The sequence below is a fragment of the Thermobia domestica genome, chromosome 9, assembly GCF_964235325.1.
Source record: "Thermobia domestica chromosome 9, izTheDome1.hap1.1, whole genome shotgun sequence".
NCBI classification, from domain to species: Eukaryota; Metazoa; Arthropoda; class Insecta; order Zygentoma; family Lepismatidae; genus Thermobia; species Thermobia domestica.
In genome coordinates this window covers 36536248-36597195 of record NC_137462.1, presented here as the reverse complement: position 1 = coordinate 36597195, position 60948 = coordinate 36536248, and the positions used below count along the sequence as shown (strand labels likewise).

The following is a 60948-nucleotide window of genomic DNA, read 5'->3' as shown; positions in this document are numbered from 1 at the left end:
ACTGGGACATGTGAAAATCTCAAATTCGCTAAAACAAATGACCTACCTTGTTCTTGCATCCAACCCTTCAGTTGAGATTCGGCGTAAATATTTTAGGTTTTCGCATTTCGACAAAGTTGGGTCATGCCTCTACTTAAAGAGCTAAGCAGTGTTAAGAAAAATAAAAGTGATAAAAGAAGAGGTAAGGCGGTTGTATTTACTTCCTCACCATACGAAGCTAAATTAGAAGCAGAAAAAAAACGAGAGGAAGAAAATAAGAAAACAACTACAAAATGGTTGTTTAATAAGGCTACTGCTGGAGAGACAAATATTAAAGGATCTACTAGTAAAGTACGAAACGTAAACAAACGTATTGGAATGAAAAAAATATATCTTGTCTGATAAGAGTTGTACTCTTAGAGATCGAAAATTTAAAAAAGTCAAGACGAAAACGTTATTATCTTCATCGTCGGAAGAAGAAGAGAATTCTGATGTTGGTTATAATTTTTGCAACGAAATCTATAGTCATTCGAAAGCAAAAGAAGAATGGATTAAGTGTTCTGGTTGCAATGTGTGGGCACACGATGCCTGCTCTAACGCGGATGATACATTTAGTTGTGACTTCTGTAGCTCGTAAAGTTTAAAATGTGGCTTAGTAAACAAAAGTATTTTATTTCTAATTAATTTTGATTATTTAGTACGAAAAACTTATTTTTATTTCTTTTTTTTGAATAATTATAAACAAGATATTTGTAAACAAAATACGTGTATAAGATATAAAGAAGTTGCAAACAAGATTTAAAATGTTTTAAGCAAGATATTTGTAAGTTTTGTAAGTATTTTGATAAGTTTTTAAAGAAACCCCCGTTTTACCCGACTAGTAGTAGAAAACGGGGAATTTTGCTCTTTTTTTTTTTTTTTTTTTTAGTTTCCCTTATTTTTTGTTAAAATAAACGTTCTTGTGATACAAAAAGGCTTGTTTTATGGTAACCAACAATTCCACTGAAAGTTTTCATTTATATCTAGCGATTTTATCATTGATAATTTTGGTTTTATGTACTAAAATATATAATGGTCCCCATTTTGTACAACTTTCCCCACTCCCTTCCGTAAGTTGCACTGTCAATGTGAAGTGATAAAAACCATCCCAGGCCCGAACCTCATTTATGTTGAAAATTTCATCTTGATCGGTCTGGTGGTTCGAGATACGAAGTCACGAACATAGTGACTTTCAGAGTGACATTCATAATGTGGATAATATATAACACATTATAATATTGAATATAATAAATACATTATAATAAACTACCAAAATTTTATCGTACCCCAATAAGCACTTTTACGAGATCAAAAACAAGACATCATTATATTATTCATAGAGGTGTCTCCGTGAGAGTAGTCACTCCATTAAAAATTAATCTCATCACTGGAAATTAACAGAAGAAAAGATGTTGAGTAGCTTACAACTAGTACATATTTAAGTTTTTGTCATCTCAATTTGAAGCGATAATTTAATCTTTAATTTTTACTAGTGTAATTTCCCACACAAACCGCTTCTGATCGTAATTTCACTCAGAAGAAATACAGTTAAGTGTAAAAGTTCGGCTCGCCAATAGATGGCAGCGTGTTTCCTTATTTATTGCATTTGGTAAGGGGCGACAAAATTCACAATAAATTGATCAAATTCAGGATACGAATATTCAAAAACCTTGTCCAAAGACAATTTAAATATATATTCAGTAGTGATAAGCGCAATAGTCTTGGTCTTCCGGTTTGTTCAAGAGTCTTGCTTGCAAGACTAAGACCAGGAATCCCGATACAAGACCAAGACCAAGACCATGCCTGCAAGACCAAGACCAAGAGTCTTGCACAAGTACCGGCTCAGTGGTAGAACGTTCACCTATGGTGCAAGGGGTCCCTGGTTCGAATCCACTTTGCGCCATGTGAGCTTTTATGGTTGGCAAACACTCTGTGCGTGGGTTTTCTCGGAGTTTTCTTGTTTCCTCCTACTTTCTTCAATCCACCACTTCATTTATTTCTCATCATCACGGTCTCCCTTAGTCTCAATGCATAACCGTGGGACGATGAACTAGATATTTCATTTCATTTCAAAACATATTAGTGGTGTTCTTCCAGAACTAAAGAGGATGACATATCTAGTGTAACAAGCTTAATTTCAAGACTGGATGCTTATACGTTGTATAATTGTTTATCAATACAACTTTTATCCTCCGTATATCTAGGAATAGTGCACACCGAGGATTGAGCGATGTAACATTATACAACAATAAATAATCCATATTCACAAGAAGAGTGATTTTGTGCAGTTATTTCAAATAACTTGGAGTTTGATGCCGTTATTTTGTATTTCTAATGTAGGTCAAAATTATTTATATAGGGTGTTTCAAAACAACACCGACAACGCTTGGGAGATGATTCCTGACATTAAGATAAGACAAAAAGTATAGATCAACCTGGGTGCAGAAATCCGTCATCTCGAAGTTACAGGCTGCTGAAAACATGAAAAAAATGAACTTTAAAGATCCATAACTCTAATACTATGGGACCTACCGTAGAGGGATCAAGACCTCACTTAGGAACTGGTATGTGCCGAATCCAAATATTCATGCTTCAGGATCATGCGGCACTTCTTCAACAATTTTTATAGAGGTAGTTGGTGAGTGCTTCAGATTATATGCCTGTAGCCAAACTACCTCTATAAGAAAATGTTGCGTGAGTACATTAGAATTCTGAAGCACGTTTTTTTTTTTTTTTTTTTTGTATAGTGCACATATTAGTTCCTAAGTGAAGTCTTGACCCGACTACGGTAGGTCCCATAGTATTGGAACTATGGACCTTTGAATTTCATTTGTTCATGTTTTCGGAACTTTTAACTCTGAAAGGAAGCATTTGTGCACCCAGGTTGGTCTATATTTTTGTCTTATCTTGGTGTCAGAGATCACCTCCTAAAGGTTGTCGGTGTTGTTTTGAAACACCGTCTATAAATTTAGTTTACACAAAAGTCATAGCTGAATCTTTTTAAGTTTTCACTCAAATTATTCTAAAATATTAAGAGGTTTGATTATAATGATTATTATCTTATTTTTCTCTCTTTTTTGGCCAATATTGCTAAACATATCATCATCATCATCATAACTATTCTGCCATTAATGACAGGTCTCTTGCTGCAACTGAGAAGATTCGATGTACGGTGGTCCTCAGCTAGTCTTTTCGCCTTAACGCAGCAAATTTCTACTTTAATACCTTCCTTCAACTACAATCTCCTTCGTTCCCCCTCTCTTTCATTCTACCATACCCTAGCACTTTCTTCATAATACAGTTTCTCCTCAGCCAATGTCCCAATGAGTTCCTCTTCCTCTTCTTAATTACATCTAAAATTTTTCTTTTCTCCCCTACTGCTACTATTTCTAACACCTCATTCGTTTCCCGTTCAGCCCAGCTAATTCTCCCCTTTTTCTCCATGCCAACGTTTCAAAAGCCTCCATTTTTAAAATCATTTTGCGTAATGTCCATGTTTCTGTCCCTTATAGTACATATTGGAATCAGTAAAACAAAATCTCAATATTTAATTGGAAGTTTGTTCAACACAACGATTAGCTAATCGTGGTTGAAAAGAAGAAAAATCTGACGTCTTTAGAGTGTAAAACTAATTTAGCAATTCTTGGTATTTCAGTAATTTATGCCGTCTTGATTTTCTTTCATCTGTCTCAAGGGTAGCCTCCACTGTTTGGGAACTAGTGGAGTACTGGAACTGTTAAAGAAAAATATATTAAAAAAAATTACGAAACGTTGTGATTTATCTCATAAGTAGTGAAGCGTGGGCATTAATTGAAAAATATATAAATTTCATCGTCTATGTTGTCCACTATCATCATACTTACACGAAGGTAAACTATATTACATTTAGAAACATACTTTGTGTTTCCGTTACTATTGGCACATTGTAGAATTTATTATCCCTTATATCCAGAGTAAAATTTACCTATGGAAAACATAAGATTTCATAAAAGCAAGACTTGCAAGATTTACAAGCAAGACCAAGGGTTCCAGTGCAAGACCAAGACCAAGACCGGATGTGCAAGACCAAGACCAGACGTGCAAGACCAAGATCACGAAGGTCTTGGTCTTGGTATTGCATTTGCTCATCACTAATATTCAAAGGACGATCCGTGCCATTATTAATTATTTTTCCTTTGTTGAGTACTTTCAATTTTGCTCTTCACAAACATGATTGAAATAATGAAATCCTCTCAACAGGAATATATATATTCCATTCAATTTGTGCATACCAAACAAGCTGTCCTGCCATCTGCTTCTGCAGGTCATTTCCGAAATTAAAGTACCAAATACTCTTCTGTGTTTCGATCACGATACATTCCGCCTAATAACTCGGTTTCACCGGAAATGTTGCTTATCATTATGTTAGCCCAACCTGCTCATATATATACAGGGTGGCCCAAAGCCCAAAAGTAGGTATACATTCCCGTACTGATCAGCTCATTGCATTTTATATCATTTCTTATTGTTATCCATCAGGTAGACTTAGTTTCTTTATTATTTGTTCTGAAAGCAGTTTTACTTATACCTTAAACCCGGAACAGCCGAAGCAAATAAACCCATAAGCTAGAATGTTTTACTTGATCAATGCAGGGGTGAATATATACATGTTTTTCAAACCAACACCGACAATGTTTGGGAGGTGATTCCTGATACCAAGATAAAACAAAAAATTATAGACCAACCTGGGTGTACAAATGCTTCCTTTTGCAGTTATAGGTTTCGAAAGCATGAAAAAATGACATTTAAAGGTCCATAGTTCCACAACTACGGGACTTACTATAGTTGGGTCAAGACTTCATTTAGGAACTAATATGTGTGCTATCCAAAAATACATGTTTCAGAATCCAAAAGTACTCACGCAACGATTTTTATAGAGCGAGTTTAGCTATGGACATATAATTTGAAGTATCCACCAACTATCTCTATAAAAATTGTTGTGGAAGTACCACAGTATTCTGAAACATGGATGTTTGGATAAGGCACATATTAGTTCCTAAGTGAAGTCTTGACCCGACTACGGTAGGTCTCAGTATTGGAGCTATGGACCTTTAAACTTCATTTTTTCATGTTTTCGGCAGCCTATAACTCCGAAAGGAAGCATTTGTGCACCAAGATTGGTCTATACTTTTTTGTCTTATCTTGGTGTCAGAAATTACCTCCCAAACATCGGTGTTGTTCTGAAACACCCTGGATATAAGGTACTAGCGGCAAATAAGGCCCGGAAGGAAATAAGGCCCAGTGCAAAATTTCATAGGTTAGAATCACTGTAGGAGAAATCTGACATCACAAGTAGCGATTACTCACACAATGCCTGCTTGAGAGAGTTTGTCTTCTTGTGCATGATTAGACGGAACAGTGGCAGTATTGAAGCATCGAGAAGCGAATTTCCATATGTTGATAGAATTTAGGATCGCAAAATAAGTTAATTTTTTCTATGTAGAATAAAGCTAACCCGAAATATCTTGTATATTTGTGATGATCATAGTGTTTAGTATTTGGGATAGTAGTTACTTCGTTTGAGTTCAATATATGTTTGTAGATAATGATTTATAAAATGACAAGTACATGGTTGGCAAATAAGACTAATCCAAAATCCAATGGCCCTCATTACCCTACCAAACATGTATGCATTGCTAAATACTTAGAAACTAGCAACTTGAATCAATGTTAGTTTGTTCTTCTTTTTTGACCGGTGCCAGCCTCTGTAGTAGGGCAGTCTATCGTGTTCGGGCCTAGTTGTTGACTAGGGGGGTTCGAAGGTTCGAATTCTGCGTTGGTGTCTTTCATAATGTAAATCTCTATTTTTAATGCATGCGAATGGTTCATACCACTGTTTTTGGGTATATTCTAAGCACATTTTCGTGCGGTTCTGAGCTCTCGAAGTATCGTGGTGTCATTCATTATGCGATAAAGAATGGATCGGTGACATGCGAAGTTGTAAAGGTGCCGTGTATGGGTACACGATGAATGCCTTGGCTTGGTCGACACCGATGATGAAGAATTCATTTGCTAAAGTGTTATCGAGTGTAAAAATTGGTTAAACTTAGTGAGTGTGAAATCTGTTTCTAATGGTGATTTGTTATTATGTGTCTAAGCTTATTCTTTAAAATTCAGTTAGTTGCAACGACTTAACTAACGACTGCATAACACAATGGAGATTATTTATATCGTTAGTATTTTATATTCATATTGTTACTAAGTATGGTTTTAATATTAGTATTTGAAGTGTTGTAAAAATGTTAGGTGTTAGTTGAGTTCCAGTGGTCTCTGAGGTTGTAAAGTTTTACTTTTCAAATAATGGGCCTTATTTACCTACCATGCGGGTAATAAGGCCATTTTGTATGTTTCTCTTTCAATACGTTTTTCATACATTTAGCTCAATGTTTTAAGTTAAAATTTATAAACCATAAGATAGATAAAACATTGACAAATAAAATGCATATAAATGTTTGTGTATTACATCATATGCATTCAAGTAATATAGCATTTATACTTAGGTGGGCCTTATTTACCGCCAAGTACCTTAGAAGTGTACGGACAATTCTCCAACTGCGGATTCAACTTGTTTTTGAGCGGTGTTCAAATAAATAATGTCACTGCCTACCAAAATGCATTGAAAAGCAGGAGAAATGTGCTGCCATCTATAGGTGATAGACTAACATTTCATCGTGTTGGTAGTACAAACACATTCCAACAGATGGCTTCAACACTCAGCTTAATCAGAATGACTTCACAATATAATAATCGTACAGAAAATGTTATCATGGGAAAATTCAATTTCTCAAGTTGATATTATTTCAGGACAAGTTATATAAGTTATCCTGATATGGTATTATTAAACGTTGATTTTTTCATAATATCTTGTTGAAGGTGGGTTAAAAACTGGAACCTTCACTTTGTGTACGCCTCTGCCTAATCCAACTTTGAATTGAAACTACATAAATGCACTCTGTAGTTTTCTTTAAAATAATATGAGCACTCGTCTTTCTGTCAAGTGCTTTATATCCTTAGAACTGTATCGAACTAAATATCATATTTATAATTTTCTAGAAGTAAAGGAAAATCTAGCCCTCACTGCTGGTTTAGTGGCTAGTGCGTCTGCTTTTGCACAGAGAAAAAAAAACTTTGTGGCGTACGTAAAAATACAGGTTACATGTGCAAATCGTGTAGTTTTTGGACTTAACGCAATAGGTAATATCCTGCACCAAACGTATAACTGAAATCGCATGCTTTATAATACTTTCCGTATAAGTGTTCCATCTATACGTATTTTCCGTATAAGTGTTTCATCTATACGTATTTTCCGTATAAGTGTTCCATCTATACGTATTTTCCGTATAAGTGTTCTATCTATACGTATTTTCCGTATAAGTGTTCCATCTATACGTATTTTCCGTATAAGTGTTCTATCTATACGTATTTTCCGTATAAGTGTTCCATCTATACGTATTTTCCGTATAAGTGTTCCATCTATACGTATTTTCCGTATAAGTGTTCCATCTATACATATTTTTCTGTATAAGTGTTCCATCTATACGTATTTTCCGTATAAGTGTTCCATCTATACGTATTTTCCGTATAAGTGTTCTATCTATACGTATTTTCCGTATAAGTGTTCCATTTATACGTATTTTCCGTATAAGTGTTCCATCTATACGTATTTTCCGTATAAGTGTTCTGTCTATACGTATTTTCCGTATGAGTGTTCCATCTATACGTATTTTCCGTATAAGTGTTCCAACTATATGTATTTTCCGTATAAGTGTTCCATCTATACGTATTTTCCGTATAAGTGTTCCATCTATACGTATTTTCCGTATAAGTGTTCCATCTATACATACTTTCCGTATGAAAGAAAGAACTGTATATAGGCGGTCAGGATCCCACATACAGATGGACGTATATAACATGTAACTGGCGTATGTAACATGCGTATACGTATGTAATATAGGAAGACTGTTAGATGTCATACATCCTGCGGGACAATGCCAGTACGTATGTAGCATATGGATAACACATGCTTTGTAGAGATTTCCACAGTAAACACATGGATTCCGTATATTTGTACAATATACCGCTGTCCTGATGACGGATTTTCCTCAGTGTGGTGTACGGGGATCCGGGTTCAGTTCCAGCGGGAGACCACAAAAAATTACTTTCACAATCATACACTTTATTAATCACCCGACTCTTTTAGCCTAGAGCGCCGTGTGGACTTTGTGGTGGACAAACACCGTGCTCGTGGGTTTTCTCGGGGTTCTCCCGTTTCCTCCCACTTTCTTTATTCCACCATTTCATTCATTTCTCATAATCACCGTCTCCTTTAGCCTACCCGGCATAACCATGGAACGTAAAACTTAATGATTTCATTTCATTTTTTCTTTAGCCTAGAAGTAATAATAATAATAATAATAATAATAATAATAATAATAATAATAATAATAATAATAATAATAATAATAATAATAATAATAATAATAATAATTTCCTTTCATTTTGAAGCACTTCTTTCAAGATTTTAAAATCAAGATACTCTGATAAATCGCTTCCAATGAAGCAAAAAGAGGGAGCCTGATATGGGAATTTCTAAAATAAAGTTTTTTTTTTTTTTTTTAAATATAACAATTAAAGAAATCTAGGTAGAAGGAATTTCAAATGGACTTTATTTAGCGTGAATTTACCAAAGTTTAAAAAGCTAAGTATACGTTCCTATCTAGCAAAACTTATCGTAATATAATCAATAATCTGTATAAAATATAAGTTAGGTGTCTGAGTGGCAAATAAAAGTGACCTACATATAAATTGATATAACAGAAAAATAAAGAAAAAAAAAAACACTGTGCTTGACACCATTTTTAATTTAATTGTATTTCTGAGAAGTGGTAGCAAATACTAAGAAAGTAGTCAAGAATTTTTTTTTTTAAAGGACAGTTTGCGACATTTTACTGAACTTCAACGTTGAAAATACTTTACTCTTTTTTAGTGGCATACATTTTTTCAAGTATTACAATATATTGATGTAGACTGTGACACCAATTTTAAAAAAATAAACTATTGATTTGTTAGATAAAGATATTATTTTTTTTTAGTTTCAAAGTCTCCTCACAAGAATGGGAAATAGAAAACAATTATTACCAAAACTATCTGTAAAAGATGATGAACACGTCATTTCTGTCAATAATTTCATTGGATACCTTTTAAAGCTAATTTCAAGCAGATATTTGCTTGGACACATTTACTGCGTGTAAACTCAAATTCGTTAGAACACTTTAATTGAAAAGAGAAAATGAGAATCACAATTGTATTTTTGATGTTGTTAGCGATTATCAATACAGTTCTATCGTTAGAAACACCTGCAAAAAGAGATCATAGCTATAAATACGGTAATCCCTCAGGAAATGCAACAATTACTCAAGAAGTGAAGTCAGGTTGGAGTTTACTTGGATCGTCCCTTTCTGTGCGGTATCCTGCTGAAGGTGATTTCAAGAATGAAATTGACGCCATGATACTTATTGACCACGTACGTGGTTCCTTTGTCATATCACACGGAGGGGTTGGTTACAAATTTGTTCAAATTGTATTTCACAGTGGGATTGCTAGCAGTTTAGATTGGACTGTTCAGGTGGGTTCTGCACTTATTCATGATTATATGGATTAATTTGTGTTTCTTTTTAAAATATAGTGTTCTTTAATGCTGCTAATGTTGAATTTCTTGCTGTTCGTCATCTTTGTTTCTTTTCCAGTCCTTTGATTTCACATGCGGAACTATTTTTCTACTTTCCGTAAAGTGAACTGGAATATTTGTAAGTTGGTTTCACATATTTCTTACTCAAGTTTAGTCAAATGTCAGTTGTGCTTCAAAAATGAATTTGGATTATACAGGGTGTTTCAAAATGAATATCGGAGTAGTCTTTATTACAATTATAAATAATACATGAAATGAAAGAACAACTGTAAAACAGTTTTGTACGCACGCATGCGCATGCACTGTTTCCTCTCTCTGCCGTTTAGAAAGCGCTAGTAGCAAAGATGACGAGTAGTTACTGCATTACGATGCAGATTTTCTGGATCGTGTCGTCTTCAGTAATGAATCGACATTTCACCTGAGTGGCGATGTGGACACTCAGCCGGTGTTCGCGTCTGGAGGTCAGCAAATCCCCACGAGATGGTACAGTTGCAATGAGACTCCCGTATTTAAATTGAATGTGTTTTGTGCCATACCCCGGCGGAAAGTTTAAGACCTTTTTTCGCATGGCCTCCACGTTCACGAGATCTGACGCCACGCGACTTTTACCTTTAGGTATTTATAGAGGATCATGTGTATGTGTCACCGCTACTAGTTGACTTACCCGATTTAAGAAAGAGAATAGAAGCAGTTGTTGTAACAATTACCCCAGACACACTGATCAAGGTTTCCGAAGAACTCGCTTATCGACCCGATGTGGGTCGTGTGACGAATAGTGTTCACATTGAACACTTGTAGCAAAAACTGTTTGAGTTGCTCTTTCATTTGATGTATTATCATATTTGTAATTGTATGTTAATTGTAATAAATACTACAAAGTCTTAAAACCCCAAGTGATATAAATACTACAGGGTGGTCCAAAAATAGGTATACACCAATGCATTGATCAAATATAACATTCTAGCTTATAGGTTTATTTGCTGTTCCGAGCTCAAGATATAAGTAAAAAGACATTAAGAACAACTAATAAAGAAACTAAGTTTACCTGGTGGATAACAATAAGAAATTATATAAAAAGCAGTGACTTGATCAACGGCACTGTATACCTACTTTTGGGCCACACTCGTAATGATACTGATTTACACTGTAATATGTAAATTTAATGTTATTAAAATTAAATGTGATTATTAAAAATTAAAATTATCCTATATTTCATAACATTTGATTTTTGCAAAGTAAAACTCACTTAACTACACTTCAAGAATAAAACAGTAAAATTAAACTATTCAAATTTCAGTCCATAACAAGCGAAAGAGAAACACTATTCCCCGTTTAAATTAAATGGTTAAAGAAAAAAAATGAGCAAGTATTCAATATCGATAAGAAATATAGTGATCAAGTTTAGGAGACTCAGGTGGGCAGGTCATATAGCCAGAACGAAAGAAAATAGGAACGCTTTCAAAATTTTAACTGGAAATCCAATCGGGGAACCACCATTAGGAAGACCTAGATGCAGATGAGAGGACAATATTAAGAAGGATCTCGCAGAAATAGGAATGCAAAGTAGATCCAGTTGGCAAAGGACAGATGTAAATGGAGAGCTTTAGTGAATGTGCATCGAATCTTCGGGATCCATAAGCCATAGAGTTAGTTAAGTAATGCTCCTTTTCATAGTAAATTTTCTCTGGAAAACACCCAAGTTATCTAACTACAGGAAAGAGAAAGAAAAATTGATGTTTCTCATGTAAACAATTTCAAGTGTCTTTCTTCTCAAGTGCCAAAAGTATAGAGATAAGCCGGCGAACAAAGATTTAGATTGGGCACTGGTGTGTAATTTTGAAGTTTTTAATATTACAAGAAAATACTTTTTTGGTTGTTTTCTATCATAGTAAATATCTGATAGAGTTGCTCAAAATAACAGACGAGACAGAACTCTCGTAACGAGGTATGATGCGAAACACGGTTCTTTCAGTAGAAATAGATACACTTCTATGACACGAGATATTACTTTCACGACATCTTTCCGAGACGGGACAATCCGAACTCCTGTCTCGTACGCAAACCTAAAAATAATTAAAAGAATCACATTATTCATCTTATTTAGTTTTCACGGAATGTAAAGTCTAAACGGAATGTAACTAATATTTAGCAGCAAATTCAACGTGAAGATCAACAAGATCAAAACGTAACTTATAAATGTCAGGAAAAGGAACAGTGAATATAATGAAAACCTAAAACGGAAGTCACTTGAAGGAAGAGGTGCAGAAATTCTGTCACTTAGAAAGTAAAATTACAAGCAATAGTAGGCGTAGACAACCAGAATAGCTCAAGCGAAGAAAGCATTCGAAGCAAAACTAAAGCTTCTATCCCAAGACATGGACATAGAACTGAAGAAAAGGCTAATGTAAACATATGTATTGATTGCGGCTTTATATGGATGTGAGACATGGACTCTAAGAGAAGAGGAAAAACGGAGGATGGAAAAAATCGAAATGTGATGGTGTGAAAGAGTGATGGGAACAGTAGGAGAAAGGAGGTGTAGACTGAAGAATGTTCCGAAATGAAGAAATTAGATAGTAGACAGGATAGCTGAGGGAATAAGAGATATGATAGATGAGAAATTGTAACTGTCCTGGGTTCGATCCTGTTGTAGACGAACGGTTAAAGACTGTTTAGGGTTGTTTATTATTATGCTTTTACGGTCCATAAGCTATGGGTCGCTGGAAGTAGCGAAACTATAGTCACTAATAACGCTAGGAACACCTTTTTGTGCAAGTACAAGCTTGTAACCGTAAAGTTAATACCTTGTACCTATACAACGCTAAACACAGCAACAAAATAACCATTTGTTAACTAGATATTCTACATTGCAATTGTTACTTTGGGGAGCTGCAAAAGATGTAATATTGGTAAACATTTATTAAATATATATTTAAAATATGGCACGCAACTTACCACAAATTATACACAATTACAATAACACTAATACATCAAAATACTTCGATTATTTCATGCTTTAATTAATTGATTTATTTTTCACTTCTTATTTTAAGATTAGCCCCGTTATTTACGAGTTCGCGTCGCTAATGAGCGATTTATTTCCTGACACTGTATATGAACGTATATCACAAATATTAATCCTATTAAAGCACTAGTATTGAGCTACACTGATCTTGTTTGCATTTTAGAAGAAACAGCTTCCACTGAATTGTTGAATGAAGAAGGTATTCCAGTAGGCACCATGATGACGAAACTGTGTATATCAAACTATGTTTTCCTTCCGTCACTACTAGTATGTTTTTGGTAGAGATTGCTTTTTTGCAGGCTAATTATATATAAGTGGTCATTATTAACAACTTATTTTCAATGCACTTTTTACAATAACGAAGACAACTAAATTGCATGGAGCAGAGCGCCAATTGACGGCGCATCAATATTCAACTACATCTTTTTGGTGTTAATCCAAGTTTTGCACTGTCACTGTTCTCTTCCCTCCTTTACTGCTTCATCTCCCGCCAACTGCACAGTACACAACAGTGGAGAAGAAGGGTGAGGTATTATGCTATTAACAGAGAAATTAACATTTATTCACTTCTCACTGTTTTAAGCGTATTGATTAATTGGGATACGATTAATTATAACTTTCTGTGCTTCTGTTGTAGTTTTATAATAATTAAAACACTTTAAAATTCACTTTGAAACGCTGTTTGTTTTGGACCCATTGGGAACCTTCCGAAGAGTTTAATCCACACTCTTCTGATGAGAGTGGAAAAGAACGAAGTCACTTTAGAAATGATTTAATTATATCATTAGAAACTTTAATGATGGAATTATACGAGGATTGTTCAAAATGTTTTTTGTATAGACATGTTTTCTGGCACAGCCAAAGTGTCACAGAGTGTAGATCAGAATAGGAAAGAATGAAATGCTACATTTATTAAATTAAATATTAAAAGATGTAAGTTTCCTGTTCAATTTTGTTTCATACAAATTTATGTATAGTCATAATCATCATCATAGGTATTCTGCCATTATTGGCAGGTCACTTCGTGCAACTGAGAAGTTTACATGTTCCACGGTCTTCCGCTAACCTCTTCATTTTCACGTACGATTTCTCTGTTTTGATATCATCTATTAACTGTAGTCTCATTTGCCACCTCCCTCTCTTTCCTGCCACCATACCCTCTAGCACGTTCCTCATGATACTGTTTCTTCTTAGCCTATGTCCCAACCAGTTTCTCTTCCTCTTCTTAATAATGTCTAAAATTGTTCTTATAGAACATAAAGTTATTTTGTTTATGAATTATTTCTATATTTAGTTTGTAGATGCATAAAATTAATTTATATACAGGGTGGACCATAAGTTAGTAGATAAAAATACACTTGAAATGAATTATTTATCAATTACAAAACTATGAAATTATCACAAGTTGTATCGTAACACTAAGTTAGGAAGTTAAGTTACCTAAACTAAGTGTCCAAAGTGTTGTTCATCATTTCGAATCTAAACATTATATCTTTTAAGCACAGATGAACATACTACATCACTAATGCTTTTGGTTGATAATTTATTATAGCTAAACGGCTTTACTGGCCAACTTTACTAACGTAAGTATAACTGGTTGCTATATCATTTTTCCTGCAAATCTTTAATCAATACTTTTCTAGCTTCACCTTTATATTTATTGTATCAAATTCAGAAGTAATACCTTCTTTTAAATGTTGTACAAATAACAGTATTTGTTTATTGTTGTCATGTAACCACTACTTTTGAAGTACAAACCAATGATGTGCCGTAAACTATAATTTTACGTCTACGCGATTGTCTACTGTAATCTATACGTAATCTACATTGCACCTTTTCCCGTGTAGACTATGTAGACAACCACTATCAAATGTAAGGAAGAATTTCGTTGCTCGTTTGTTCATATTTCCTCATTCAGTTGTTTTGCTTCGGTTCAGCGAAAGATTAGGGAAACGACTAACATACAAAAAGTAGAGGGAATTATCTAATCTGTACGTTTACTCTGCTCTGCACATACCACTTCCTTAGATTTTCCATTCGAGCACTGCTTTTATAATGAAACTTACAAAACTAATTCTCACCTGTGGGTTTTCAGTCTTGAAGCTGCTCTATTTGCCAATTTTTTCTTGCATATTTTGCGAAATGCATAATATTTTTCATTTTCCTTCCTCAAGACGAAACTAAGTATTCGAAAGTTACTATTCGCTGGTCTAGGCATTTTATTTTGTACGCAATTTCGCAAGGTAACGACAAAAGAAAGCTCCTTTACTGTCCACGACGCCATATTAAATTATGTGTTGTTGACATATTCTACATAGTTATGTTCTTTACATTGTCTACGCATAGTTGACACGTAAACGTAAACTATCGTTTTTTACGTGTAGACGCACATCTCTGGTACAAACACACATTCATCCTTTGATAACTTCTCTTCATTGTAAACTTACTTAATTACATATGTAACAACGTTTAAATCCTTTGTAAAATCATTTATCAGTTTTTCAGTCTCAGTTACCTCCCTTACAGAAGATTTATAGAGTAAGTCCCGGTCTTAGAGTCCTGTGGACTACGTCACTGTATTTGTTTTAATTATAAAAGTTTGAAATATAAATATGTACTAAAATGGTACGAACCAAGATGGCCGATTTTGCATGTTTGAATTAATGTAATAACGAAGGATAAGCGGCGCATGAACATATTGAAAATGAAAAACAGTATGTGAAGATTGTAATAAATAACGAAATTGTCCAAAGTAAATAATTGTAAATAGTAAAAATTGAATAAAAAATGAGAGCAAAGCTCCCCAATACTTAGTGTTTACAGCGCCATCTCTTATCCCCACAACGTATTATCGATTCGTCATTCAGCTACTACTACTGTCGTCAATTCAGAACTGAATAACTGCTAGTGTCAAGCGACTTATGGACCACATTATATATATATATTTATTCTTAATAGTTTCAGGATTGTTTCGTTTAAAAGCAAATAATACGATATATAATTAAAGTTAATATTTATTTATGAAGAGGTATTACAGTTTGAAATAAATAAAATAGGTTTTTTTTTTGTATATTACAAGATATATGATCTTACAACTGCGCCTACTCCTGAATGGTTTTCATTATTCTCAATGATACTGTGGCATGGAACTGCTTTTCAGATTATTCTGCTGAGTATATCTGCAAAAGAAAATAATTTTTAAAATAAGTTATGCTATTTTAGAATGAACTAGAACAGTGGTGTCCAATTATAATGAACCCGAGGATCATAATCGTGTTCACTAGCAAAAGTACAAGGCCGCAGCTAATATAATATGTATTAAATAAAGAAAACATATTTATTGGCATAAGTGGTAATGAATTAAAATCGTGTAAGTTCAACATAAAGTCGCGGACCCAGCCACAGAAATGTTATCAATGCTCAAAACTAAATACTCAATCTGCGGTTATTGTGGTCGAATAATGGGTACACATTAATGAGGTTATTCACAATTAATATCGAATGTGGCCACCCGCAACTTTTACGCAAGAGTTTCTTCATTTAGTGCCAAAGATCGTTCTGTTCTCAAACAGGAACTTATTAGAAACCATTACAGTTCGTATCTGCATAATTAGGATAACTTTCAATCAAATATCAGTTAGTGTCTCATAATTAGCTGCGTCACCCAAAATCCTGTTTTTTCTTATTACATCTCTTAAGAAAAAAGGCTAAAGCTCAACTATTTAGGTAATATGTCTATACCGATTACCGCAAACTAAATTCAAATTTTGCGTTGCATTTACGCGAACTGTTACGGAATGTGATCCAAGTTTTGCATTGAATGAGTACTGACTTTCGTTTACGACGAGTATTTAGACTTATAAATAGTGTTCCCATGAAACAAATTGAAACGAGAAATAAGGTATTCTCGTATCATTTCTTAAATTTGGAGGAATATCCCAAGAAAAAATTTCCATTCGTTCTACTTGAAGCAGTTTCCTAATTTTGATCTGTTATTGGCGCCGCTCTTATGCCTAACATGGAAATGAGTTAAAATTTTATAGAATCTAGAAGTATGTAAAATATTCCTAGGTATTAGCCACGAAACATTTTCAGTGTGTTCTATTTTAATCACGTTTGGACCTGTGACTGGCAACGATTTTGTTTCAAACTGCGAAACGTATCAATTAAGATCATATCATGCCTACTCGGTAAGTGAAATAATTAGAGTTATTATTTTCTAGCATTTAGAAGGATGTGAGAATGTTCGTAGATATTAACCACGAACATTTTTTTTCATTTATTCTATTTTAAATATATTCCCAAGTTTGCCCTGCTATTGCAGTGAACATGTTTCGAAATTAAAGCTGTTGTTGGTGCTACTCTGTCTTCCAGCGGCGGTATGTATCATTTCCCAGGTAGTACCGGACGTCATTTATCACGTATTCTGAAGGTCATGAAATAACGTCATATGGTACGTCATGATGTCAGCAAATATCATGTCATCTGGACGTCATATTATGTTCATTTAGTTATGTCTTCATTTGGAGGTTCACCGTTTTGTATAGTAATTCGTATTTCGATGACAATTTGTAAGGTGGCCAGAAAGCTTCCGATTTTCGCGACGTTAACCATCCCACATTAATAACTGCAATCGGATTAATGTCTCCTATAGGTGCGTCTTCTTCAACTACAGCATAAATGTTTCTTCAAATTAAAATAAATACAGTAACTTTTCATAAGAATTCAATGACAACAAAAACACACAACATCAAACAAACATGACCGTTCCAATGCCGGGCGCCAAGCTGGACCTTGGCGCATGCGTGTTCCATTATTTAATTTGGTTCCTCTTACGACATCACTTCTGTCACTATTATGGTTCGTACAGTGTACGTTTATTTTTGGTCCCACTTTTGAACGTCATTTTTGTCACTATTAGGGTCCGTACACTGTACATTTATTTTTGGTCCCACTTTTGACGTCACTTTTATCACTATTATGGTCCGTACAGTGTACGTTCATTTTTTGTCTCATGGTTAACGTAATTCTTCTGCTATATTCGGTGCTTACAAATAACGTCAGAATATCTTACACGACGTCATTTCTACAAATTATCCCTTAATAATACGTACAGCGTACGTCAGTGTGCTACTTGGGTTGTGATTGAGCTATTTTTATATGAGTGAAATAATTTGTAGGCAATAGTTTTCTGAATTCTTGAAGAATATACGATTACCAATATGTATTTTTCAATTAAAGTTTTCGAACAAGTTGTTTAAAAATTATTCCGAAAATCATTAATTTTAATTTTATTTCTTTAGTGAAAATTATATTATTAAATAGCTTTCATTACTGCATTGTATATACTTTTATTTTATTGCTCACGAATGTTGTGTGGATTTATTTAAGTCTATTGAAGTCGTATGCTACAATGTTATTTTTGTTGAAACGAATCTCACTTACATTCTGATAATACCATTGGACACCCCTGCACAAAGGCGTGGCTTTTCATGTTCGGAATTGATCTTGGGTAACTTCACTAACGTGTTAGTAGGGGAGCCAAGGATGCCCCATGTGCTCCCCTCCCCTGATCCTATCAGACCATATTTTTTAAAGTCTTGCCTAAAGAAAATTTATAGCCATGTTCCCAAGAAAACAAATCTAAAGAATAGCCGTTCTTTCGTAGAACCTATGTACGCCTGACAGCAAAATCAAGAAAATAGTTAACCTTCACTTTGATAGACTTTTCACCCCATAAATATCGCATCGTTGAAAAGCTTATGGAACACAAATTCCAACAGGGTAATAGTTTCACTTCTCATGCTTCATTCCTAGAAGAAGAAGAAGAAGAAACATATTTTTTTTAAAAAGTCTGAAAATTCGAAAATTCATGGGCAGCTGGCAACCCTTGCACTTGCTGCACATCAACGAAAGAATTCCTGCATGTGCCCTAGATAGATATATCAAACATATGCAACCATCATAAAAATCGGCAAAATACAATGTGGGAAAAAAATCGGAACCTCTAATTTCTTTCGGGCCATTTTTATTAGACTTACAAAGCCACTCGCCTTACCCCTCAATATTCTTCCCCTTCACTACGAATATGAATGTTCGTTACTACATTTGATATCCTCCAATAACAATTCTGAAAATATTAGTTCCTTCGTGCAATCAGGAAGGATCGCAATTGGCATCGAGGAGAAAAATATTTTTTTTACAATTCCTGGGCATACCAACTCTTATAGTTCATGTTAGTTTAATTTTTTTTATAGGAGTAAGATGCAACATAGTTGTACTTTGTATATGCTCCCGCAGAAGACAAAACAAATAGACAAATAGACTGTACAAACAAATAGACAAATCAAATTAAGGACACTTCTGCAAAGTCATTCACGAAACGCCACTTTCATAACTGAAAAAGGTTTCGCAGTGCAAAAAATATACTCGCAGTGGAAGCAATGGCCCAATCACTTCTTGTAGTAAATCTTCCATCAAAAGTTTTTTTAACATAGAAGTTCCAACTAAACTTTTAATACTCAATTCTCTCATGGTTTAAATTTCGTACATTGTAGAAGTCTTACGATTTTTTAGATTAAAATATATACACCGTTAAAATCCTGAACCCAAATTTTATCTGGTATGCAAGAAATGGACACAAATCAAATTGTGGGCACTTGTGCAAAGTTATTCGTCAATACTATCATCACTGTAACAATCACTATCACTTTCATCACTGAGAAGTTCCAGCAATATATTATCAGTAAAAAGTACATTGGGATTTTCTCCTGTTCCATCACATTCTTCCACTGACTCTTCACAGTCAAAATCTTTCAATACATCTGTTAAAACTGGAGGAGGAATGTTATTGAGAGCACACCAAACTGGTTCCCCATTTTTATTCCAGCCATGACATACCCAAGGGTTTGGGATTTCTTGAAGTCTTGTGTTGGCCAATGTCTAAATCCGGGTATGATAGTTGGATCTTCTTATGTGTTCAATTATACAGGTCTTTGAGGGCAGTAACATGGAGAAGTCAACTTTTGCTTCCATTGAGAAAGTGAGGTCTTTGTCTTGACATTTGTTCTTTATTATAAGCAGCCTAAGTTCATCAATTGAGGAGCATTTTGTAGATCTATAAAGGGCGTATGTAAATTTCTCTAAGAGTGTTTCATCTACAGTCTATGGAGCTTCAAATGTTTGGAAAGTTGCAAGATAAGGTTGATGCTTCTGAGTGAGCAACATTTTCAAAGGTTTGATCTTTCCTTTTCATTTGAAGGCATTCGTTAAAGGCACCCAGTAAAGGGATCAATCCCAAGCAAATCAGGACACTTCTCAGCACCATAATCCTCTGAGAGTTTAGTAACATTAAATAACCTTTTCTTGTTACCATATTCTGATTGAAACAATATCTTACATCTGATGTTACTTGCATGAGCATGCAATATCCAAAAAATGTCAATATCAGGACTTTTAACTTTCACTTCCTCGTAGCCCATTTGAGCAGCATACATGCAATTAATAATAACTCTCGAATCTGTTTCTTCTTGGTTTGATATCAGTTCTGGTATCAATATGGGTTCTTTGGAAACAGAGAGATTAAATGTTTTACCATTCGTTACTGATATAAAATTGCGAGTTCCAATCAAATCCTTTACTTCTTTCTCTGTTGACTAAATATCATGCAGAACATTTACTAACTGTTGTTTATTTTCTTCATTTTTCAAAAACAATTTTCAGTCTTTACGTATCTTGGATTTCGGGCCTGACACAATCAACTTTTCTGCAACTCTCCTTCGTTTTCTCTTCAAAGCTTTTACTGATATCTTGCTGTACATATCAGTACTGAAGATGACATCACCTTGTTTAGAAGTCATATGGAAAATCTTCAAAGCTATGTCCTTGAAAGTTGGTGGAATTTCTTTCAAAATGTGAAAGTATGCATTACCATCTTCGACAGTCAATATTATTGGATCAGGGGAAAAAGCCTCATCACAAACATCTTTTGCAAAGTACAAAAACGGCTTGGCTTTGTTGGTCTTGGCAAGAAATCCATTAGTAGTACCGATGCTGAATGGTGTTGGTGACAAAGAATATGCCATAAGCTGTTTCAAATCTATGTTTATGTCTTTTTCTTGTGCCTTCAGTAGTAGCTGAGATAGAAGATTTCCTTAATGTTTGTATTCTATAACTTTGTACTTGTTGCCACCTTAATACTAATTTGCATGTCTGCCATAATTTTCAAGTTGAGTTTGTTGATGCTGTCAAAAAATTTCTCATTCTTTTTCAGTCGCTCTTCCACAAAAATATCTGTGGCATCTTTTCGTAGCTTTTCAGCTTGAGGAATATCTTCCTCAATTTTTGGAAACACAGAAACACCTGAAGATATTGCATATAACCGATCTTCTGTAATATCAAAGGAGTTCATGTAATCTTCAAAAACTTCCATTACTCACAATACTTTTTTGTGCTCTTTCAAATGCTGATCTTCCTAGGTCTTTATGAATATTTTCTTTTCTACTTTTGATACCAGCCATATATAAAGTTGCTCCTAACATTTCCGAACTCATATGTGTTGTCAGTATCCATCTTTGGCATGCAACATAGTTCCTTGTGATTGCGGTCAACCCTAATCCACTACCACCAGCACCTCCTCTTGATTTTACATGCTTCATGAATGTTTCTTCCATGGTTTTATGTATATCTGTTCTACACCCTGAAACCATACTCCTCGCAACACTGAAAGCATCTATTTCTAACAGTTCCTTTGCACCTGGGTGAGTGTGTTCGATGTCATCATAACTGAAAACATGGTAGTATATCGGGCATAGTTTTGAGCAGAGTAGCTAAAGAACAAATATGGCATTAAATGTAAACACTCTGCTAGGGATGCATTCGAGTCGAGTCGAGTCGAGATTTAAGCCTGTCTCGACTCGTCTCGAGAAAATGTTGTCTCGACTCGTGTCTCGACTCGAAAATATGTTTCTGTCTCGACTCGTGTCTCGACTCGACAGTCTCTGTCTCGACTCGACTCGAATTCGAGTCGAGACGTCTCGAAATTCGAGTCGAGACAAAATGTACGAGTTAAAATATACGCACACATCAGCCAGACCATCATGACTACCTACCTAATTGTCAGTATGTCGACTTTTGGCATGGATAAAAACGGCGACACGTCTTGGCATACAAGCAATGATCCTTGATAGGTCGCTGGAGAGAGCTGGCACCACATGTGCTCACTCAGGTCACCTAATTCCCGTAAATTCCGGGAAGGAGGGCGATGTGTTCTGACGTCACGTTTAATCACATCCCACAAGGAACATCACTCCAATGTCCGGCTCCAATTTCATTTAAACTTTTTTTGCTGATAGAAGGCATGTATGCATCATTACTTGTGATGACAAATTTTTGCCATGGTGCATGTTTTCTATTTTTTTAATAACTTTTAAGAGTTGTGATGTGGTTATTAGAGATTACTACAGAAGTCCCTTACTACCCTTTGTAAACGGAGCGTTAATGAAGAAAAGTGAAGAAAAACCATGTGGATACATATAAGTCCTGGGGGGAAGTCGTATGGTAGATATGACCTTGATGGCAGCCATCTTGAAATCCGCCATTTTGAATTAAGGTCAAGTTTTCAAAATGGGAATAGGGTAATATGATACATAATTTCGGGCTAGAATTTAATTAGAAAAATAATGGTGAGGTTAGTTTTAAGATACACCCATTTGGGGGAAAGTTACAGGCATATTAATTGTTTTTACTTACTGTGTGCGTAAGTCCCTTCTTACTTTCGTCTCAAGATCTGTAAATCGATCGCAACGGCAGAGCCCGGTTACGCACTAGTGTTTAGAAATGTTTAAACTCACTTGAGGCAATATTTGTGGATTATTGTATTGTATTTTGCCTTTAATTAAATTTGAACCCACTTCATGATCTTGTGTAAAGTATCACTAAAAGAGAATTTCTGTTTTTATGGAGAACGTAAGCATGGCAATTATAAAAGGTGAGTAAGGTGCGTATGTATTTATAAGAAAGTTTATTTTACGAGTCTTTTGTGGCTCTGCCAACCTATTCTTTAGTTTTTTTTTCAAAATACTCATATCTCATAAATAAAAGAGCTATTATAAAATCTCTTACCACTATTCTTTAATACTTATAAAATTTTATTTATTGTAAAAGCACTGGCGAGATATTTCTTATCGCCCACTAAAATTATGGTGGAGCTCCTTCGTGGCTAACGGTTAGCATACTTGCCTTTGGCGTGGGAAACCTGGGCTAGATTCCCGGTGGGAGTTCATGTGGTTCGGATTCCACTTTAATCAGTAGGTCCACGTCTCACATAGCCTCGCTGCTGAACGGGACGTTAAAGTCAGAATCAATTCAACTCAAAATTATGGTTTTGACTTTATTATGATGTTATTAGTTTAAACGCCCAACTGCCCAGTAATTATAAACATTGACTACATTATAAAATTGTAATTTGTGACGACTAAAATATCAGAAATTAAAGATTATTCTTTGGGTTTTGGAACATTTTGAAAAACGTGAAAAACTGGTACTGTACCGATACAACACACCTTTTGGATTTGTCATAACATGTCTTACATAGCTTTGGTTAGATTCTCAACACGAACTGCAACTACCCGTTAAATTGTGCATCCGAAAGGCACTCTTTGTTAAACCTCGCTTATCACCGCTCATCTTAATAATATATATAACTTCACAGCGAAGCAAATGTTGCATTTCTCTCTTTCATCCTAACACAAAACAAAACTAACCACAGCTGTGACACGAAGGAGCTATTTCGAAAAGAAACAAGCTCTGCTTCATAGAGATGTGTACCAAATGATAGAAGTATAACGTATTGTTTTCTTTCCTGTTTATTGATATCAGTTGGTGTTCTTAATGAGTTTACTCACTAGTTTAGAAAGAGTATATATGGAATTTGGACATATGTTGTACGTATTCTCCTGAGAAATTTATGAGACCAGAAAAGTTATAAGGACGGATAGAATAGGTTTAAGCGCATCTACGTGACTTTATCAAATATTTATTCTCCATAATGGTACCACGCGCCGGGAATTGAACCCGAGTCTTCCACGGCAAAGACGCGTACACTAGCCGCGGAGTTCACACACACACACACACACACACACACACACACACACACACACACACACACACACAGAATCAGTCCTCACACACCAAGGGTGAGAGCTGTGCCACTGAGTCACAGCGGCCACGTGGCTAGGTCGAGTCCACATAGTTTCTTAGTACATAAATGTTACGATTATAAAATAGATTTTCCTTAATGAGCTGCATAAAAACAAAAGCTTTCGAAATGCATTAAACAATTAGCTCGATTTGAGTGTGAACTTAAAGTTATATCAGAGTGTAAATACGGATACGCACCAAAGCTCGAAAACTTAATACACTATTTCTCCTATATAGTCAGCATGTATCAAGCAATCGTTCAGCTTTCATTTGAGAGGATGGAAATCGAAGGCCCCTGAACAACTATGTTACTAATGTGCGGAATGTATTTATCTTACAGTGAACTGCTTTGATGCCAAGTGGCCTAACTCCAAAATTTAAATTTTCCAGGAGTGAAAGTTGAAGTTCAATATCTCATGAACAATCCATATTTCTTTTATGTTGGGAACCAAAACCATAACTACTGTATGTAGTTCATTGTTTTATAACTTAGTGTTTACAAAAATCCTTTAAAAAAATACCTATTCATAGAAGTGAATGGTACTTATCTGTACTAGTTCTTGGCATCCAAGCAGTCCATTTATTGTAATACTAGCTTAATATACCCATTCTTCGCATGGGGGCTGTATTTGGAAGTCAACACCTGTGGAAGTATCACCATTCATTTCAGTGACCGCGAAAACTATGGATTTGACACTAGTATCAATCAATATGGGCTATTTATACATGTCTCGGTATTCCTCACCCGCTAACACCCGGTCCGCATACAGTAGTAGCTGAATTTGCAAGTCATCGCTGATGGAAGTGTCACCATTGATCTCAGCGACCGTGAAAACTATGGATTTGACATTAATGTCGATCAATTTGGATTACTTTTACTACATGTCTCGCTAAACGCCCCCCTGAGACCCCCTGGTTCCAATTTTGACAAAAACGCTTCGCCTTAGACTGGGACCTGGACCAAGGTATCCGTGACCAAAATTTGGTAACTCTCGGTCAACTTGTCTGGTCCCCAGGTCGGTCCCAGTAAACGTCCCCTCCGAGACCCCCCTGGTTCGAAATTAAAAAAAAAAACGCTTCGTCTTGATCTGGGGCCTGGACTAAGGTTCCCGTGACCAAATTTTGGGAACTCTCGGTCCACTCGTCTGGTCCCCAGGTCGCACACAGACCCGTGTAACATGGGTTCCTGTCACCACGGCATGGCGCGTCCTCAGGTTGCGGATCGAGGAGAAGGCCTCTAGATATAGAGGTTAGCTGCGAATATACTGAATAAGCAGTCGCGGACAGACGATTAGGAGTGGTCCTCCAGCTTGGGGGTTTGGGTAAGGCTAACACCCTCATCCTGTGAAAAAAGGTACTTGTTCAGAAACATTCACAAAAGCCTCGGACAAGGACTGATAACTTGGCACGACATCAGCAAAAGAAAATGAACATGAGATTTGGAACATGGAATATTAGAAGTCTTTATAGGGCAGGCGCGTTAAAATCTGTAACGAGTGAGTTAGAGAAATACAGGATGGACTTAGTAGGAGTTCAGGAAGTTAGGTGGGAAGGAAATGGATCTGAGAATTCCGGAAATTTTACGTTCTTTTACGGGGAAGGAAATAAAAATCACCAATTAAGAACAGGGTTTTTCGTTCACAAACGAATATTACCAGCAATTAAACGGGTTGAATTTGTTACTGACAGACTTTCTTTTATTACCCTTAAGGGACGGTGGTGTGATATTGTTGTTTTAAATGTACGTGCTCCAACTGAAGATAAGGGTGACGATATAAAAGATAGTTTTTACGAAGAAGTGGAACGGATATTTGACCAACTCCCGCGATACCATATGAAGATTCTATTAGGGGATTTCAATGCGAAGGTAGGACGAGAGGATATTTTCAAACCGATTATAGGGAACGAAAGTTTGCATAAGGAAAGTAATGACAACGGTGTTAGACTCGTGAACTTTGCAACATCCAAAAACCTAATCGTGAAGAGTACAAAATTCCCACATCGCGACGTTCATAAATACACTTGGACATCACCAGACGGAAAAACACATAATCAAATTGATCACGTTTTAGTAGATAGAAGAAGACAATCTAGCATAATTGACGTCCGGTCGTTTAGAGGGGCTGATTGTGACACTGATCACTACCTGGTAGCAGCGATAATACGGGAGAGATTATCGTTGAATAAATGTAATACTCAATGTCCGAAAACGGAGAGATTTAATTTAAAGAAATTAGAAGAGAGCCAGGTAAGAGAGGAATACCAGATTGAAGTTTCGAATAGATTCTCGGTTTTAGAAGGCTCGGAGTGCACTAGTGTTGAGGATACTTGGATTGAAATTAGAGATAGCATTAGAAGTTCAGCAATAGAAAAATTGGGACACGCGGAAATACGTAGGAACAAACCATGGTTCGACCAAGAATGCATTAAACTAGTAGAGAAGAGAAAACAAGCAAAATTACGGTGGCTACAAAATCCGAATGAAATAACTACACAAAATTTCGCAGATATCAGGCGGGAAACTTCCAAAACTTTTAGAACAAAGAAACGGGATTTTTTGAAAGCTAAAATTAAGGAACTTGAAGATAATAGTAAAAATAAAAATGTTCGGGACATGTATAAGGGGATCAGCGAATTTAAGAAAGGCTATCAACCTCGTGCTTATATATTAAAGAAATCTGACGGAACAGTTCTCACTGATACGGATAGCCTCTTAAATAGATGGAAAGATTTCTTTGACGATTTGCTGAACACGCAGCCAAAAACTAATGTGCGTGGAGAAAAGGAGATACACACCGCAGAACCGTATATTCCAGAACCCAATCGAATAGAAGTGGAAGCCGCTATAAAGAAATTAAAGAAACACAAATCTCCGGGTGTAGATGAAATTCCGGCTGAGTTAATTTTAGCTGGAGGCGAAAAATTGTGGAACAAGATACACAAACTCATTCTCCTTATCTGGAACAAGGAAGAATTGCCACAAGAGTGGAAAGAGTCAATCATTGTTCCAATTCACAAGAAAGGCGACAAAACTGACTGTAATAATTATCGAGGCATTTCTCTTCTGTCAATATCCTATAAAATCCTTTCAAATATTCTGTTAGCAAGATTAACCCCATACGCAGATGAAATTATTGGAGATTATCAGTGCGGATTTAGACGAAATCGATCAACTATCGACCAAATATTTACCATTCGCCAAATACTCGAAAAGAAGTGGGAATACAATACCCGGTACATCAACTATTTATTGATTTTAGAAAGGCTTACGACTCGGTTAGGAGAGAAACATTATACAACGTTCTTACAGAGCTTGGAATACCGAGAAAGCTAATTAGATTAATTAAGATATGTTTAAGTGAATCCCAAAGTAAAGTCCGGGTAGGAAAATTTTTGACCACGAGCTTCCACGTCGAAAATGGCCTGAAACAAGGAGATGCGTTGTCGCCATTATTATTTAACTTTGTGCTGGAATACGCCATAAGGAAAATCAAAGATAGCAACCAGGGCCTAGAGTTGAACGGCATTCACCAGGTTATGGCATATGCTGATGATGTAAATTTAATAGGAGATGATAGGAGAACAGTAGAAATAAATGCAGAGATCTTATTAAACGCTTGCAGGGACATGGGTTTAGAAGTAAATGCAGAGAAAACTAAATACATGGAAGTGCGTCGGGACCGTAATACGACAAATTGTGGAGGCGTTAAAATATTAAATAATACTTTTGATAAAGTGAATACTTTCAAATATTTAGGATCAATATTAACAGATGAAAATCATATTCACGAAGAAATTAAATGTCGACTAAAAGCAGGGAATTCGTGTTACTATTCGGTTCAAAATCTCTTGTCGTCGCGAATTCTGTCGAGGAATTTGAAGCTTAAAATATATAAAACGATAATCATGCCTGTTGTTCTGTATGGTTGCGAAACATGGTCGCTTACTCTGAGGGAAGAACATAGACTGAAAGTATTTGAGAACAGGATTCTGAGAAGAATATTCGGACCCAAGAGGAACGAGAATGGGGAATGGCGGAAGCTTCATAACGAGGAACTACATAGTTTATACGGTTTACCCAACATTGTTAGGGTCGTCAAGTCTAGGAGGCTTAGGTGGGCGGGTCATGTAGCTAGAATGGAAGAAAGTAGAAACGCTTTTAAAGTCTTGACTGGTAGACCCATAGGAAAACGACCATTAGGAAGACCTAGGCGCAGATGGGAGGATAATATTAAGATGGATCTCGCAGAGATAGGAATACAAAGTAGAAACTGGATCCAATTAGGTAAGAATAGAAGTCAGTGGAGAGCTTTTGTGAACGCGGCACTGAACCTCCGGGTTCCATACGCCATAGAGTTAGTTAGTTAGTTAGATAAGATATACTATGTAAAATAGTCTCGTATCATAATATGTGATTTACAACAAATGTTACATTATATATTATCCGTAGCTCGTGATATGCTGCAACATATTAAAGCCTCAAAATAGTTGGGCAAGCGAATAATCCAGAAGTTACGTAACCCTATTGCGTTCATGGGAACGAAAACACAATAATTATAACTATGCTAAATTACTATAGACTACCAACTGCTCATTCAGAGAATTTATGAAGTTCATTTTATCACAATAGTTTTATACAAACTAGATTTAGACTACGGATAATAATTTTATACAAACTAGATAATCAATTATTATTATTATTATCATTATATTTGCAGTACAACCAAATACAACGACATTAACTATTAGTTCTAATTAACTGAATTGAGCTGAAAATTAAATCTTGATCTTTAAAGATTAACTATTAATTTTATGCGTTCTGTACCTTTCTGAAGGAATAAAAGCTGGAATTGGTTTCAAGGCTGTTTCTGAGTGAATACTTTCTTCAAAATAATATTAAAAATTATAGAAAGATTTTCGAGACATTCGAGTCGAGTCGAGATTTTTAAGAGCCGTCTCGACTCGACTCGTGTCTCGACTCGAAAATTCGAGTCGAGAAATACGTTTGTCTCGACTCGTCTCGAATTTTACAAAGTGTGTCTCGACTCGAATCTCGACTCGAATTCGAGTCGAGTCGAGTCGAGATTCAAGACATGTCTCGACTCGAGCGCACCCCTACACTCTGCATACAGATAAAAGTCATTAAAAAAAAAAAAAAAAAACAGTTTCATGAAGTTGCAAAACCAGCCACACATGATCCATAAATGACACCCAATCCTGAGCTGTTTTTTTTTTTCAAGTGATCCCTTTTCAACTTCTTGTCTGAAATCTTGGTATTCTCTACAAATGTGGGCAACTCTTTCACTCTGCATGATCAAATTAATGCTGTCATGATTGGGTTCTAAAATTACTTGCTTAAATTCACCTTGCAAATCTTCCAACATACGAGTCTTTTTTTATTAAACTGAAAAGTTTTGAGAAGCAATCTTTCCAAAGTCTCGAGAACTATTTTATAGCAATGTATAGCTCTACTGTAGTTCTTGACACTCAACACTCTTTTCATTGATCCAGATGTCCTTAGGCCAGCTTGTATCACATCATCTAAACATGACCCAATCATTTTCGTTTCTATAACACAAAAATTGGCACATGTTAAATGAAAGGTACCTAAAAGAATTATGTGCACTCTGTATTTCAAAGGAGAGTTCCAAATTACCTCATATCATACATCTAAGTCAAAGGTTGCTGGTACATAAGCTTGCCGAACAGCTTGAGAAGCTCCAAACACCTCATACAGAGCGGTCTTCAGTACCTTCGGGTATCCAGCTGTTATCCTACTTTCTATTGCACCAATGTCTATAAATTTTGGATACTGTTAATATAAATGTATAATGTATCCATTAATGTGATATTGTCTGCGTAAGATAGTTTCAAATGTTGCCAGTATCGCACGATTTATTATATATATATTCTCTTCTTCTACAACTAGGCTACAATCTGTACAAATGTTACCTCGCTGGAATCTGTGTTGAACAAGCTTTACAACAAAATGCATTTTATGGTCCAGTGTTAGATAGAGAGCTCAGCAGAGTCATCAAAGCGAGTACCATTTCCAGCTCTTAAAAAACCTTATACACCTCAGTACTGACCAATATCGAATTTTTATCTCGCTTTCTGTTACACCAATGTATTTGATTTACGAATATTGTAGACATCAATGTCCAACGTATACATTAGAGTGATTTTGTCTGCGTACGATGGTAGCAAGTGTTGCCAGCATTCCACGATGTACAGAAAACGTCTTTTTTCGATTTTTTACGGGGTTTCTTCTTCTTTTTCTACAAATAACGCACAATCTCTACATTTGTTACCTCGTTGCAATCTATGTAGAATAAGCTTTCCAGTGAGGTATTATTCATGGCCCTGTGATAATTAGTGGAATCTCTAGGACCGTCAACGTGAAGATCTACGCTTTCCATACAATACCTACAAAATTTGAAAAGAAAGGTCCACGATTTTATAGTAAAGCCAATCTTCTTTTTCGGGAACATGGCTCAAAATTTTCCTTGGACCGTAAGTAATATAAAAATATATGTCCCAAAGGATCAGGTGCACACGGAGAACCCCTGGCTCCTCCCCTATGTAGCTATCTATTTGAATACGATAACCACAAATTGAATATGTTATTTTGAGCACTGACAATATCTTTTGTGGCTGCGGCCTCGGTTTTGTTATTAGTGTGTTGCAATTGTGTCAACCTTGAAATCACCAGATTTTAATTCAAGATTAGATTACATTACTAAATTCAAGCCTAACACCACATTACTTGTAATTTCGGTCATGCATTTTTTTTTCTTAGTTATTATCTTAGGTTTCCTAGTTCGGAGTTCGTTATCTTATACTTCATACATTTCTCAACTACCTTAAGGGAATTGATTACCTGTGTGATCTTTTCTTTCCCTTTGATTTATATGGAGGAGTGTTCCTATATTTCCTTTGAAATGAACTAGAATTTTAACGGTGTGATTTTACTGATTTCTTCTTCAAGTGAAATGAATTAGAACTTTAAGGGTTTGATTTTATGGATTTCTTTCACAAGTGAAATGAACTAGAATTTTGACCCTACAATGCATAGTGGGACAGGTATGGATCATAGTGGTAAATAATCTGTTTTTTTTTCTATATAACGTTATCTATGTAGTTGCTAATGCATGTTGAACCAGTAGTTATATCACAGTTTCCGCATAGATGGCACTTTTAAGCGTACCGGTACTTCCGTTATTCATTTTTGTTTCCTTTCGCAAAACTACTTTTTTTTTTTTCACAGAACATTAAAAAAAAGATCATGCATTGCATCGTTAACGGTTTGATTTTCCTGATTTCTTCTTCAAGTGAAATGAGCTAGAATTTTAACGGCTTGATTTTACTGATTTCTTCTTCAAGTGAAAAGAACTAAAATTTTAACAGTATGATTTTTCTGATTTATTTTTCAAGTCTAGCTAAATGTCCATTGCTTTGTCATAATGCATTTGTTTTTACATAAAGGGCCTAAGTAAAATTTGATTTATAAAATATTATTAATTATATATCAGATAATTTAATTGCAGAAAATATGTGAAATTTAAATAAATCTCATTAGAAAATGAGTAAAAGCAAACTCAACATTCCAATCCATTTTAAAGACAAAAGATGAATATTTCCCCAAATAATTTAAAGGGCTAAAAACAAAGTCAGAGCAGGTACCGTACTCAAACATTCTTAATATGTTAAGTCTCCAGTGACAATCCACTATGTTAACAAGAAAATTTTTCCGACTTTAATACATAAAAAACAAAAGTAAATGTTCAATTATACTTACCTGAACAGCAAAATTAAGTCGGCAAACTAAGAAACAGGTGAACTTGATCTTTACGTAGTCCCGTTCAATTCCTCCATCCACTATGTAAGCTCTGCCAGTTGCGTACCTGTCCAAAACTCTAATGACACTTATTTCCTTGTCAAATGTACCAGTTGACGGAAAATTTTGTACAACCGTCTGTCCTATTGCAGCCCAAGTGGTTCTCACGTCTTGATCAATCAACTTAGTTTTGGCCTTAGTTATGTCTCCCAATTCAATATCGTTTCGTGCCTGTGGGATGCCGGAAACAGCTACCAATATCACTAGTAACAACACTAAAATACTCCTCATTTTTGTTTTGTATTACACGAAAATTATTGCAATATATCCACAAGCTAAATTGCAAATTTTGATCTGAATATTGTGTATAAATCTTGTGGATTTATATATATACATAGACGCATAGTTTAAGAGGCCACAAATAGAGGAAAATTATCTACTACACAATTTTTTAACCTATTTTTTTTAAATAATTGCATTGTATTAAATCATTTTTATTATTTCATTTGTAAAAATGTGGTGACATGAAACTTTTCTTCTGTCATTACTATGTTTTGACCTATTTGTGCCAAGGTATTTGAATAGATTCAGCTATTTGAACATTTTAAAAATTTACAAAATACAAGTATTATGAAAAATACAAAGTAAGTTTGTACTAATTTAAGAAAAAAGAAATAGAAAAGTACATCTCTATGTAGCTAGAGTAAACAACACTATCTAATCAATGTTCAAGGGAGTAAAGGAGCAGAATTCAATTTATCAAACATAATAAAAGAAAAAAATACCAAAGGAGGACGTCTTATCAAGAACGTAATTATCCAAAGAAATAATTCAGAAAAGTAAATAGCAAAAATTCTATTAGTTTTTACGTCCCGAAATAATTTTTTTATTATTATTATTTCATGAAGTTTATACGATAAAGTAGCTTTTATGTGATGCCCTACTTCTACTCAGATTCAAAGAAAAAAAAAATAAAAGAAACGAAGACCTTGATTTTTCAGAAAAATTGATTTTTTTTTGATTGTTTTATCTGGATATATATATGTTGAATTATGAACTCGAACAGCAGTCCAAGCTTCGGTGACAATACCAAAAAATTCCTACAGATATAAAGTGATATAGGTAAGGAAATATATTTATTTTTCTTATGTAAGTTATTTAGATTTAAAGCTTAAGCTGTATTAAAAACTTTAATCATGATTGCGATACAGGATCGCTGACTTTGTGGGAAGTACACAGACTAAAAATACGAGAAAGTGAAATCATATTTGAGAATAAAATTCTGAGGCGAATATTTGGACCCAAGAAGAATGGGAATGAAGAATGGCGGAAATTTCATAACAAAGAACTCCATAATTTGTACCGTTTACCTAACATTGATTCGGACATTAAGTCTAGGATGTTTAGGTAGACAGGCCTAGAAAAGAAGAAAGTAGGAACTATTTCAAAATTTTGACTTTAAACCTAATCGAAATATATATATAAAGATGACATAGGCGCAGAAGAGAGGACGATACTAAGATGGATCTCACAGAAATAGGAATACAGAGCAGAAACTGGACTCAGTTAGCTATGGACAGAAGTCAGTAGAGAGCTTTTGTTATGTGACATTGAAGCTTTATTTAGAGTCTATTGATTAAACAATTAGCTACGTTAATCAGACGTTTGTGTACAATGTGTTCAAGAAGTCACACAGAGAAAACAAAATATATATGTGGCGTACGTAAAAACGTAGCTTACATGCGTAAATCCTGTAGATTTGACTTAAAGTACGACTATAACTTATGTAACATCCTGCCTCAAACGTATAACTAAAAACGTAAGTTTTATAATACTTTCCGTATAAGTGTTCCATCTATGCTTACTTTCCGTATAAGTGTTCTATCTATGCTTACTTTCCGTATAAGTGTTCCATCCATGCGTACTTTCCGTATAAGTGTTCCATCTATGCTTACTTTCCGTATAAGTGTTCCATCTATGAGTACTTTCCGTATAAGTGTTCCATCTATGCTTACTTCCCGTATAAGTGTTCCATCTATGAGTACTTTCCGTATAAGTGTTCCATCTATGAGTACTTTATCTGTATAAGTGTTCTATCTATGCTTACTTTCCGTATGTGTTTCATCTATGCTTACTTTCCGTATAAGTGTTCCATCCATGCGTACTTTCCGTATAAGTGTTCCATCTATGCTTACTTTCCGTATAAGTGTTCCATCTATGCTTACTTTCCGTATAAGTGTTCCATCTATGAGTACTTTCCGTATAAGTGTTCCATCTATGCTTACTTTCCGTATAAGTGTTCCATCTATGAGTACTTTCCGTATAAGTGTTCCATCTATGAGTACTTTACGTATAAGTGTTCCATCTATGCTTACTTTCCGTATAAGTGTTCCATCTATGAGTACTTTCCGTAGGAAAGAAAGAATTGTATATTGGCGGTAAGGATCTCACATACAGATGGACGTATGAAACATATATCTGCCGTATGTAATATACAAATGACTGCTAGATGTTAGACATCCTGCAGCAGCATGATGTAACATCTAAGTAGGAAAAGGGCAGTACGTATGAAACATATGGATAATACATGATCGGTATAGATTTCCGTAGTAAACATATGGAATCCGTATATTTGTACAATATTCTGCTGTCCGGATAACGGATTTCTCTCACTGCAGTTGGTCCGATGATTCGAAGCTTATAACAAGAAGTGGAGAGATGAAGCAAAGGCTTGAGTGTTAAGAACTACAGAACTCATTCGTTTTTGACCAATCTTGGTTCTTTGGAGTAAAGATTGACTAGTTTGGAAAGCATATGAAGTATTTGCTCGTCCAGACCTTTCGTTCCCGATGTATCATTGGCAATCAAATTTCAATTTGAATTTAGTCAGATTTTGTATTTAAAAAATATTTTAAAATTAGGCGAAAGTACATGAAACAATTCTGTGAAACGTTAAAAGATGCAATAGACCCATTGCGTTCTTATAATTCTAGAGTATTATTATTGAAGAGAGCCGAAGTATGAAGAAAAAAAAATGAAAATAGGAAAATTAAAAGTTCAAAATATAAAAAGTATGCAATTTTAATGATACATCTTTTAAATATGAATTATATATGTATGTATAAATAACCTTACATTTATATATCATGTATTCATGGTCCTTTTTAAAGCATATTACGCGTAGGTTTGTGCCATTTATTTCAATAATAAAATATTTGGAAAGGTAATTTCGAAAGGCCAAGGAAATGAGTACTACAATATCTGGTTAATCAAAGACTACAACGGCAAAAGTGTGTGTGTGATCTTCATCTGCAAACACACATTTATCCATTGCTCATCCAACGATTAGATTCCAAGGCGAGAGAAGGCTGGAGTCTACAGTGTGAACAATGCATGTTGCACGGCCCGATTATCTTTCCTTCCAAGAAGTGCTCGAAACACCGTAAGAGATGGTAGTAAGTGGGACAAATGTCAGGGGAATACGGTGGTTGTACAAAAGTTTCACATTGCAATTCATGGAGAGGCTACAACGTCCTTTGGGCGACATTTGAGCGTTTACTCTCATGCAACATGACAACATGTATTTTGGAAATTTCTGTGTACTTGGAAGGAATGTTGCTGTGCATTTCATGGTGATCAGGACTTTAACGATCTGCAATGATGCTTTCACTTTGACGGAGAAAGACATGCTGAATCAACCCGAACATAAATAACCTTATAGTGAACTTATCTAAGGGTTCTGGAAACTGTATTTGAGTTTGATAAACCACTGTCCTGGCCGTTTAAGACAGCCGTAGCAGACACATTTTTCATCAAAAGTGGTAATCCGATGTACGAAACTTTCCTGGCTATTCGTTACACTCAGAGAACTACATTTCTCCGTACACGATTTTTCTCTATTTTTAAGTTTTACGTCCCATGGTTATGCCGGTTAGACTAAAGGAGACAGTGATGATGACAAATGAATGGAATGGTGGAATGAAGAAAGTGGGAGGAAACGGAAGAACCCCTAGGAAACCCACGCTCACCATATTTGTTCACCACAAAGTTCACTTGGCGCAAGCTGGGATCGAACCAGGGACACCAAGCACCAGGGGCGAACGTTCTACCACTGAGCGTATGCGATTCTTATTGGCCGGTGTGAATTCATGTATAACCTACAGGTCCAAATTTTTCACCTCACCGAATGTACGGAGCCGCCGAACGACAGTGGTATGATAAATGCCTAACTCGTTTGCAATGGCATGTAACACATTTTGGATGGAATTCTGCAGGTATAATCAATAAGAGTTGAATCAGCAATAAAATAATGCTCTTAGTTGAGGATAGGGATGCGCACGAGACGAGTCGAGACAGGATTTTCCTGACAAAATTCGAGTTAAGACACGGCTCTTCCAATGGAAAAATATTCATTTTTCGTGTCGAGACATCACTTTTACAGCACATTTTAGAGACGAGACAGCCACAAATCTTGTCTCGTGCGCATCCCTATTTGAGAAATGAAAAGAAGGTAATGATGGCTACTATTGTTGCATTTACTAATTTTATACTTATTTGCATTCTCATTCAAATAATGTATAAAGCAGGAGTATGAAAGAAGAAGATGCTTTTTCATTGTGATGTTAATTAGGCTATATGTTACTTGATGAATAAAATATATTGTCAATGGGTGTATTATAAACAATTATTTATTTATTTATTTATTTTCAGATCTGGACAAAATTAACCAAGTGACTGAAACAACTTTTTCTTGAACTTATCATCATCGTGGGCATCTATAATCACAATCACAATATAATTCTGTTAAAAAGTCATATGAAATTGTAATGATCAAAATAAATAAATAATCATGTACCTCTTGCTATTTCCCGTTCTTATTTAATTTAAATAAGGAATACGAATATATGAAAGGCAGTTGAATGACAAGAAGTTATTCCTCATAATGAATACGGCATGCAAGTTGGTAGCACTAACGTTAGGAATGGTACTGACAACCAGGCCGGTAGCCAGTCCAAAAATGTAGGGGGGTGCGGCTGAAGTTAAGGGGGCCGATCCAACCATATTATAGTTCATCACCATATTATAGTTATTTGCAAGCCTACCTTGAAAATTTTAGGGGGCAAGCAAAAATTTAGAGGGGACGGCCCCCCTAGACCCCCTGGATACGGGCCTGCTGACAACTTGTGGGAACCATGGAAAACACAGTATTAGATTCCACGTGCGTGCACATCAGTAGATCTACTGTATTGAGTATTCCGGAAGTAAGAAGTACAATAGACGTGTGTGCTCAACCTTAGAACTAGAGGCGAGCAAAGAAAAACATAGAGGAATTGTGCACTTTCTGATTCTAGAGAATGTTGGAGTAGAATGGTAGAATGAAGAAAATGGAAGAACCCTGAGAAAATTCACACACACAGTGTTGACTACCACAAAACCCACTTGGCGCGAACTGGGATCGAGTCAAAGACCCCACACACCAGAGATGAACGCTCTACCACTGAGGCATCGTGGCCCTATACTGTATGCTTGAGAAATAAATATATATAAGTTTGGGCAGTCTCAAGTAACCTATAAGAGAAGTTACAAAATGCCAATTGTAACCAAAGTACATACGTTAACTCACAAAGCTCAAAACTGATTTCTTAGAATAGGTTGTAATTAATTTCTTGATTGTATCACTGCAATCTAAAGTCTTTATTCTGAGAACAGCCTCAAACGTTGCACAAATATTTCTCATTTCTGCAAACCGAGAATCCAAGATATGATCTTGGGTACTGTTACATTAAAGATAAAAAAAAAAAAGGAAAAAACAAAAATGGGTCAAAAGATTGCGATCTTCGCCAATAATTAATTTTTCGATCAGGGCTTACAAAACTTTTGAATGGCCCCTAAATAGTTTTCGTATTTTCTACAGAATAAGCACATCATACTGAGTTAACTGATAGTTTGGGTTTCGCTACACTATATGTAGTTCTCCAGATATAAGGCGTACAAGAAAATTTTTGATTGAAATATATTGGATCTTTTGATCCAAAAAAAGAAATAAATAGTTCTTCTTCAGTTTCTTTCAGAAGTGTTTCCGATGCTTCTCCGCAATCACAATCAGATTCATTGAAGAAAATCTTACTTTTCTTTCCATTTTTATTTCAGAAAAGCTGCCTCAATTTCAGTGTTAGATTTTCTTTAGGTTTGCTTAAGTATTCAGATCAGGCACGTCATTTAGGGCTAAAATTGTCACCTCTCGGGTTTGAGAAATACATGCCTTTTAGACCTAATAAATTATATACTAATATACTAAGACAAACATGAAACTTTAATGTCGGTGGACAATCATGTTCCTCCTTCCTTCCCCCGTTGTAAAATCTGAAATGACGTCACTGATTCAGACCTCTTACCTGTGGTAACTTTAAGAGCTTTAATGTTATTCATTTAAGTATCAAAATGTGTTATCACTTGACGGCAGGATTTAAAATGTTTACATTTATATAATGTAAAATATCCCCTCAAATATTCAAGATGATTCAAACTTGAACAAATAATATAATCTACCTGTTTACTTCTGCTATCCCATCACGACACAAACTGTATTGTGTTTGTATGTAAAGCCTTATTTTGTATTATCAATGGACTACACTTCATTCTTGTCTCCAAAGAATGTGATAAAAGATTGTTTAATCAATATAAAAAAGTATAAATTTGTTTAATTTAATCTCTAGGAAAGCTATAAAAAAGAAAAGAAAAGAAAAGAAAAGAAAAGATAATTTTTATCATATACCCTTCAAAAAGTCCGGGCTCCCGACATTTGTTGGGATTGCCATCATACTCAAGCGTGGTTCTGTTGATATACCTAGATTCAACGTTGGCTACACATTCAAATACACTCAAATTATATGTCGTATAAATTTGGAAACGCATTTGATAGGATATGAGAACACAAATAATTATCTCGAGTGTTTGAACTCAACTTGAATAAATTTAACTGTGACGTTAACAGCCAATAGCGTAGTAATGCAATAACGTAATTGCTACCAGTTGTATGTGGTTTTGTTTATAAATGTAATAGAGTTTATAGTGATAATATAGTCATCTGGCAACTTTTAGCTTAAGAGTCGATGTGTAAATTTTCACGATTATATAAGATAAATCAGCAAGAATAATATTGTGGCAAATAATGCCAAAATAGAATTATAGCAAACGACATCGTGGTAATCCGCAAGTAGTCATATCTCTTATCCATGTTTACCCTAGTTACCTTACCTATGACGTTCCAATACATTTAAAGAATATTTAGTTTTCCCGCTAGAGGATATGTTGGTAAATAACCAATTTCCTATTAATTTGAACCATCTTCACATATGCCTACGTAATTTTATTGTGAATTTATTTAAAATCTTATGAAAAGATCCAAATAACTGCAACAGTTACTTTGATAAACATCGCTCTGTACAGTTCTAAAAGTTTTGAGTTACTGCCTTATGTTTGGCTGTGTCTTGAAAAGCGTATCCTCGTTGTGTACCTTTGCAAGCATTAACTAGGTTGTGAAAATAATTCATAGTGAAAAATAACATTTACGTTTATTAATAAGACATAATTATTACAATAAATATGTAAAATAACATAAGTGTTTCACAAACTGTTCCAGTTATCAAAAGCTGTATTCTGACTGATGACAATCATTACTTCAGCGATCCTTTACTGCTAATGGAAGTGGAATCTAGTTCTTAAGGCGAATAAATCTGCAATAAAAAATAAAAGTAAATATTTAGATTTTATTAGTAGAAAATATGCATCCAATCTAAACCATCTTCTAAAGAGTTTACTACTTTCCTATTGTTTTATTACCAATTATTTGAATGATCCTTGATGACGAAGGAATAGTGTTAACTAATATTACAAGATTCAATGCCTCACCACACTATCTAACATATGTTACTGAGTTGTTGCACAAGAATGAGTCTACATTTACACTCATCCAAGTTTTGGTGTTCTTTACAATCTGTAATACGTCATAGGTATAAGAATACGGACTTCTCGTAGTCATTATATTTAATCTTTACGTGCATGAGCACACGTTTGCATCACCAATAGACTTTCTGAACCAAATCTTATCAAGTTTTAGAAAAGATAATATAAAAGAACGGCTATTTGATAACAGATTGACAATTTCTGATGTTCAGCACCTTCGTAGAAACTATAAAGAATGTATTTAGAGGAACACGAGGAACTTTACCCCAGAGAAAACATTTCCGGAAGTAAAAATAACCTGAATTTCCCACTAAATTGAATGTTAGGACATAAACTTAATCTGTAAACTATGTTCATTTGCTTTCTGGTACTATATCTAATAATTTGTATGATTAATTACTTCACCAAAAATCTTCTCATTTTTATAGTCGTCTCCTTTAGCTAATAAAACATACTCGTTAACTGTACATATTAATCAATAAAATAAATGTCTATAATTGATAATTGGTGTGGTCCTTGAACACGTGAATTCATGTTTAAATTAACAAATAATCAGAGACGATAGTTCAGTAACGATACATACTAGCTCAAATGAGATAATCAAATGAGTACAAGTGGTTTCTTCTTTCGTGGCTCGTAATTTACTCAATGTGGTGTTGGAAGTGAATGAAGGAAAGTTAACTTAAGCTGACAAAACTTAAATAAAGTTGTAAACTCCTAAAATGTATGAATTTATGAATATATTTTCTCGTGGATCTCAAATAAACGTAACATTTTTGCAGTAGTATTACCACGTACCAAACGTTACACAAGTAATTTTCAAACTGAGGTTTGATGAGAGAAATATTATAAACATGTTGTATACTCAAGACACAATTTTGAGTGGGGTTGTTGAAAAGAAAAAGCTGTTTTCAAGTCTCATAATAACGACATACTAAGTATAGTACGTAACGAATTTTTCCAACTTTGGTATTAACACGTTCTTACAGAACTTGGAATACCGAGAAAGCTAATTAGATTAATTAAGATATATTTAAGTGAATCCCAAAGTAAAGTCCGGGTAGGAAAATTTTTGTCCACGAGCTTCCACGTCGAAAATGGCCTGAAACAAGAGGAGAGGAGATGCGTTGTCGCCATTATTATTTAACTTTGTGCTGGAATACGCCATAAGGAAAATCAAAGATAGCAATCAGGGCCTAGAGTTGAACGGCATTCACCAGGTTATGGCATATGCTGATGATGTAAATTTAATAGGGGATGATAGGAGAACAGTAGAAATAAATGCAGAGATCTTATTAAACGCTTGCAGGGACATGGGTTTAGAAGTAAATGCAGAGAAAACTAAATATATGGAAGTGCGTCGGGACCGTAATACTGCAAATTGTGGAGGCGTTAAAATATTAAATGATATTTTTGATAAAGTGGATACTTTCAAATATTTAGGATCAATATTAACAGACGAAAATCATATTCACGAAGAAATTAAATGTCGACTAAAAGCAGGGAATTCGTGTTACTATTCGGTTCAAAATCTCTTGTCATCGCGAATTCTGTCGAGGAATTTGAAGCTTAAAATATATAAAACGATAATCATGCCTGTTGTTCTGTATGGTTGTGAAACATGGTCGCTTACTCTGAGGGAAGAACATAGACTGAAAGTATTTGAGAACAGGATCCTGAGAAGAATATTCGGACCCAAGAGGAACGAGAATGGGGAATGGCGGAAGCTTCATAACGAGGAACTACATAGTTTATACGGTTTGCCCAACATTGTTAGTGTCGTCAAGTCTAGGAGGCTTAGGTGGGCAGGTCATGTAGCTAGAATGGAAGAAAGTAGAAACGCTTTCAAAGTCTTGACTGGTAGACCCATAGGAAAACGACCATTAGGAAGACCTAGGCGCAGATGGGAGGATAATATTAAGATGGATCTCGCAGAGATAGGAATACAAAGTAGAAACTGGATGCAATTAGCTAAGGATAGAAGTCAGTGGAGAGCTTTTGTGAACGCGGCACTGAACCTCCGGGTTCCATAGGCCATAGAGTTAGTTAGGTATTAACACCTCTTGATGCTATTTGTCAGATTATCTCTCAATATTAAAATTTTGTCTCCCTTCGCTATTTTATAAGCTCGAACTCTTCCCGGTGTGTCATTGAAAATTGTTTCCTTATGGTAAATAGTGAAACCGAAAGCTACTAAAATAACGCGAATCTTTATTAGCTATTTGTAGCTGTAACGTGATGCCCTGGATATTCTCAATCTACGTAGTATTTAGTTTTAATTTGAATTAATGAAGTAGTTTTTGTAGTGTTTCCATTGTAGTATAACAATATAATAATTGTATTGGTACATCTAAAATACGTATTTGTAATGACACAATATTACAGCTTATTTACAGCAGAGTTTCTCAACCTGGGGGTCGCGAAAAGATAAATAGAATCTAATGTTGGAAAGTATTTTTAAGTATTATTTTGAATATTATATATTACTGTCAACTGTTAAAAACAACAATAAATAGGTCTACTAAACATTTTCAACAGGTGCAGAGGTGTTTAAAAATCAATTTAAATGAACGATGTACGATATGAAACTAATGAAAACTGTATATTGACATACCAGAAAAATACAAATGCAACTAAACCTGCATACTGAAATATAATTAAAATTGAAAACTAATGAGATATGTATGTGTATGAGGGAATAGTCTTTTCTCCAGCAAGATGGCCATAATGAAGGTAGATTTTTAATGTGGGGTTTTATTTGTTTCCTAAATTAGAATATAAATAAATTGCTTTTAACAGTTTTTGGTAATACTGAACACATACACAAGAATGTGTCAAATTTGCAACAATGTGAGGTAACTCAAGTGGCGACCTCTGGAAAATTAAAATACTCAATAACTTTTTAAACAACTGTCCAAGTTTTTTTTGGACCAAAATTAGAAATTATTTTTATCATATGACCCAAAACTAAGGGAGTTGGGAAATTTTAAATTTTTCAAACGGTCTCCATTTTGAAAAGGCATGACGAATAGGGTTCGATATTTGTAATATGAATGAACTGACAAAATTTGGTTTTAATCCATTCCCTTTTAGGGAAGTGACTATCCACTATATACAAGAACTGGATTTTACTATTAAAGAAATAGATGGATATCGTGAGACCTCAGCGATATGCATATTAAAAATCATAATCCCACACAAGCTTATTATAAACCAGAAATTATAAAGGGTTGCTGGCAAAAGAACGTAATAAAGTGGGGATGGTGGCAGGAATTAGGTTGAGAACCACTGACTCATAGCATTCAAATAGAAGAAAATATACTATTAATGGTTATATTTGTACATAGTAAGAATCCAACTTATTTTATTATTTTCCTTTTACTATTTCATTATATTTATTCGTAGTTTGCAACAGGGAATTGTAATTGAAAAATATTAATCTGGAAGTAAAATGCTTTCACTTGGCCTATAATGGCGGATTTGTGCAACACAATTTAGTTTACTTTATAAAAGACTAACACTTTCCTAAATCCCGAAGAGGAAATGCCAGACAATAAGAAAAAAAGGAGAAAGCGAAGAGAAAATACAAAGAAGTGGAAAGTTAGAGAAGAGAAAGACATAGGAAAGAGTTCGTACAAAGTAATATTAACTGGACTGACTTCGCTATCATGTACTACTCCACGAATTACCTACCGAACGGTTTACTTAAGTTGAATAACGTATTAAACACTAATTATCCAATTTGAATTATAAGGTACTCTAACCAAACATTAGAATAAATGATATATGTAGAATCCGAAAGGAACGAATCTAAACTTCTTCCCTAAATAAATGAAGTACATGACACACTTGCTGTAGGGTAGAACTATGAAATAATGGAATATTTTCATTTTGATTATAGTATATAAAACTCTTTATATATGTAAAGAAATTTACACGTCGCAAGTGAAAACAAATAAATATTATAACTAGTGCAATAATGTATCGGAAAAAGGATTGGACTCCAATTTTTTTCTACATATCCAATTTTAATATATTGCATTTTATTGAATTTATAAATTTCACCTGATTAAGTAGATATGTATGTTAATCTTCGATAAGTTAAAATTTTGAACTATTGCCTTAACATGAATGAAACCAAGATAAGTGTAAAATGTACTTCAAGAAAAAACAATTTGGTCAATTTGACATTAAATTTTTGTGATACGTTTTTGTTTCATAAAATATCTTCAAATAATTATACTCAAATATATTTACCTCTACAGCAAAGTCAATAGAACAAGCAGCTAGGCAAGTGAACTTTATTTTTACGTATTTTTCACCAACACCACCATCTACTACTGCTGCTGTACCGCTTAGAGTATGTCTGTCTGTAGCTCTGATGTATGTTATTGGAGTATTGAAAAAGGATAATTCACTTGCGGGATATCTTTGTACCACTGTCTGTCCTATTACTGCAAAACTAGTTTTCACTTCGTCATCTACTAATATCGTCGTTGCGTTATTTGGATTTCCCAGTTCTAAGCTATCTCGAAACTGTGGAAAACCACTAACAATTGATACTGAAACTAATGACAAAGCTACAGCTAAGACGGCCTTCATCTTAATAATTATTAACTCTTACTATGAAAAGAACCCAACCGTTGATTAAGTGTACTAAAAGAAGTACAATTGTATTCTGATTGTTCAGCAGATTCTGTGTAGAATTTATATAGAACAGTTCAAGTGGATATATGTTGATAAACACATTGTAATAGATTACCCCATCAGAATCTTGAATGAAATAAAATAATGATACTCAAGATACAAAGAGTACTTCACTTCCATTTACTTGTTTGTCATTCATTTTAGAACTATTTTCTGAAAGGAATCAAAAACGAGGAAAATTGCTACCTGAAGAGAAGTTATAATAATCAATAAGAACCTTATTTTCCTTATTTTACTTTTGCGATAACGTTTATAGAGAACTTTGATATATTTTTAGTTTTGTCAATACTTTTTAGTGTAATCGACTACACTTGTTTGTTTTAATTAATAAATATTTATTTATGAAATTTGAACAAAATTGCCATTTTGAGTCATTTTTTAAGAAAATTTTTAGAGGAAAACTCACTCGTAAGGATAAACTACCCTTCGTAGATATTTTTCAATACAAATGAAAAATGAAATGAAATCTTTACGGTTTCCACGGTTATGTCGCTTAGGCTAAGGGAGACGGTGATGATGAGTGATGAATGAAATGGCGGAATGAAGAAAGTGGGAGGAACGGGAGGACCCCGAGGAAACCCACGCACACGGTGTTCGTCCACCACAAAGTTCACTTGGCTGAATACAAATGAGTTCTGCCATATTCTCAGATTATAAATGAAATATTTATTTATGAAATGCGAAGGAAATCGCCTGACTTGTTACTAAATATCGTCCGAATAAAACTCATTTCCAAGAGTAAATTACCTTTCGTAGATATTTTCAGGACAGATGGGTTACGTCATATTGTCAGGTTACTAATGAAATATTTATTTGTAAAATATGAAAATCGCCTTAGCAGTTTTATTATACTTCTGAATGAGTTTGAATAGAATATATCCTAGATCAGGAGTGAAAAGGCAACGTAGATGTAAATATACAGGGTGTATCAAAAAGAACTATACAACTTTGGAAATTCATATTGATTTATTCATTTACGTTACAGACGCGGTTTTCATGTCATTTTGAAGCAAAATACATCACGTTTTGACTGACGTAGTACACTAGTTCAGAAACAAGGCACCGCAAGTGCTAGCGGCAGTTGCAGCAAAGATGGCTGTCTTTATTGGTTGCGAGCGTGCTAGCTGTGTGTTTTAGTTTGAAGAATCCGAGCCTGCGACAACTGTGCAACGTAATTGTCGTACAAAGTATGGTCAAGATCCTTCCAGCACGTCTACAATTTATCAGTGGCATAAGTATTTTTATTGAAACTGAATGTTCGGTAAGATACAGCAAATCTTCAGAGGTTGTTCCCGTACTTCTGAAGACGTTGTAGAGCAAGTGAGACAAAAATTTATGAACAGTCCTACAAAATCAACAGGGCGTGCTTCTCGACAGCTGGGCGTCCCACATTGACAGTTTGGCGTGTGTTAAGAAAACGCTTGCATCTCAAACCATACAAATACAAATGGTGTAAGAATTGAAAGGCACTGATAGAACTGTTCGTAAGGAATTTTGTGTCTGGATAGAAATCAAGTTCAAATAGGAAGTCTGCGGCATCACCAATGGAAGCCACATTGAACCTCTTTAGGTATAAGGTAAAAACAATTGACATACTATGCTGCAAAATGGCACCAAAAACCATATCTGTAAAGTAAATAAATAGATCAATATGAGTTTTCAAAGTTTTAAAATCGTTTTTGATACACTCTGCATATATCGAATTTATTCAGAATATATGAGAAAACGACAAGAAATAATTGTTCCTACACTGTAAAAATATATATAAAACGAGAGGGTGGGCAAAATATTTTCTGAAGAGATGATATCACCCTTGGCTAATAAATAGAACTCAGAGAGATGTGAGGACCACAGAACTATTAATTTCTTATCTTATATTAGAAATATGCTTCGGATACTGAACAAAAGATTGTGTGGAAGAATATTCAAGAGATTGAGGACGAAAACTTTAGGATTCTGTGTTGCGCATAGCTATAACATGCAAATGGACTATTAAAAGTATTGGTGGAAGGGTTTTGTAGAAATAGAGAGAGGTATATGTTAGCTATTTTGATCTAGAAAAGGCCTTTTAAACAGGTGAAGAGAAAAATTGTTGATGAGAGTTCTAAAGAAGAAAAAGTTGGAGTGCAAAAACCAAAGACTTATAATGAACCAGCAAGTAAATGCTAGAACAGAGAAAGAAATGTTAGGAGATAGTTCATTTGGAAAGAAGTTCGAAAGGAATATTGTATCTTGCAAACTTTATTTCCATTAACTATTAAAGAATCTCCATAATGAACATGGTATTTTTGGAGAAGGCAAAATGGTTAGACGTGTACGATGTGCAGGCAATGAAGCACTATTGATGAATCTGAAAAGAAGGTTTATAAGGTTCTAGAGAACTTGTGGAAAGGTTGCAAACAATATGAGATAAAAATAAGCATTTTGGAAGACAAAAATCATGATGAATTAGGAACGAAGCGGTAGATGCCAGAATGGAAGTAGGAGGGGAGAAAATAAAACAGATGATACGTAGATAGTTATTTGTAACGACCTAAACTGCGACTATGAAGTAATTGCAAGAGTCTGTATGGAAAAAGAAGTGCTCGAAAGAAGAAGGAAAATCTACTTGGTTAATAGTTAATGTCTTTTTTCATCATGCTGCAGTAGATGGTATGCAAGGCTCAAATTTGGGATTTGGACCAATACTCGTCTCTTTTTTTTTGAAAGGAAGTTCCTCCAGAGGATATAAAATCCGTTACCACATGCCTTAGCAACTTGATCAAAAAGACTGTTATATAGATTGCTCTGAATTTCAATCAACTTGATGAAAAAGACTGTGATATATATTGCTTGAATTTCAGTCACTGAAGCAATATGAGGTGTATCATCTTTGGTATTATCTCCGCTAAACGCTAAATACTATCTTTATAAATAAAGGGCCTTATCTAGAGTCATTCTGACTCGTGATTAGTGCCATACTGAAGATTTGGACTAACATATGTTTCCTGCAGTAGTCAGGTCTTTAGTATGACGCAAATCATATGTCAAAACGACTCTGGATAAAACCGATTGATTTCTTATGGATTAATGTGCACGTCAGCTGGGATGTTGGACTGTTTATCCCAGTCACGATAACATGATGAGAAGAGGAATTAACTATAAATCATTCAATATTGTAGTTAATGTCCATCACATTCAAGTACAATAAAAAGGGAAGTAAAACAGCTTCATTCAATACAATATACCAAGTAAAAGACAAGATAAAATTAAAGTTTTAAAGTGATCGAAGTGTAGAATATGTTGAGCGTAGACAAGTACCAACTACAAACAGGCCCGGCACTAGGCAATTTGTCGCCCCCGAGCAATGGCATTTGCCCCTTCCCTTTCTCCAGAAAGAACAAATCTATGCTACCCCATCATGAACAACGAAAGTTAGGGAAAGGGCTCTCCACTCAGAATGGCCTAAACACTACAACTTTGTTGTGTATTTTTCTCTCTAAATAATAACCTATTGTATTAGTGATGGATAAAGCAAACACATCTGCATAGGAAAGATAGTATCCTTTTTATAGAATTCAATATCGAGCTCCAATCTCAATATATCTGTTTGCAATTCCAGTGCAACTAGTTCTTTTATTTTTATTTCTAGATTTTCCTTCTACATCTGTTAAATTTTTTAAAAAAATCTTATTTCGAAATTCAGTGATGTGAACTTGTTTGTGATAAAGACAAGACTAGTCTTCATATCAAAACTGTGATAACTAACTAAATGAAACAGATGTTCGCTACTTTTTGAAAATTGAGTTCTTGTACTTGACAACAATCAAGGAATTCATGCTGGGATTTGTTTGACCATTTGCTTTAGGACTGACCATGTGACCTTAAACTAATGCAACCTAAACATGATTTATGAATGTAGTATTCAAATTTAAGGTCAGCTTAGTAAATTTAACTACCATACCATGAAGTCTATTTGACCAAGACATATTTATTTTAAATAATATAGTTATGACAGATTTTGCAGCCCTTCGAAACTTCCCGCCCCGTGCAAATGTATGTTGTACATATGGTAGAGCCGGCCCTGACTACAAATTATTTTATCGAATATCAAGTTAAGCTATTATGGTAAGTTGCAGCGGCGAAGCGTAATCCCACAAGTAGGGTAGGCCCGATAAACTAATATTCCCATTTAGCTCCACTACAAATATGTTGAAGTGGAGTTCATGTTTTCTTCTGTATGGGATTTGCAGGGGGGATGTGGGGGGAGTTTGCTCCTCACTTTCTGTTTTCATTTCCTGCATATTTGAAAATAAATGGGGAGGAAAAGAAAGTACATTCTTACTTTTAGCTGTCAAATTTCTTGGATAACTGTTTGTTATTTGCATTTCCCACTTTAAAGTAAGTGCAATATTGCATTTAATTAATGCATCATGTGGTGATGACTTCACTCGAAATGTTAATCCTTAGAAGAAACTTCATTTGAATCAAAGCAAGATATTTAATATTGTATTCTATGCAGTGGCATATTTAAGGGGATGGCTTCACGGTTTAAGCACTCACCGAAATTTTATTGCATTTTTTAATGTTTTATATATATTGAAGAATTTTCACATTTCCAGTTATAAAATTAGCAAAACCCCTCCCAAAACAAGCAAAGCCTCTCGAAATAAAATCGTAAATACTTCACTGATTCTATGAAATGGAAAATTCAACTAAAATTACACCCAAATATTATTATTTTATCCTGTACGGTATCGTTTCAATAAATTTCTACATATGTTTAATGTATCATATTTATATTTTACAAGCTATTATGGACCAGGCCCCATGTAGGGAAAGAAACAGCTACTATGAATAACTCATTGAGAGTATATACCTAAATTAAACAAGTTATCACTAATAGAAATACATAATTCTGCACAGAAATTTCTTATTCTATGTTAAGGAAACAGTTTAATAACATATTAGCATTGGAAGATGCCTTCATCGCTAAAACTAAACTCTCAAAGGCGAACCTTTGCACCTTCACAAGAATGGGTGCAATCCCCAGGGATAATAGATTCTCTCCCTGAGCAGCATAGCCCGTAAGCCTGTCTAGCGAGCTGGTGAGGCTCAGACGGACGGGACTCCGAGTGTTTCCAACCTACTATTTTTTTTTACCGAAAAAATGAAATGTTGAAATATTGACTTTATTTTATAAGAAATCAAAGATAAAGAAAATGTGCGGTATAAAACAGGGTCGGCTCGGCCTCAGAGCCTCATATTACGCTTCGCCACTGGTAAGTTGTAGATAAAATGTGCTCAGTTAAACAGAATTGTAAATATAATATCAAAATGCTCGGTACAGTATGCATATGGAAAAACACTTGATTCCTAAACATATTAATAGACTAATTCCATCTTGTAATTTTCCTTTTATATATATATATATATATATATATATATATATATATATATATAGGGTGATTGAATAAGAACGTACCAGGCCTATATCGCAGCTAATACTGAACGTAGAGCCTTCAAACAAAAAATTGCATTACCAAATCGTATGTGTAGAATGCAATAAAAAATAGTAGCGAGACCAGTGGCGTCTCGTGAATACCTCCAACTGGGGGCAACTTCAATATTTGAAATGGAAAGTGGTGTAACTGTTGGAATCGTTCGAAAGGACATTAAATGTCATGCAACTTTTAGAGGACAAACTTTGTCATATCCTTTCCCATTTAGCCACTAGAGGCGTTGTTGCAGACTTGTATCTGACTACCCGTAGCAGGCCTTTATCTCAGCTAATAATGTACATAGACCTGTCAAACAAACAATTGAACTACCAAATCGTATGTGTGGAATGCAATAAAAATAGTAGCGAGACCAGTGGCGTATCGTGAATATCTCCAACGGCTATCATCTGCAAAATTTGACATGGAAACAGGGGTTGGTTGTACCTCCATTGAAACAAGCGCACAATGGGAGAAACATCGAGAGGAAACACGTTGTCATATTTCTTCTTCTGTGGCAGCAACACGCTCGCATTGCTAGGTGAAAGTAAGATGGTGCGAGGGTGTCCCCAGTCACACCAGGCGAATGCCGTGAGGGTACGTGCAAACTATGCCCTGGCAAACAACCGCCGACGCCTTTGCAGGATTAACTCGGGGCCTAAGCCAAGGGTAACCCAAACCCACAATGAGGTGGACGCGCGATGTTTCTTGTGTGCGTACGTACAATATGAAATATCTCCCAAATCCGGGAGCATGTGTTGTGGGCTTGTTTGTCGTTGTTTCGAATAGCACACTCATTTATCGTTGCCAGTGATTGTGTGGTGGTACTCTTGTAGATCCAGTAACTAACACGGACATGACCTTGCTCAAGACATAGTCTATACGGTCTCGAACAGGAGATTGCTGCTGTGTCAGACAGAGGGCAGAAGGAGCGATGCTGTAGCCAAAACAGGTAACACAAGCGTGTAGAGTCCGAGAGTGATTAACCTCTGCAGTGAGTTAAAGTGGTCCGTGTACTAGACAAGGTGTCGTGCATTGAGTTCTATTACCCCTGTGTATTACAAGCTCGTGACGGGACGAATACGAAACTTCCACAAGTAGTGAAACTTCTTTGATTGTGTTGATGTTTGAGTGATTGTAGTAGGAAGTGTCGGTAGTAAATAATATTCACACGGTATACGAATTTGGAGGCATTCCAAATGCTTATGATTTTAGGGGAATACCGGGAAAATTATAGGGATGAAGCTCGATTATACGCTGAACGCTATCCACAGCGACAAGCTATTTCCCACAATCTGCTGCGGAGATTAGCAGCACGATTGTGGCAGACAGGCAACATGTGTGGACACTATGGTGTCCGGAGAAGAGTCGTACAAAATGAAGACGTTGCCACTGATGTACTTGCTGCTATTGCAGTAAATCCTCATGTATCTTCGCGCCAGATCGCACGAGATCGTGGTATCAGTCAAGATAGTGTCCTGCATATTCTGTGGAAAATCACATTTTCACCCTACCAACTCTCTCTGCATCAAGAACTAAGTGATGCGGACTGTAATTTACGGCTTCTGTTCTGCAACTGGGTGGTCAATTGCGTGAGAGAACATCCGAATTTAATTCACTTCATTTTATAGATTGATGAAGCGACATTCTGCAGTGATAGCAACGTGAATCTCCACAATGCACATTACTGGGCAGCGGAGAACCCTCACTGGATGAGAGAAGTCAATCGGCAACACCGATGGCGCATTAATGTGTGGGGTGGCATTGTAGGGACTCAGGTCATTGGGCCATGGTTTTCTGCTGGTCATTTAACAGGTGCAATTGGCAGGGAAAATTGCCAAAAGTGAATATTCGTAATTTTTAAAGGGTACAAAGCAGGGATAAAGAAGTTCCCATGCTATTTAAATGGACGTTTTCTTGGGATACAAAATCTTATCGTTCAGATAGTTGAAATAGGAACAGACACTGGAAGTTTGGTAGAATTGTGGGATTAAGAGGTGCGAGGTGGTGGTCTGGGGGCAAAGCCGGCAGCTGGCCAAATTCAGGAAATATTAAGAGCAAATGCACCAAATTCGTTTGATGCAAAGACTGATACTTAACAGATGCGAGGCCGTAGCAAGCACAGTGGTCGGAGCCCCCTGCTAGCCAACGGTTTATATATATGAAGCATGGCTAAAATTTTAATTGTAGTGATTATTTAATTCAGATAGCAAATTAATGAATTATTTACGCTACCTTGAAAATAACAAAACATTAGTAAATTCCTTATTAAGTAATATACTACTTTTACTACGCAGTATTCTGATTTTTGAATCTAAGTCGTTTCATGATTGTAATAGTCTAGTAAAATTAACGCTATCAAGAAGGGCAACGCAAACTCGTTGTTTATTTCTATATTGAACAGAATACGATTGGATGATGTTGTTAATTATTTGTGTAAAACAGGAAAAGTGCATATGTGATCTAATTTTTTAACTGAAGTGGATAGCATTTATAAAAGTGATAGCTGTAAGTGGAAAACACTCTGCTTAAGAGTTAAAGTTTCCGAAGGATAATCTGAATGTGTGTTTTTTTTTTCACAATGATTTTAAATTTCTCGTCAATGAGATAAACTGATAATATTGAGTACTGATGGATAACAATGTTTCACTATTTTAAGAATCATTCATTGATGAAATGCTGCACAAGGCCGTTTCCTTATCGACATGAGTATTGCGATTCGAAGTTATTAGACGGTGAGCGAGACGTTCGATTTTTCTATTCATTTATAAGGTTAAGTGTACTTCTACAGTCCCAAGTTTAAATACGTACTTTCAATTCAATAGTTAATACAGAAAAAGCTTGCCCAACGTCATATTATTTTGAAAGTTTATAATGCCGCAAATCTTAGCAGGAAAAAACTGCTTTTCTTATTCTTATTCAGGATACGCTTGAAAGGATATCCAAAACAGCCAACAAATTTTGCAAAACTGTTATCTAGTATCATCATCATCCACATCATCGTAGGTATTCTGCCATTAGTGGCATGCCACTTGCTGCAACTGAGAAGTTTCCATGGTCCACGGTCTTCCACTAACTTCTTCGTCTTTACGTACGATTTTTCTGTTTTGATTTCGTCCATTAATTGCAGTCTTTTTCGCACCTCTCTGTTTTTTTCTGTTACGATACCCTCTAACACGTCCCTCGTGATACAGTTCCTTCTTAGCCAATGTCCCAACCAGTTTCTCTTCCTCTTCTTAATAAAATCTAAAATTGTTGTTTTCTCACTACCATTTCTAACACCTTCTCATTCGTTTCCCGCTCGATCCCAAAAATTCGCTCCATCCCAGACAGCACAATGCACGTACAGTATCCGTATAATACATGTACAATTGCACGGATGCAACATGTGCATCATCTGTATAAATGCACGCCTGTACAAGTGATGCACATATACATGCCAGGTTCTATTCAACATCTTCACGTGCACAGAACATGTGCAATGCACACGTACACGTCATGCACAAGTGATTTACACCTACCGCGCAGGTGATTTACAAGTAGCACGTATTCGATTTACATGTAGTTCACAGGTGATTTACATGTAGGACAGCGGTGATTTACACGTTGCACACAGGTGATTTACATGTAGCACACAGGTGATTTACACGTAGTAACCAGGTGATTTACATGTAGGACAGAGATGATTTACACGTTAACACACAGGTGATTTACACGCAGTACCCAGGTGCTTTACATGTAGGACAGATATGATTTACACGCAGTACCCAGGTGATTTACATGTAGGACAGAGGTGATTTACACGTAGCACATAGGTGATTTACACGCAATACCCAGATGATTTACATGTAGGACAGAGATGATTTACACGTAACACACAGATGATTTACATGTAGGACAGAGGTGATTTACACGCAGTACCCAGATGATTTACATGTACGATAGAGGTGATTTGAAGCAGTACCCAGATGATTTACATGTAGTGCAAAGGTGATTTCCTCGTAGTACAGAGGTGATGTAAAAGCAAATTCGAGATGCAACAAAAAAGGAGTTTATATATTTGGTGTCTTACGCAGTAACACCATCTATAACTGCAAATTTTTTTTTGCCTGCTAGCAATTGCTAGCAACTACCCGAAGAGGGTTGCGCCCTCTGTAGGGGAAGGGAGTTAGATGTACTATTGCAATATATGGAAACAATAGATGGGCTATGGGTGGTTAAAGAAGCATTTTTATTAACAAGCAATTCAGGTCATTATGGTTTTAATAACCATAATCATGAGGTTGGTTTAAGGTTTAGATGTGAAAGAGCATCAAAGCAGATGGATGAGAGCAGATGAGAATGAAGTGCAATTCACATCACAACACATAGGTTTTGTTAGTATGACAAATGCGTGTTATCTTTTCGCCTAGGGGCGACGCTAGGCATTGATGAAAACAAGGGTGCCCTGTTAAAACGGTAGGTGTTACGGTGCATATGATGGCCAGATATGAGGGAGATGAGCATCTGAAGAATATGGTTCGTAGTAACGACTGTCTGGGTGGTCAGGGGGAATAGTGTAGAGGTAGAGAGTAAACAGTAATGAAAGAGGAGGAATGAAAGCAGCAGAGGGGGAGAGATTACGGGCGTGTTCTTCAAATGTTTGCTGTAAAAGTGGATGGTTGGACTGCAGACGGCGGGTAATATATTTTGTGCGAAGTGTTTCCAGATGATGGAGGATGTGTGGAAATGTAAGCCTAGCATAGAGGCCCCGAGTTGGACTGGGCAACTTAATTCGAAAAGCGATGCGCAAGGCATGTCGTTCAAGAATTCGTAGTTTCTCATAGTATGATGGTGGTGCAGATAACCAGGCGGTGAAACCATAAACAAGTATAGGTCGCAGAAAAACTTTATAGGTGTTCAGGATAGTAGTCGCAGAGAGTCCCCAGGTTGTTCCAGTAAGACTTTTCAGCAAATTGAGACGACCATATGCCTTTTTTGCGATAGCTTGTAAATGGGCCGACCACGTAAGGCGGTGATCGAAAGTAAGGCCAAGATATTTGACAGTGCGAGAAGGTTTGAGAGGTACATCTTGAACAGTAAGATTCAAGAGACGAGGATTACGGTGAATACGAGAACGGTATTTCGGTGATAGGAATACAATAGCTTGCGTTTTCGTCGGGTTTATTTTCAAGCGCCAGTGAGAGCACCAATCGACAAAGGTATTGATAGCATCTTGTAAGGCCAAATTAAGTTGGTGGATAGTTTTACCAGTGGCGAGCAGTGCAGTGTCATCTGCATACTGAAAGAATTGTACTGAAGCTGGAACAGCAGGAAAGTCGGCAACATATAGAATGTACAGTAAGGGTGACATAGCCCATCCCTGTGGAACCCCAGAATGAAGAAAAATTGGAAAGGAGTAACTGAAATTAATATATACGTAGGCCAGGCGACAAGTGAGAAAATTAAAAATGAAGCGGAGATAGGCAATAGGCAATCTGAGTTGCTTCAGTTTATAAATAAGAGCTGGATGCCAGACCTTATCGAATGCCTTTTCCAAGTCAAACAGGACCAAGCAAGATGGATGTTCCGTGTTATAATGGTTGTAGATTGAATTAGTAAGGCGAAGTAGTTGGTCGTTGATGCTGAAAGAGGGTCTAAAACCAGCTTGTTCAAGAGGAAGGCTGTTGTGCAGTGCCAGATAGCAGTGAAGACGTTTGACAATGATACGCTCCAGAATTTTGCAAAATGTTGATGTTAACTGAATGGGACGATAAGAGCTGACAGTGTGAGCAGGTTTGCCTGGTTTGAGAAACATGAGAGTCTTGGATGTTTTCCAGTCGACAGGGACATAGCCAGTACAAAGAATAAATGTATATATAAGAGAAAGCAAATATAAAACAGTATAGGGGCTTTCTCGAACGTGCCTGTATGTAATAGAGTCTATACCAGGAGCTGTGTTACGCCTCTGAGCAACAACAGAAGTAATGTCAGATATCAAGACTGGCTCAGTAAGAGTTGTTCTCGGGAAGAGTATGTTGAATATTTGGTTGTAAATGTGGAGAGTCCAGATGGAGCCTGTCGACGGGATGAGGACGATGAGGTAAAGCAGGTGTCAGTGGTGTAAATATTTCCTGAAGGTACTGTGCAAAAGCATTAGCCTTGTCAGTATCGGTATGAAGAGGCGCATTATTGTCAATAAGAGGGTAAGTTGTTCGAGTATTTTGTCCAGTGAGTTGCCGAAAACGCTTCCAATACTGCGTTGGATGAGAAAGAGAACCGAGATGGTTGCAAGTTTTGATCCAGCTTCGTAGTTTGTAAGCTCTGAGATAGTTGTGAACGGTGCGTTGAAGTTGTCGGTGGTGATGCAGGGAGTCTAGGTTGCCAGTGGCGACGAAATCCCTGTAAAACTGACGAGAACGTTTTATCAACGGCAGGTATTGTGGAGGCAAAGATGGTCGAAAGCCAGAGGTAGTAGATGTAGGAATGTATTTGGCAGTAGCATTTTGCATGACAGTAGTCAGAGATTCGAGACAATGATAGAGGTCTGATTCGGTACTTGGTGGCGATAGATCAGAAAGATTTTCTGTAAGATGCGATCGGTATGCAGTCCAATTTGCCTTATCATAACGATAGGTAGTTCGTGGAGGTATATCCTGAGAAGTAGCTGAACGAGTTGTAATAAGGAGTTTGATAGGAGCATGGTCGCTGCCAATGAGATCAAGTACCTCAACAGAGCTACGATGAGAGATATTGCTCGACACAATAACTATATCCGGGGTAGTCTGGCTAGAAGGCCTGGTAGGTTTCGGCAGTGATAGTGTCACACCGGTAGTATGGCTAGTGATATAATTGAGAAACTGGTCTCGCTGAGTCGCCGGACGGCTATGTAAATTCACATCTGCCATGATTATATAGGTGCGGAAATTATTAGAGATGTATTGGAAGAAACTGTATGGAATATCATGACCAGGACGGATATACAAAGTTGCAACTGTTACATACAGTTCTTTATAGTATAAAGATGTGATAAGATGTTCAGGAATATTTTGTAAAACGGGTAAATGATTGCGAAATGGGATTGGAAGGAGAAAACCCAATCGCTACTCCCCCGTTGGCTCGCCTGGCTGCTATGGTGCTATCCTGCCGTAACAATTGAAATCGAGGTATGCGACATGTCATGTTGTGTGAGAGATGAGTCTCATTAAGCAGAAAGGCATGGATCTTTTCTTCAAGCAAAAGCGCTTCAAATAGCGGCTTGTGCTGTGACAGAGAACGTATGTTCAAAAACAAGAAGGGGAGCGCCATAATGCAATGAAGAGAGATATGGTGGCTTTTAAACCTCGGTTTCCAGTACATTTGAATGATAGTAAACATTATTGCCAGAATATGTGGGAGAAATGTTAACGTTGAAAATTGCCTTGGCTGCGTACTGTATTTGTTGAGCGATGTGGTTACGTAAGAATGGGTGAATGTTTTGTAAAGACAGAGTAAGAAATGTTAAAATCTGATGGACAGTTACTATCTGTTGAAGAACGGGATTTGTAGGTGGTTGGATTTGTTCAGGTATGCGCAGTGGCACTACTGTCTCTGGTTTTGATGGCTCAGGAGCTGGTTTGGATCGGCATTTGTAACTATATGTTGGGTGTGAATTTTCTTGACATGTGGAGCACGTCGGAGGTGATTTCAAATTAGTACAACTACGTGTAGGATGTGGGCCGGAACAGTAACCACACTTAAATGGGTTTCTGCACTGAGATGTAGTGTGTTGTCCATAGACCTGACAGCGCTCACAGCGAAGAAGTAATGGGGAAGAAGTCCTGGATGGTTCCACACGATGGCGCTGTTTGTAGATATATGCACCACGAGTTAGCAGGTCATCAATCGTCTGCTGTGAATTTGTAAGTACGCGCACCATGTATGTCGGACCATGGTCGCCTTTGATCCGGATGCATTTGATAATAAGGTAGCCCTCTAACTTGAGTTCTTCCAGGATCTCATCGTCGGTATAACTCGGATCTACCCCGCGAATAACTACAGAAAGAGTAGGTGATTTTTCGGCGGAGGTGGCTGTTTGGTACGTTGGTCATTGAGTTTGGTCATTGTAGATTCTTTTCCGAAAATCTCGAAACTGAACTTGTTCCGGATTGTACGGAGAAACTCTGGATCAGGTGTCTTGATAATCATTCCGTTCCTGGTCTTTATGATTTGGGTGATATTGGCACGAGGCAGGTATTTAGTAATCTGAACGAAAAGAAGTTTTGTATTAGTGAATTTCGGGTCAAAGTTCTGAAGTAAATAAGAATAGATAGCAGGTCGACCCGGTGGAGGTAGATGAGGAAACTGGTTATCGTCTCGAATGTCAATAATCATGGAAGATTCAGAACTGGCGTCACTGATTTTATGTTGTCGTTTAGCAGGCGGCAGTTTTGTTGAAGCTACTGGTGAACGGGAGCGAGCTAAAGAGCCCTGGCTGGTAGAGATCCTTTCCAAAGAATGACATCTCCGGCGCACCGATTTCTCGGAAGAACAAGAGGGTTGCGGTATAACTGGCGGTAAACCGGAGTGTTGGCCACTCACAGGTTGAGATGCCATAAGGCACGTCTGGGTTGATGAAAGTCTTCGTACTGTAGTAAGGTATAGTGGAAATGATGATGAAGAAGAAGAAGAAGAAGAAATGATATATGAATGATGAAGCTAAGCTTCCAAAAATCTTGTACACTGATGTGTACGGTAAGGCAGTATCCACTTGGGTGAAACCCTCAGTCTTTCTCACTCTCTCGCCCGTAACTAAGACTTGCCGTGCTTGCGTCCACAAGCACGTAATAATCCTAGCCTAGACTTGGCAATGCAAACAGTGCCTCCAGTAAGAAAGCTGGAAACCAGCGAAGTATGTACTGCAAAGACATCACCTTCAAAGTATATAACAAGTAACTAATAATTGTCAGTGAGAATTTAGGTTTGGAGTTTATTATTTGCAACGAGCAAAGCTTTAGGTAGTATCTTTGACATGTTTGCCAAGTAACAAATAACGCAACATATTCTGCTGTAATCGGTCACGAAAATAATTTTGTAAACCTATGAACTGCCTGACTGTAGTTACATCAGTACAATGCTGCCACCTGTTTATCTTGTAACCTAGCTCAGTGGATGTTATGGAGTTTTTACAATCATTCAGCTGTTATTCGTCGAAAAGTATCTATAACACCGCCTGGAGGAAAAACGACACCTACTAAAAATGGAGGTTACTTTCTGTTGATGAGAATGAGAGTAAAAGAATGAAAGTAAAAGTACACACTTGCACGGTATTATGGACGTCTCATACACACGTGCAGTAGCCGTGCAAATACCCATGTGCACACAACGGCTTAAGCACCGGTAATTTAAATGTGCTTCATCCATGCAAATGCACATGTGCACATAACGGCTTAAGTACGTGTTCTGTACGTGCGCTGCATCCACGCAAATGCACATGTGTACATAACGGCTTAAGCACGGGTTACGTACGTGCGCTGCATCCACAGAAATGCACACATGTGCACATAGCGGCTTTAAGCACAGGTTCTGTACTTGTGCTTCATCCACGCAAATGCACATGTGTGTGTAACGGCTACAGCACGGATTATGTAAATGTGTACTTTATCCATGCAAATGCACATGTTCACATGCACGACTTAGTCACTGGTTATGTACCTGTGCATATCCCACGTAAATGCACATGTGCACATACACGTGTTATGTATGTGTGCTTCATCCACGCAAATTCACGTGTACGGCTTATGCACGGGTTATGTATGTGTTCATCATCCACACAAATGCACATGTGCAAATGTACGGCTTATGCATGGATAGTGCACATGTGTCGTACACGTACGTGTTGTCTGGGATTCTACTCCACACCCATATTTCAAAAGCTTCCAGTCATTTTTCGCAAGCTATTTAGAAAGTATCGCCTATCGCATGTAATAAACATCACTATCGATATCGTGTCACTACAAATGCCATTAAATCGTTGCTAAATGAAAACGATTAGTACAATTTCCTTACAATTTCCTCCTAATAACAAGTCAGGATTTATATTTTTTACTATGAATATTGGTGTTTCAAATACATTATTTTGTATTTTGAGGTTTACTACTTATAACCCTCATTTCGGATCTTTCCTAACCCTGCAAATGTACCAAATCTATGTTTTAATATGGATGTAATTAGGTTGTTCTAAAATTCTCTTTTAATTGCTGCCACTTTCTGTCATTTAAAATACTCACTTCTGCCCGGTAATCTGAAACACATGAAACAGAATATTCTCAATATTTCCTCTGATTACAAAGCCACACACACACACAAATAAAAGTTTTGTGCATCAGACCCCAGGCTATGAATTCAATGTATTTTGTTACACAGATTCCAAGTTCGAAACAGTAGGACGATCGACAATTTTAGTCGACAGTAGGACAGTAGGACGATCGACAGTAGGACGATTGTCATTTTTTTTATGAACGAAAAACTTGAGCGATTTTGGATTGGGAGTATATACGTAACACAGGTATACAAAAAAAGTTCTATGCACCGGATGCAAGGATATGGATTTAATCCAAATTTCGAAACCCCAAGACAATCGACCATGTCAATTTTTTTTATGGGCGAGAAACATCAGTAATTTTGGATAGGGAGAATATAGAGTGGCCCGAAGGTAGGTATACAGTCCCGTACTGATCGGTCATGACATTTTATATCATTTACACATTGTTATCCATACAGGTATTGACTTAGTTTCTTCCTTATCTATTCGTAACTTATTTTCACTTAGGCCTATAGCTTAAGGTCGGAAGAAACCGAAGCAAATAAATTCGTTATCTTAATCAATTAAAATGTCATACTTGATAGATGCAGGTCTGTATACCTACTTTTGGCCCCTCTGTACATGTAAGACATCTACACACACACAAACACAAATCTGTGCAATAAATCCCAAGTATGGATTCGATGTATTCTTTTTATCCAGAATCCAAAT

The 60948-nt window shown here is 36.0% G+C and overlaps 2 protein-coding genes across 2 annotated transcripts; one reads left to right on the top strand and one right to left on the bottom strand.

The window, feature by feature from the left end:
• The first annotated feature begins 9324 nt into the window (after window positions 1-9324).
• On the top strand, window positions 9325-36654 carry LOC145693964 (uncharacterized). The gene is made up of 2 exons (XM_081770125.1): window positions 9325-9682; window positions 36517-36654. Exons 1-2 carry the CDS (start codon window positions 9347-9349, stop codon window positions 36538-36540), a joined length of 360 nt encoding a protein of 119 aa, XP_081626251.1. The 5' UTR covers window positions 9325-9346; the 3' UTR covers window positions 36541-36654.
• Window positions 36655-39361: 2707 nt separating this feature from the next.
• Window positions 39362-44437, bottom strand: LOC145693963 (uncharacterized). Its single transcript, XM_081770124.1, has 2 exons — window positions 44029-44437; window positions 39362-39542 (listed from the first exon to the last, which is right to left on the bottom strand). The coding sequence occupies exons 1-2, from the start codon at window positions 44371-44373 to the stop codon at window positions 39528-39530; spliced, it is 360 nt and encodes a 119-aa protein (XP_081626250.1). The 5' UTR covers window positions 44374-44437; the 3' UTR covers window positions 39362-39527.
• Window positions 44438-60948: the final 16511 nt, after the last annotated feature.

Bases quoted from the DNA above. Each gene is read 5' to 3' on its own strand.
- LOC145693963 (XM_081770124.1), bottom strand. From the start codon at position 44,373: ATGAAGGCCGTCTTAGCTGTAGCTTTGTCATTAGTTTCAGTATCAATT.
- LOC145693964 (XM_081770125.1), top strand. From the start codon at position 9,347: ATGAGAATCACAATTGTATTTTTGATGTTGTTAGCGATTATCAATACA. The intron at 9,683-36,516 runs GTGGGTTCTGCA...ATTTATTTTCAG, and splicing joins GTTTAGATTGGACTGTTCAG to ATCTGGACAAAATTAACCAA.